General features: G+C 44.8%; 5 protein-coding genes and 1 pseudogene across 5 annotated transcripts in view; 2 read left to right on the top strand and 4 right to left on the bottom strand.

The window, feature by feature from the left end:
* The first annotated feature begins 7,203 nt into the window (after positions 1-7,203).
* Positions 7,204-7,309, top strand: LOC137836263 (small nucleolar RNA R71; annotated as a pseudogene).
* Positions 7,310-12,785: 5,476 nt separating this feature from the next.
* On the bottom strand, positions 12,786-17,381 carry LOC137835357 (organic cation/carnitine transporter 4-like). Its single transcript, XM_068643832.1, has 2 exons — positions 16,754-17,381; positions 12,786-14,129 (listed from the first exon to the last, which is right to left on the bottom strand). The coding sequence occupies exons 1-2, from the start codon at positions 17,163-17,165 to the stop codon at positions 12,943-12,945; spliced, it is 1,599 nt and encodes a 532-aa protein (XP_068499933.1). The 5' UTR covers positions 17,166-17,381; the 3' UTR covers positions 12,786-12,942.
* Positions 17,382-21,595: 4,214 nt separating this feature from the next.
* On the top strand, positions 21,596-22,900 carry LOC137834231 (uncharacterized). The gene has a single exon (XM_068642293.1). The coding sequence runs from the start codon at positions 21,596-21,598 to the stop codon at positions 22,898-22,900; it is 1,305 nt and encodes a 434-aa protein (XP_068498394.1).
* A 6,394-nt stretch (positions 22,901-29,294) lies between these two features.
* Positions 29,295-30,891, bottom strand: LOC137834230 (uncharacterized). The gene is made up of 2 exons (XM_068642292.1): positions 29,416-30,891; positions 29,295-29,330 (listed from the first exon to the last, which is right to left on the bottom strand). The coding sequence occupies exons 1-2, from the start codon at positions 30,889-30,891 to the stop codon at positions 29,295-29,297; spliced, it is 1,512 nt and encodes a 503-aa protein (XP_068498393.1).
* Positions 30,892-31,887: 996 nt separating this feature from the next.
* On the bottom strand, positions 31,888-32,643 carry LOC137834229 (nucleoporin NUP100/NSP100-like). The gene has a single exon (XM_068642291.1). The coding sequence runs from the start codon at positions 32,641-32,643 to the stop codon at positions 31,888-31,890; it is 756 nt and encodes a 251-aa protein (XP_068498392.1).
* A 36,741-nt stretch (positions 32,644-69,384) lies between these two features.
* Positions 69,385-71,067, bottom strand: part of LOC137834228 (uncharacterized) — a 4,050-nt gene continuing 2,367 nt past the window's right edge. Inside the window, exons 3-5 of the mRNA XM_068642290.1 lie at positions 71,018-71,067; positions 70,551-70,946; positions 69,385-70,479 (exon numbers count right to left, since the gene is read on the bottom strand). The exon at positions 71,018-71,067 is cut by the window's right edge and continues 346 nt beyond it. Of these exons, the coding sequence (XP_068498391.1) occupies positions 69,385-70,479; positions 70,551-70,946; positions 71,018-71,067 (1,541 nt within the window). The remainder of the gene's footprint in view (positions 70,480-70,550; positions 70,947-71,017) is intronic.

Raw genomic sequence — 71,067 nt, 5'->3', positions numbered from 1 at the left:
TGCATCTTAATCTGATTATACCCCGAGAAGGCATCCAAGAAGCTCAACAGCTTACACCCTGCAGCACTATCCACCAGGGCGTCTATGCTTGGTAAAGGATACGAATCCTTTGGGCAAGCCTTGTTCAGGTCAGTGAAATTGACGCACATGCGCCATTTCCCGTTACTCTTCTTCACCAGCACGACATTTGCCAACCATTCAGGATACTGAACTTCCCTGATGTGGCCTGCAGCGAGGAGTTTCTGTGTTTCATCCCTGATCGCCTGCCTCCTCTCTTCGTTGAACTTTCTTCTTCTTTGCCGCACCGGTCTTACCAAGTTGTCCATCGCCAGATGATGGCACAGGAAGTCGGGATCGATCCCGGGCATGTCCGAAGCGGACCATGCAAACGCGTCCAGATGCCGCTCAATCACCTGGGCGATCTGGTCCTGGAGCTCAACCTCCAGGGATCTTCCTAGCTTGAAGATCTTTCCCCCGATTTCTCTCTCGAGCCACTGCTCGACGGGTTTTGGTCTGGTTTCTCTGGCGATCACCGCCCTGGCGATTCCCAGTTCTCTCGCTTCCTCAGGGCGATTCCTTGGCTCTTCCTCCTCCAGACCAGCATTCCCTTCCCCCAGCTCTGCGTCCACCATCTCCACGTCCCCCCCGGCGACCTCTTCTGTTACCGTCGGTCTGGGCTTCACGCCGGGAGGCGGGGTGGTTGTTACGTAACTCACCGATCTCTTGTTTTTCAGGCTATTCTCATAGCGCTTCTTTGCTTCCTTCTGATCGGATTTGATGGTGATGACCACCCCCTCCATGGACGGCAACTTCACCTTCATGTGTCGGGTTGATGGTATGGCACCTATCCTGTTAAGCGTGGGTCTCCCCAACAGGATGTTGTACGCTGAAGGAGCGTTTACAACCAGATACTTGATTTTTTCCGTTCTTGAACCCGCCACGTCTGTAAACGTTGTCCTTAACTCTATGTACCCCCTGACCTCCACCTGGTCACCAGCGAACCCATACAAACACCCTCCATAGGGCCTTAGCTGGTCAAGGGGCAGCTCCAACTGTGTGAAAGTCGGTCAGAACATCACATCTGCCGAGCTTCCTTGGTCCACCAGCACCCTGTGGACCTTTCTTCCTGCTGTTATCAACGAAATTACTATGGGATCGTTGTCATGAGGCACAACATCCCGGAGATCTTGCTTGGTGAACGTAATATCCACTTCTGGCGAGTGGTCTTCAAACATATCCACCGTCATCACAGACCTTGCGTACTTCTTCCTCTGTGATGCGGTGCATCCACCTCCTAAGAAACCCCCTGCGATGGTGTGGATTTCTCCGTGCGTAGGCATCTCGTGCTGCTGAGCCTCAGCACCTGCTGGTTGGGAGCTCGACGCGCCCCCCGTCCTCCTATCCAACAGATAGTCGTTTAGGAACCCGCTCTTTACCAGATCGTCGAGCTGGTATCCTAATGCTAAACATGAGTCCACTGTATGGCCAAAGCCTTGGTGAAACTCGCACCAGGCGTCTGGCTTTGGTCCCAGCACCTTGTCGCCCACCTTTTCTGGCGCCTTCAACCTAGCGGATATGTTGGGAATGGCGATCAGATCCGCCAATCCCATGACAAACTTGTGCTTAGGCGGGCGATTGTATTCCCGGCGTGCTGGTTGCTAGCGTCCTTGGCCCCTACCCTTGTTCTTCCTTGGATCATAAGGATGCGAGTCCTCTGATCCCTCCTGGCCAGCGCTGTCTCCAGCACCCTCTGTGGCTGGATCCTGGTCTGGGCGCGTGGCCTAGCGGGAGCCACGCTTCCTCTCTTCTCGGCGACTTCGCTCTCGTCGGCGATGTGGGCCACCGCAAGTCGCCTAACCTCAGCAAACGTGGCGGGGTGCGCCCTGATCAACACCTCGCAGAATGGTCCCGGCAACACGCCCTTCTTGAATGCATAGACCAGCATTTCTTCATCTTTGGCCGGCGATCTGACCATCTGCGCCCCAAAGCGATTCAGGTAGTCTCTGAGGGACTCTCCCTGATACTGCCTTATATCAAACAAATCATAAGACACCCTGGGCGGTGCCTTATTCACAATGTACTGCTCGACAAAAATCTTCGAGAACTGTTGGAAGCTGGTTATGTGACCATTAGGCAGGCTCACAAACCATTCCAGCGCCGTTCCCTGGAGCGTGCTTACGAACATCTTGCAATACACGGCGTCTGATCCCCCTGACAGCATCATCTGCGTATGGAACGTGGTGAGATGAGCCTTAGGATCCTCCACGCCGGTGAAAACAGCCTTAACGGGAACCACGCTTGTAGGAATAGGCGTGTCAGTAATCGCCTGAACAAAAGGCATAGGAAAAACACGAGGTGGCGACGACGGCGCAACCTCTTCAGCAGTAGAACGCCCTTGCTGCTCCTGAAGAGCTTGGCGCAGCTCCTCAGTCACCTTGCTAAGCTCCTCATTCCTGGCGCGAGAGGCGACCAGGTCCTCATGCATTCTCGCATGTTCTATGCGCGAGGCTTCCACAGTTGCTTGCAACGAACGCATCATCTCTGCCATCTGCGCCATGGTCATGGCGGCGGCGCCTTCAGCAGCGACGGGCGCAACCGGACTTGAACGATTGCTTCTCATTTTTCTCATGAAACTCAGCGAATCACAGAATGCAGCGAACAACACCTACTTCAGCTACGATCGATTCGGCGATCAATCGGGAAAACTGCGCGTAACTCCGCAAAACTCAAGAACACCGCGAACCTTCAACGAAACCTACAACTGCACCAGAAACTGCCGCTTCTCCCACAGATAACCAAACGAGCGAGGGAATTCAACTTCCACCGAACAGATCGCACGTAAACAGCAGAAAGCTTCACTTCACCGAACAAAAACCCAAACGAACGGTGGAAAATGCGAAAACACCGAACAAATCTCAAGCGAACAGCAAACTACGGTTGCACCAGCACACAACCACACAGAAAATCACGAAAACCTCCAAGAACTCACACTGTGGATGGGAACAGGTTTTACACGGCCCCACGGTGGGCGCCTGATGATCCTGCCTGTTGACCAGAACGTTGGAACCTGCCTCGTCAAAGGATCGACGTGTGCACCGCTTCAAACCTCCGTCCTTCTCCAAGATCCACCTCAAGAACCTGCAAAAAGAACAGAGCGGCGCCGCTGCGGCCGATCGCACTCCAACGCCCAAGTCAGTGACGGAACCACCAAATACTAAGAGCAAGAACACTCAAGAAATCTCAAGGAACCGTGCAATGTTCTCTCTCACAGTAAGCTCTAGAACTCGCAAGCGTAAAGAGTGTAATCTGAACGTGCGTACCTCAGAAAGTTCGTTGAGAACTCTTATATACCTGGTTACTTTCTCTCTCCTGGCAGTTACAGATTTGGACACGTGGCTCGCATCCAGTCGTACACGTGCCTTCATCTGGAGCCTCCTTGACTTGGGCGCTGCTTCTGACTTTCTTTTTGGCTATGTTATTTATGCATGGTACTGCCCAGTGCATAGCTAACTTGGGAGTGCGATCTCTACTGGAACTGGCGAGTTAGGGTGCCTTCGTACACCTTCCCTGTGGTCTCGCCGGCCGCCTTCATAATCTGCTTCACCTTCATCTCCGGCGATGTGCTTGCTCTGGCGATCTCCAATCGCTTGGTCGCCTGAGTTCACATCTGGCGACTTCACTTTCTACTGGGCGATCGCCTGGTATGCTAAAGATCGGAGCACGCCATCTTAACAACTGGCGACTTCACGAGCCCCCGACTTCCTCCCCTTCTGACAACCTGGCGCCTTGACAACACGCCTACACTGTAGCTTGGTGCCACGTCATCACTTCCGACTACCAAGGCGGTACAAAGCCTATTATTTGAGAGTTTGTAGACTTCTTTATCTTTAGGCTTGATCTTCTCTTTGACTTCTTTTAATTTGTGAGAAGACTAGAAGGAAGAACTTCAAATGTTTAGGTGAAAATCCTCTTCCTTCATTAATAAAATCCTCTCCTAGTGGATATCCATCACTAAGGTTGAGCCTCTAGCCCTCTATTTATCCTAGTTTTCTAGGGTTAGGTTGTTTATTGTGTCGCCCTAATGGGCTATATGATAAAACATAAAAAAGGCTCAATCTTTCTTTGCATTTTTTTCCATTCTGGGACCTTCTATCTTTATCTTTTTAGCTCAAATCATTCATCTTTAATCCAAATCTCCAATCTTCCTTAGAAATCTTCAATTAACACCAAATTTGGGAATAAAATACTCTTATTCAAATAAAGATCATAAAAGATGTAAGAAGGTATAAATTCATAAATTAGGGATTATTTTATATGTAAATTAGCAATAAATCCTCGTAAGTGCCTATATTTTAATATGAAATATTACTGAAATTAGACACTTATCACTCTCCCCAACTTAGAATCTTGCTTGTCCTCAAGCAAAGTAAATGAATATATTTGAATTTAAATATCAAACAGCTTAATTCACTAAACAACAGTTCAAATTACAAACTTATGATGCTTCCAAATTCAAATATAGAAAATTATAGACACAATCAATTTCCAGGATCAAATCAAAACAAATAAATGACAATTCATCAAGGAATATCTTCTGATATGCTCACGGTTAAGTGTTTCTCTCTATTTTCACTGAATCATAACAAATCACAGTTGCTTTTCATTTCATCTTCAAATCACAAACATATTAGAAACATGAATCTTGAGGTCTTTTACAGGGTTGTAATGAGGCCGGGCTTCCAAAAAATATTGGTTTTTCTTAGATAACAAAATGCACATCTTAAAGAAGAAGAACATACCTACAATTCAATTATAGAGAACATATATGTTATATAATTATCACTTTCTTTCGATGTCACCTTTTTCCTCAGTTTCTTTCTTTTCATGATTTTCATGAAATTTTTTTCTATCTTTCTTTTTTTTATTTCTTTTTCTTCTTCTGTTTCTCTTTTTTTTTCAATAATAGGAAAAGATTCTTCCTATTTTCAACTTTTTGAACTTTCAAAATCAGAACCAACCATTCCCTTTTCTATATGTATTGCATCTATGTTCTCCTTCCTTAGACATGCTAAAGGGTAGAAAATTATATCAATAAAGGTTAAGGTGCAATATTAACAAAAAATTTCTTGGCCCAAAGGGGATATAAAAAAAATGGAATTCTAATATAAAGGTTGGCTTTTTGGCCCTGGCTCCTAATTAACACAAACAAATGCCTCAATCATCTTCATGCTCTTTTATGATGCAACAAAAATAAAAATTAAGCAACCACAACTGTCAATTCATCAGTAAAACTCTCAAAATTGTTTAAGGTTCACACAATCACTTGGTTTAAATGGTCTCATTCCTTTTTGTCTTGTCATTATCTGTCCTAATCAACCATCCTGTTAAATTTTCATGTATCATAATTTTAACTACATTTGAATAGGGATTCAATCATATTTTCTTTTCTAACCTGTGTCTAATTCATCTCACTATTTAATATTTAAACACAAATTCTTTTTTCCACAATTCAAAATTAATATTCTAGTTCTTTTTTATTTGAAAAAAAATAAACTAGAAAACAAACAAATTAAAACTGAAATTTAGTCAAGAAAGATAATTCAAGACTTAAAATTACCAAACTAATAAAACAGGAAATTTATTCAAAATAAGCAATAAAAACAAACCAAACAAATAAGCAAATAAACAAAAAACAAAATAACCAAAAAATAAAATAAATAAAATAAGAAAAAATTCAAATAACTGAAAAGAAAAGAGAATTAGAGAGATAAAACCATATTTTTGTTCAATCCTCTCTTCTTAAGAAGTCATCCAGCATTTTGTTAAAATTTTTATCTACAGTCTTGCTTCATTTGTTGGATCTGCCCCCTGAATAATAAAACCTGTCCCCAGGTCAAAAATACATAACCTGCAAAACGATTAGGAGGCATATAGGATTTTTTATTATTATTATTATTATTATTTACTTTTTTTTTATTTTTTATTTTAAATAAAATCAGCAAAGGTAATAAAACAACATAAAACTAAAATGTGGACTGGGTTGCCTCCCAGTAAACGCTCGTTTAACGTCATCTAGCTTGACGCCTGTTTATTTCAAGATGAACAACTCTCTTTGTTGCATCATGTTGTATGCATTCTTCCTCGTTACAAGAACATCTTCAACCACACCATAAGGATCTTTGATGGATCTTTTTGCCAACTGCATCTTGGTGGGTTGAACCTCTAAGTCGCCTAAATACAGTGCAACCTTGTCCACAGATAAAGCACCTATAGACACGGGAAGATTAAAACCTCCTAAGTTCTTAGAATTTTGAAGCAAGTCCCTTTGAGTCATGACACTGCATCTAGCCTCCAACTCTCTATTTCTCTCTTCAGTATAGCTCCTATTCTTCATAAATCTCTCAAATGTTGAATCTTGCTTCAGATTTCCTGCAAAATAATTCATAGGGAGCAATTTGTCAAAGAATTTTTTGTCCTTCTCTGTTTTTGAAGAAGGATGAGGATATGATAAAACTTTTTCAAGAACATTTCTCTCCTTATTTTTAATTTTTTTCTTCCTCACTTCTTTTCATTTCTCTCTCTAACTCCTCAGTCTTATCTTCTTTTTCAGCTATTACCTTATTGCAATGCTCTTTTGGATTGGTTTGGTTGTCAACTGAAAACTGACCACTTTGTATTTCTTCAAATTGTTTAGCCACTTTTCCCATTTGGATCTCTATATTCCTGATCGTTGTCATGTTATTTTCTTCCATTATCACAAGCTTTGTTAGGGCTTCTTCAACTTTACTCATTCTTTCAAGCATGGATGAATCCTCAACTTCAGATGAATTGTTCAGATAAGAACATTGACCATTAAGATGATCACCTCCACACAAATCACACATGATTGATTGACTCTGGCTTTGAGATGAATGCACAACATATAACTGTTAGGGCAATTTAGCCATTTGTGCGGTTAGTTGCCCAATCTGCTGTGCCAGAATTTTATTTTGAGCCAAGAGTGCATCTTCTAACGACCCTTCCTTCTGAGTATTTTGTCTATCATGTTGGGCTTGATAATCAGTTGACACCAATGCAACAATAATCCTTGTCGCTTGTTCTACATCAAGAGCCATCATTGTGTCGCCAGCTGCAACATCTAGGAGCATCTTTGTGTTAGATCTGAGACCGGTGAAAAATATGCTCAGCTGAGCAATATCTTCAAACCCATGATTTGGGCATTTTCTAAGTAACATTTTAAATCTTTCCCATGTCTCACAGAATGATTCATCTACTCCTTGTCTAAACACAGAAATTTCAGACTTTGCTTTGATGTAGCGAGAAATTGGAAAAAATCTTTTCAGAAATTTTTCCTCTACCTCCTTCCAACTAGTGAGACTCTGATTTGGAAGTGATCTGAGCCAATCCTTAGCCTTTCCTGCCAATGACAAAGAAAACAAACGCATATAAGCATTTTCAAGATCACTTGATTGAAAGCCCATTGTTCCCACCAATTCATAAAATGTAGACAAATGTGAACATGGATCCTCATGATCCATTGCTTTGAATTGATGAGTAATGATGAGAGTGAGAAAATTAGGATTTATTTTCAAGGCCTTAGTGGTAGCAGGTATTGCGATACTAGAATAATGCCTTGGTCCTTGGTACATGACATAATCTCCAAGTGTCCTCTTAGGAGGTGGTGCTTGTTCTTCTGCCATGTTGCTTTCTTCCTAAAATATATTAGTGAAAAAAAACAGAGTATTTTTTTTCTTTAAAAAAAGTAAAATAAAAGAAAAACAAATCTGCAAAATAAAATACAAAATAAAACAAAAACAAAAATAAAACAATAAAATGACGTTAAGAGAAAAATAAAAAAATATTAAAAAAAATATACAGATAAAACCAAAACTAAAAACAGAATAAAAGAAAACACTTAAAAACAAGAAATCACGTACATAAAAATTAAAAATAAATACTAAGAATAAAATAAAAATAAAATAAAATAAAGCTAAACAAGAATAAAATTGAAAAGTATAATTGTAAACAACTAACAAAATTTGTAACTAACTTACGTAAAAATAATTAATTAAAACAAATAAATAATAACTACATAAACCTAAATAAAACTACCTACAAATAAACTACGTAAACTAAACCTAAAAGTAAAAAAAAAAAACGAAATAAAATTTAAGAAAACAAAACAAAATTAAAATCAAAATAAAATAAAATAAAAATAAAAACCAACTAACATAAATAACGTAAAGAAAGAAATAAAAATATAAAAAATAAAAACAATTTTTTTTTAAAACAGAAAATCTATAAATTAAAATAAAATAAAATCTATAATGAAATAAAATAAACAAAATAAAAAAAAATCAAAACAATTAAAATATTTACAATATTTAGGAAATTATACTCAACAAATTAAACTTGTTCCCGGCAACGGCGCCAAAAACTTGATGACTTTTTACGGCAAGTGCACCGCGTTTGTCAAAAGTAATAATTGTCCCTAAGGACGGATATCGATCCCACAAGGAACAGTGAATTATCGAGTACAATAATCGCTAAATATAAAAACAGAACAACAATTAATTGTGGTGACACTGATCAATAAGAAAACAGACAAAGAATTAGTTGTTTCAATTGGAAAAATAAGGATTAGTTTCATCTCTCTCACTCTCAAGTATTTTGATTAACATGTCAATATTAAGTTCTTTGATTGAAATTGATGCCCGTATAAAAATCATTTATATCGATTCCTCGCATATAAAATCCTTAAGAATGTCCCCTAACTATCGATCCCTCGCATAATTATAAGAACAACTCAGAATGAAGCTCAGACGTTTAATATCAATTAACATTTCAAGTCTATTCCTAGCACTCAAATATGTTAAGTATTGTTGTTTAGGTCTGAACCCTAAAAATACCTCCCGATCAGATTTAAGATTCTCAATTTGTCACAGAAAGTTAAAAGTAAAACAACAATATCAATAATCAACCAAGAACTGAATATTAATATATAAGATATCACCTCAATACATAAGAGTTTGAGCAGATTACTCCCAACCACAAAGGGTAGAATTAGCCACGCATACTTCTAGCACCTTCCATTCTCCCAATTGGGTCACAATTCACTCTATGGTGTTTTCCTCTCAATCTGGCACCCTAAGGTTGAGCCTCTAGCCCTCTATTTATCCTAGTTTTCTAGGGTTAGGTTGTTTATTGTGTCGCGCTAATGGGGTAAATGATAAAACATAAAAAAGGCTCAATCTTTCTTTGCATCTTTTTCCATTATGGGACCTTCTATCTTTATCTTTTTAGCTAAAATCATTCATCTTTAATCCAAATCTCCAATCTTCCTTGGAAATCTGCAATTAACACCAAATTTGGGAATAAAATACTCTTATTCAAATAAAGATCATAAAAAATGTAAGAAGGTATAAATTTATAAATTAGGGATTATTTTATATGTAAATTAGCAATAAATCCTCATAAGTGCCTATATTTTAATATGAAATATTACTAAAATTAGACACTTATCAATCGGTTGACAGTTGCAGCTTATTGAAAGTCGACTAGAACATCGCGTCTGCCGAGCTCCCATGATCGACGAGGACTTGATGTACCTTCCTTCCTGTCGTCACCACTGAGATTATCATTGGGTCGTTGTCATGTGGAACCATGTCCTGTAGATCGGCCTTCGTGAAGAAGAGGTCGGGTTCCGGGAACTGGTCGGGCTCTCCTGCTTCTACTGCCATCACTTCTCTAGCATACTTCTTTCGCTGGGAGGCGGTACATCCTCCTTCAGAGAATCCTCCAGAAATGGTGTTGATCTCTCTATGAACAGGTATTTCATGTCCCTGATCTCCTGCGGGGATCGCTGACGTCGGGGCCCTTTGGTTCTCTTATAGGTACTCCTTCAGGAAACCATTCTTACCAGTTTGTCTAACTGGTATCCCAACGCCAGGCAGTTGTGCAGGTTGTGACCAAAGGCTTGGTGGAATTCGCACCAAGTGTCTTTGTTGGGCCCAAGTCTCCTGTCAGTCTTCGGAGGTGACTTCAATCTGTCTGCCACATTGGGGATAACAATTAGCTCTTTAAGGTCCATTCGAAAGTTGTGTCTGGTAGGAGCGCCTTCTTTCGTCCGTTCCTTGGTCAGGGGCTTCCTTGTCTCATACGGCGACTGCTTTCTCGGGGCTTTCTTCTCTGTCGTAGCCTCGTGCACCCTCATGGGCTGAGGATGACTAGTTCCCCGAGGTCTGGCAGGGCCAATACTTCCACGCTTTTCTGTTACCTCTTCCTCTGCGCCGATGTGGGTTACGACTCGGCGACGAATCTCATTGAGCGTCTTTGGGCGACACCTTATCAGAGAATAACTAAAGGGTCCTGGCAGCACTCCTCGCCTGAAGGTGTGTACCATCATGTCTTCATCCTTGGTGTGCATCTTCACCACCAGTGCCCCGAACCTGTTTAAGAAATCTTTCAAAGGCTATCCCTAATATTGCTTAAGGTCGAAGAGATCGAAAGAGTCAGGAGTGGGAGCCTGGTTGACGATGAACTGCTCTTTGAACAGTGTTGAGAACTGATCAAACGAGGTAATGTGTCCATCGGGAAGACTGATGAACCAGTCCAACGTTGTGCCTGAGAATGTTCCCATAAATAGCTTATGGTGCATGGCGTCGGTGCCTCCTGATATCATCATCTGGGTATGTGATGGATTTGTGTCTTCCTATTTTCGGTTTTGTTGATGAATTGCGGAAGCTACACGGATTGGAGATGGAACAAGGTCCTCCTAAGAGTGGTGGTGACCTTGAAGGTGCATGATAGGTAGGATTTGAGAGTGGTGAGGCCAACTCTACTTGGAAAGGGCGAATTTGTGAAGATTAAAAGACTAACCTAGGAGGTTTTGGGCAAAGAGTGATATTGGCACAATTTTGGCAGCAATTCACTCATGTATTAATCTTGAATTTACATGACCCAAGCTCCTCTATATATAGCAAGAGTGGGCTGAATATGAAAAGAGATTTGGAGGGAATTTCAAATGAAAAGAACTTTGAAAGTGGCGCCCATTTTTAGACTTAGCACATGGAGCACATGTAGCATATTTAACATGTGATGGAAAACATTTAGCACATGTTAAATATGAAATATGTGGAAAATGTGCCTTGGTTAAACATAACCGGCCTTGGTTAAAATTAGGTGTTTTAGAAATCCTAATTTAACCAAAGTTGGTTTTTAGGTGCCAAATTTCATCTAAGGAAAAATTACAAATAAAATTCCTAATCTAATTTTGACAAGAAATTAAAATCTAATCTACACTAGAGTTTATGACATGTAGAATGCGTCCTCTTGACCTCTCTTTGACCATAACTCTAGTGGTTGCCTCAATTTGACATTTTGGTGGCCTTTCAATGGATTGGTGTTGGGGCCTTTCAATGGATTGGTGTTGGGGCCTCTTCCATCAGTATGGAAGGTCGTGATTTGGGCCTTCGGGTCTTCTACACCTGTGAAGGTGATTTTTGGACCCATAAAGTTGGTTGGTATCACTGTGTCCATGATTGCATGGGAAAAGGGCATGGGGCGAGCCCTAACTAGGATGGGCGGAGTTCGCTCATCACTCGTACGCTCCCCCATGCGTTTGTAAATCTCTACGAAGTTCTTTATTGGCCCTGCGCAGTTCTTCATTGTTTGCTCGCGACGCAGCTAAATCATCTTGGAATCAGTTCTGGTTGGCTGCTTGTTCGGCTTGAACCTCAGGTAGAATCCTGTCCTGGTCAGCTTTAGATGCCGCCACTGCTTACTGGAGGGCGTGAATGGTCTCCATGAGTTGTTGCATGGAGACGTTGTCTCCTCCTTCTAGTGCAGATGCACCTTGTCTCGTATTCCTCATGTTGCTAGATGGCTCTCAACACCATTGTAAGTGAGATCTAGTTTTATCGGGCCTCACGATGGGCACCAAATGTTCTCGTCGGTTGACCTAGCCGTCGTTGACTTCAAAGGTGGATGGTGGCTCCTCCTACTTCTGGTGGTTTCCACACTCTCCTTTGGGTGGCAGAGAGTGGCTCTGTTGATATAGAGGGGACCCTACCTGTTAATTGCACTCCGATGGTCAAGTCAGTGCTGGACTAAGAAACAATAAGTATGTAAAATAGTTTTAGTCTTAGAAACAGCATACCTTTTCTAGGGTTCTTACCACCTTTTCTATAGGTTGTATCTAGGTTAACTTCCCTGTCCCACGAGGACCTTTCCTTAAGTGGAATTAGGGTTATTAGCGAGGCATCCTGTTGCGTGGCGCACAATCTTAGCATAGCTGTCGCACAGGAATTTTCTCTTCTGGAGTGTAAAATCTTAATAGTATGGCCACTAGGGTACCAACTCATGCACCAGGGTTGCGGGGCCATATGTTCTATAGGCGCCCTAATTATTCACGTGTCATGCATGCAACATTCCTTGGAAACCCTAATGCTCATGGACCTTGGTGCCTCCAGGGTACACTTACTTGTGCTAGACCTGAACGTGCTATACACACCATATGCATGAACCCTCCCGTGATTTAGGTCTTTCTGACATCTAGGTTTCAACATATTTCAACATATACTATTTTTGGGCCTCGCTTACGTGGCTCATTATCGCAACTAGACCACCGATGTCCGATGTCGATATCTGATGCCGATCTCTGATACCCATGTCTGAGGTATGTCCGGTAGAAGTGTTAAACTTCATTTTAATAAGTTCCATCTAGTTTTTTTAGTTTTGCACGAAAAAAGAGAAAGAAAAGTATATGGGTTTGTTTGTGGACATGGTTGGTGTTCTTTAATCCTCAAATCCATAGAAATGTGTTACTTTTGCACTCTACAAAATTTAACAAAAAGAAAATAGAAATTACAGTAAAGGTTCCATGCAGCAAGATAGACCAAATGATAAGACCTAATTAAACATGTATAATGAGATCAGCTACCATCAAGCAAGTCCTGCTTCCATTCCATTGAATGTATCGTACAGAGGTTGATTCATCGTCTCTGGAAGATAAAACGCAAACATTCCTCCCACTATTCCACATGCTGCAAACGCCGCAAACGGCAGCCACCCACCCAAAACCACCACAAACGGCGCCAATATTGCTCCCATTTGCGCAGCTTGCGTGGTGCATCCAAGCGCTGCGTTCCTCACCACTGTTGGAAACAGCTCCGCCGTATAAATAAACAACAAATTATAAGTCCCCGCCATCCCAAATATCCCCAAAACACCACACACCATTCTCACCACCTTCCACACCCCAATGTTGCCAGTCAAACTCCCCATCAAACAAAACAACCCGCTAAACCACATTGTCGCCACCGTTAATGGCTTCCGTCCAAACCTGTCCAAAAACACCGCCGTTATTGTAAACGCCGGCATCTCCGCCACGGAGTTCAATATCACATTCAGGTAAAGGTTGGTTTCGAGATTCATGACGTTTAAACTAAGCCCGTAGTACACAACAGAGCCTAAGAAGTTAAGAGCCACCGCTAAGAACAACCTTACACGGGTGATGGGAGAACGAATGACGTCTACGATGGATCCCACCAGCGCGTCTTTGTTTTCCATGCTTTCGTTTTTGTATGTCATCAGTGTTATGTCATGACCTGAACCTTGGATTTTTGTTGACGATGCTTCATCGTCGAGAGCGAGGAAAACACCATCGGGAAGGTGCTTCCCGTTGGAAGAAGCAATGGTGGACATGAGCTTCGTGGCTTCGGATACTTTCCCGCGAACAAGGAACCATCTTGGGGATTCGGAGATAAAGGGTAGGACAAGGATGATGTAGAGGAAGGAGGGGATGGAGGAAGCTATGTAGAGATAGCGCCATGATTGAAAGATGTAAGCGATGCCAGAGAGAACTGCAATGCCGCCAGAGAAGAAGTAGAAGGTGGACATGCCCGCCGTGCCGCGCTTCGTCGGGCCAATCGGTTCGGTGGCGAGGACGAAGGCAGTGAGGCCAACGCCGCCGCTGCTGAAGCCGGTGAGGAGGCGGAGGAGGGCGTAGATCCAGTAGTTAGGGGACAGTGCTGTTAAGCAGCCAAAGAGAGTGTTAAGGGCGCAAACCACTGTGAGAGAGCCTTTTCTTCCTAGAGAGGAGTCTGAGAGGTGGCCAAAAATTCCAGCACCTGAAAATTCACTGTCAATATCTTTTTCTTTTCCGCCATTAATGAACAAGGTGAAATAAGAAATGGGCGATGATGGTTTCACACAATCATTTTCTTCTTCCATCAAAAATTATAATATTAACACCCTTTTAAAAAAAATCATTTAGTAGTTTCATTTTAATAATATAATAATATAATAATATAAAAATATTTTAAATAAAAATGAAAAATATTTAAAATATTAATATAATTAATTATCAAGTGTCAAATATAATGTCTAATGTCTAGATTTGTTTGGTAAATGAAAGTTATGAAATCCATAACGAAGAAAAGAGAATGAATTTGAGAACCTTTTTCATATATGCAACCAAATGATAATTTTTTTTTCTAATAATATAATAATAGTATCATTTAAATTAACTAATAATATTTTGATAAATAATTAACTAAGTAGTTATCAAATAGTTATATAAATAATATTGATTGTGAATATATCACTAATAATTATGTGTGTATATCAAAGAAAACAAATTTGATACCTTTATTTTGGATACAATTATTTAATAATATTATAAAATAACATTTAAAAGTAAGTTTGTTAATTCAAATATTCATATTATCAAATTATTTTAAAAAGCAAAAAAAGTAGTTATATCCAAAATAAAAGATACTTCAAAATGTAAAAACTCTTAAAGAATCTAAAAAAGACAGAAACATTTTAATTTGAAAAAAATATATTTTTTAAAAAACCAACTACTTCACTGTCATTCTATTAATAATAAGTTTTGTTAAGGGACCCTCTTTTAAAAGGGAGTTACTCTTTTATTTGATACCTTAAATTTAATTTGGGTTCAATAAGTTGTGCCTGAGTGATATTAATAATAACTGTTTTTATTTTACTTTATAACACTTATCAACTCAAACTCTCCTGGTGGGACTATTTATTTCACTACCAACTAATGTTGAAGATTCCACTAATAGCTTACATTGAAGTTTCATTTCTTATAATACACTAAAACAATTGAATTGAATGAACAAACTGTTTATGTGAGTTTTATCTCAAATAATGACACACTGATTACAGAAATAATGTAGCTAGGAAGACGCATATTTTTGTTGGCATATTCATGGCATAACCGTTGTTAATAAAACCAAATCCCTGACATTGTTCAGGTTTTACTATGTTCATGTCATCTTCAAAACTGGTCATATGTACGTTTCTAGTCTATACACTTTTAATATGAGCTATATTATCATTTTAATATTTTTTAAGTCTCTTTACATACTATTTTTAATTTCTTTTAGTATCTAATATAACTACAAAATATGAAAAACTAATTTCCAGCCTAGCCCTACAACTACATTATCTTTAACTTTTATTGAACAACTTTTCTTTTGGAATAATACTAGTAGACGTTTATGGACACACAATACAATGGAGCCTACTCTTCTACTTATAACATGGCCTAACAATAGCTTTATTGAATTTTTATTACGTGTAAAGAAATGTGTACATTAAAAAATGACTTTTGCAAACAATACAAGATATAAAAAAAAACGAAAGTGACATGTGAAGAAGAAACAAAAGAACGAAAACAAAAGGAAGATGTATAAAATAATTAGTTTTGGCAACGAAATAGCTTAAAAGTTGTCATCCACTTGTCCTTTGAAATGAGGTTTATATTAAAAAAAACACGAGTTATCTACCAAAATCCATAAATTAGAAAAATAATATAAAAGTGCATGCAATGCATCTAAGTGGGTAAAGGACAAAGAAGAAAGGTGTCCCAGTCCGTTTCTCATTCACACTTTTTTTATTCCTTCATCTCAATCTCAACTCAATTTCTCTGCTTAAGTCATTCCTAACTGACTTTTAAATATTTTCCAAATATTCATCTTCTTCAACTCCATCTTGTTTTCGTTTTATTCTTTACGTAACTGTTATCTTATTCTAACAAATGCCCCTTCCAAACCCAAACAATAATAACCACAAGTCCCAAAAACAACCAAATCAACTATGCCATTCTCAAACTTAGTCAACCATTCACACCTTATTCTAAACTCTTATTAAAAAAGTTCAAAAGCTCGTCCACGACAAAAGCTACAAGTTGCAAGGGATTACTGACAAAACGTCACAGCACGAGCGCTGTCTAAAAATTTATACATTTTTCAGTAAATTAACAAAACAAAACAAAACACCATACACAATTTTCCTTATCCACATCCTCCAACGTTGCCTAAACTGTGATGTTTTTTTATTTCATTGGCTATTTTCTGTGTAGTTTTCAAAAGGATAAAGCATATTCTTAGATACTCCCCAATATATTTTGAAATGTTAATTTTGATTCTTGAAACAGATTTAATATACTTTATTGTTACATTTATATAAGCCACGTGTTATTTTCAAATCTAAAATTAACATTTTGAAATATTTTAAAAATTCAACAGATATTTCATCTTCATAAAAATTGCCTCTAAAATGCCCGCCTCTAGAAATAAGCCATTTTTGTACTTGAATTTGGTTACTATTGCATTAATTTTGCCATCAATATTTTTTAAATGGATCACCTAACCTTTCAAGATCACGCAGATCACAAGAATTATAACGCCCAAATGAAGAATCTAGAAGGAGAAAGATAACTAACCAATCATGCATCCAGCGAAGAACACGGCCTGAACCAACCCAACCTTGAACTTATCACCACAAATCAGATTCCATTCCGATACGGTGGAGCCGTGGCGGCCGCCGGCCCACTCCCACGCCTCCGGCGAAAGACCGCAGACGCCGCCATCCCCTCCGCTGTTACAGTCGGCGCCGGGGACGCACCTCCAGTCTGGTTCGCGGTCGGCGAAGATCATGACCATGGTGTGGAAGGCCTCGAGCGCCCAGGCGAGGCTGGTGAGGATGAAGTGTTTGAGCTGCCACCGCCCGAACTCACCGCAGTACTTCTGCAGCATGTCGTCGATGCAGAGCTTCTCCGCCGCTGGTTTCTTGGCCGCCGCCAGCAGCATCGGCGAGCGGAGGTCGTCGAAGTTGGAGGGCAGAGTGGTGGCCATTACAAAATCAACACTTTTTTTGCCTTCCTTATGTTTGTTGAATGGTCTTCCCGTCTCTCTGCAGACGCTAATGATAATATAAGTTGAGAGGAATCACGTGGTCACTGCATTTACACTTTTTACCATTTGATGTAGAGTAGATAATAATAATAATAAAAAAACAATAATAGTAGTAATATTAACAACCTTAGCAAAGACATATCAAACATATCCTACTTTAATAGTATGCTTAGATTAATTTAAATCTTCCTTGGTTTAAATTGAGGTTGGTCTTTCAGTTCTACATAACATCTATTTAATTCAAAGCTGAAGTATACTGTTTTTATTTATTTATTTATTAATAATTTTAAATATGATTTTTAAATTTATTAAAAAATATATGTTTTATTGAGTATATGTAATTAATTAATAGTATATTTTTAATATTTTATTTTCTTAATCATTAATATTACAATAGTTGTTTACTATAGATTAGTTTTACAAATTAATTTACTTTGTAAATGAATTTTAATTTAAAACATATTTCATTTTCTTGCTTTTTTTTCTTCTTTTAATATTATAAGATTTATAGTCAAATATGCCGGTATATTAATAAAACCTATGACATAATGATTTCAAAGTGTTGCTTACTTTTATTTGCTTTATCATTTTTTTTAATAAAGGTAGTTGTTTAAATAAAAACATTATTATCGAATTTATTTATTTTGTTATATGGTAAAGTGGATAACAGGTTTGTTATATTTAAAATCTTATTATGTACAGGAATAATTATGTACAAGAGAATTAATATAAAAATCTGAGTTATTTAAAAGATACAGTGTAACAACGAGTTCATTATTTTAGTTTTTTTTTTTTTTTTACATTTGAGTTCCAAAAAGTATAAAAATCAGAAGATCTACATATCTGAAAATTTATCAAAATAACTAAATTTAGTATCTATCTTGACCTTTAAATAGTGGGAATACTATTTTAAAGTCACAATTTTCTTATATTTCAATGGACAGATATGAATTTATTTAAAAATTAGTGTGATATCAAATGTCAATTTTTTTATATTTTTTAAAATATTTAACAATGATGATAAAATTTGAGATTAAAATTGTACACAATCTTATTTTTTAATAAATTGCATCCCTTATTTTTTAGTAAAGTAATATTAACCTCCTTTATTTTGTTTTAAAAAGATATTTACTAAAATTAAATAAAAAAAATCAAAATTAAAAGGTAAACAATTTTTTTATAAAGGAAATTTAATAGTTTAATTATTATATATCTAATATATCATAAAAATTATACTGATACTAAATTTTAATTTATCTTATAAAATCATAAAAAATTATATTTTTGAAAATAACATTATTTTAAATATGAAACAAATAGATAATTACAAAATATATAACTTATTATTTTCTTCTTTTTAATATAAGTATAAATACAAATAAATATAATAATTATTTTTAAATTAAAAAAATATAAGAAATCATTAAGCTAAAGGTAATTATAACTTTAATGTACTTATAAATAAATAAATAAAAAAGAAGTGCAAAGCAGTTTTAGGTCATGAAAGACTATAATGGGTTGGTCAGATTACTGTCACATCACAGTGGGACAGTTCGACACTAACAAGTCATAACACGTGGAACACAAGTCTGCACATTGTCTCCTACACATTTTTTTCCACCAAGAATATTAAAAATAACAGAAAAAATGTCCTTTTTAAGTACCTTTTAAGTTTTATTTAAAAAAAACTAAAAGTTATAATAAAAATTTTAGTTTAGTAAAATATTATATTTCATTTAATTTTAATTTTACACTACAAAATATATATATATATATATATATATATATATATAAATGAACTAATTAAAGATGAAGTAAAAAGTAAGAATATATAACAAAAGAGTAATTATTATTATTATTATTTTACATTATCATCTCAATGTTTCTTTCAATTTTTATCTTCTTTCCCAATGGGCACTCAACAAAATTGGGAGATTCTATTTGTATCGCTGTTTTATTTATTTTTTATCTGATTTCATTTTTTCTAATTTATTATTTACTATTTCTTGTGATTCTCTCTATAATTGATTAGAAATGAGAGTTTAAAAAATTATCTTTTAAAAAGATTTAAATTAAGTATTAATTATCTTTATTAGAAATAATTGTCTTTTACTTTAATGCTAAATCTTATAAAATGCAATATTGTATGTAAGATTCCAGATCAGATTAATGACATAAGGAACAGGTTATAACTTTGTTGTGATTATTTTGGGGACAAAGTATCTATGTAAGGATGAAAACAAAGTATTGTCATTTATATGACATGATTTGGTTAGTTAGAAGAGTTGATATGACGTGTATCGGTGTAAACGTGATAAGATAAAGAAATAATCAACTAAAGTTTAAGGTATGATAATTTATTGTTCTTGAAAAAGAAATCTACAACTTAATAAATATATTCTATCTCATATTAAAATAAATTAAGTTACTCTCACAATGTCCTATTTAAATAATCCATATATAAATTTATTTCATATTTAACTTAAATTTTCATATTTTCATTTAAATTTTTTGCTTTAAATTAAAATATTATGTTTTATAAAAATAATAAAATATTGTTATAGAAGATACTAAACTTATTTTTACGCCATGAAGAGTTGTTCCTATAAAAAAAATTAAGATATATAATTAAAAGCGCTCTTACTACTTTTCATGTTTGTTAAATTTTGAAATACAATACATTAAAGATATTAATGTATTCTTACTACTTTTAATATATTAATTACAACATTTGTAGAATTTAATTAATGTATCTATAATATAAAACCTTTTGTATTATTACTAAATTTTAAATTATTGGTATTATAGTAAATATTTAAATGTAGAGAGTTGTCGACAATTCCATGCTTATCTTGCTGCTGACCTAGTCTCTTATAATACAAAGTTGTCATGCATGTGAATCTGGGTTGCTTGCTCTGTTACCTTCTTATAATGCTTTGTACATTGATTTTTATTCTTTTAATACAAAATTTTATTATAGAAAGTGGACACTGTTACCTTGTTACCTAGTGAAAATTATATATTTTTATTTGTACATGAACGTAAACTATGAGTATTTATAAGAGTTGGTGAAAAGTGGTTGTGGAGGGAAGAAGTCATTCTAGTATTAGTTCTATCAAAAAAGTTAATTTTGTCAAGTTACTAATGGCTGAGTTACCAAATTAAAAGAATATTTGAGTTATTTATAAGTGGTGAATTAAATTAAAAATAAAATAAAATTATAAGTGATTTAATTAATATAATAATATAATTTTTTTGTATATTAATATATTTTTAATTTATAAAATAAAATAAAATTTTAAACATTTTGATGTAATAACACTAATGGAACCATCAGGATTATTGCCACCAATAACCCTGATGGTACCATCAGGATTATATCCACCAATAACACTGATGGTACCATCAGGATTATTGCCACCAATAACACTGATGGTACAACTTTCAGGATTTGGAGAACCATCGAGGTGACCCCCATTTATACAACTTCAATGCCTTATGCCGCACCCACGATGCCCACATTTCCGTCCGCCCCGGCAGGCCAGGGGAACCTGTTTGTGTGGATGACAGACCCAGGGGTGGGGCCCCCTTTTAATTCATGTATCAAACTGTATTCAAACGCGTTGGTGTACGCCTTCCATTCACACCCTTCGAGAGGGAACTCCTCACGGAGATTAACACGGCCCCTGCCCAGCTACATCCCAATAGTTGGGCCTTTGTTCGGGCCTTTCAAATTCTTTGTGGATATCTAGGCGTTCTCCCTTCTGTGGACATCTTTCTACATTTCTTCGAGGTGAAGAAGCAAGGGAAAAGCCTCTAGGTGAGCTTTTCCGGGATCGCTGGCAGGATCCTCCTTTCCCTATTCCAGAACTCGTATAAAGGCTAGAAAGGAAAATTCTTCAGGGTGTGCTGCGCCAAACAGGACCCCACAGCCTTGGATGGCTTCCCACTATATTGGACAACGCATCCCAAGCTGCTCAAGCCTAAGGCCCTGGATGAGCTGTCCTCTGCTCATAGGGGGGTATGCAAGGCCTTGGCTGCCCTGGGGATCGTTTTCGACACGCTGAAGCTCATAGCGTGCGAATACAACGCACACACCCTGTCCACCTATTTTGGTAGGGAGGCTCGTTTCTTGTTGCCCTTTCTTATCTGTGTTTTAATGCATCAGGCTTGTTCTGTTGGCCTCCTCCAGCTGTTTCCCTCATTGCTAAGTGTCTTTATGTTTTATTTATCTGCGTGCTTTATGGATTTATATAACTGCATTGGCGGTGGGATTGGCATTCTGTGATCTGTGTGTAACCGACGCCTTGTGTTTGGTCTGGTGCGGCCTTAACTTCTGTTCTTTGGTTTGTTTGAATGTAGGGTCGGTGATGGATTCTTCTAAGAGGATGGTCTTGGTGAAAGCACTGAAGGCTGCTCGTGCCACCAAGGCTGGCGCCTCCTCCGCCCCCGCTGCTGATCCAAGCCTCCCACTATCCTCACCCTCACCAACACCAACCACCACCGAAACTCCACTAGGCCCATCTTCACCACCCCCATGTAGCCCCCAAACACTTCAAACACCCAGCTCACCTCCACCCATCGCCGCAGTCCCACTGGCTGTGGCCTCATCACCTGCTCCAGCCCCCCGGGACAAAGGGAAGAGGGTGTTGGAGATTCTCTCCGATGATGAGGACTCTGATGGTGGGGTATCCTTCAAGAGGAGAAAGGCTGCGAGGGTTCCTACCCTACCAGCAGCATCACCCCAGGGAGGGGATTCCTTCAGGGACAACCCCCCTAGTGCTACCTCTCCCCCTCCCACAATAGTCCAAGAGGAAAAAGGTGAAGGGGCCGAGTCTGCTCCGCCTCCACCACCAGCAGAGGTCTCCGCTGATCCTGCCTCCATTTCTGCCGCCCCCGATCTTATTGCCATTCCTCCTCCCATCATGCATCTGATGAGAGGCTTCAACGGGAGATTAATGCCAGAAGGCTCCGACAGGAAAGAAGGAATGCCCTTCTACTTGGGAGCCATCTTGGCCGTGGCCCTTGATTGGCGCGCCCAAGCTAGAAACATAACTTTAAACGCACAAGCCCTCCAGACCCTGGAAGCAAGAGTGGCCGCTCTGGAGGAGGAGAAGAAAGCTCTGGGACGCCAAAATGAGGCCTACCAAGCCTCTCTGAAGTTGGCACAAGAGGCCAAAGAGGAGGCTGAAAGGCAGCTGGGTGAGGCGATGGAGTTTCAGGTTGACTTCTACGTTCGAGAAATCTCTCTCCAGGTTCAAATAACGGACCTCCAGGACATGGCCGAAGCCTCCAAAGAGCTTCAGAAGGACTTGGAGGATCAATGCTATGGGCAGGCTGAAAAACTGGAGTGGATGGAGGAGGAGATGGCTACCCAGGCCAAGACATTGAACCTTCTCCAGGTTAACCATGACAAACTGCAGATCGAGGTCAGCTGGCTCCGAGTGGAGAAGGAGGCTCTGGAGAAGCAGGTGGCTTCCGGGGACTCTACCATCGAGGAGTTGGAGAAGGCCAAGAAGGCACTCATCGATGACATGGCCGGCACCTTCGAGGAGGGATTCAAGGAGGCTTTGGCCCAGGCCGCCTGCGAGAACCCGGGGATCAACGTTTCTAATTGCGATTCCACCCACCATGTCGTTGACGGACGTGTCGTGCCCCTCGAGTTGGATGACTGAATCGCCAACTTTCAGCCGCCACCTTTACCTTTTTGCGCTTTATATTCGCTCTTGCCATCCGATGATAAACTTGTAAATCTTTGAACTATTTGCACCTTTGTTGGGGTAATGGGTTTTGTATAACAATCTCATATTCGTTCTTCATTTTTGTATGCTTCAATTGCTTTGCCTGTATTTTTATCCGTCTCTTTCGCTGTGTTGGGCAATCCTGTGCACCCGGTGCCTCACTTCTAACGTGTACCTCAAACCTGCTCAGCCTTCGTATCTATGAGGCCTCTGCCTTGTGAAGGCGCTGGCCGCTCCACCATCGCTGCAAACGCAAAGGTCGAGACCTGCTCTGTGTCTCAAACACTTGGGACAAGGTCGCGCTTCAATGCCCACGCCCATGGAGAGGCCTGTCTAATCAGCGCCATATCGTCCATGGAGTGTCTTAAGCATCAAGGCGATCTGTCCCTTAATTCTTGGTGCTTGGCGCCCACGCCTGAGGAGAGGTCTGCTACAGCAGCACCGTATCGCCCTCAGGGTGTCTAGAAACGCCAAGCACAGGGAAGGCTCGAAGCCCCCCATGGGGTCGTTCCCTCCATGGTCTTTCCTTCCCATGGGTATCGGGGAGCGACCCTGCCGGCGGTTCACTCGGCCTCTGGCGATTTCCTCTCCCTCCACAGTCTTTCCTACCTATGGGTATCGGGGAGGCGACGCCTCTGGAGACTAGTTTTGACTTCTTCGATCTCGTCTCCCTCCACAGTCTTTCCTACCTGTGGGTATCGGGGAGGCGACGCCGCTGATAACTTACACTGGCGACGCCCTCGGCGTCTCATGCTGGCGACGCCTTCGGCGTCTTCTACTGGCGGCGCCTTCAACGTCTTAGCGATGCCTGGTGCGATCAACCTGTTGACTTTGACCTTGGCGTCGACTTTGACTTCGACTCTGGTCAACGCCTGGGGGTAGCGGAGAGCTCAAGGTCTCGCCCGCGCCATCCACGTGGCATTTCCCGTATGGCTGATGGGACGTTCCCTCACCTGACTTGATCCTGACATTTTCTGAGCTTTTGACAAGATGCTCCCATTCTCGGCGGCGCATCGTACCCTTGGGCATTCTGTCGACGCGACGTTTTCTGAATGTTAACCAGTGACTCCAGGATCATCCTCCCATCCTCTGACACGTGGCTCGATCGCACGGTGCCCCCATTTGCGTCACTTGGCGCTCCAACTGTAATTGTTCCTCGAAATCATGTACATGCGTCCATCATCTCTGTGTTTTCGCACCCTCCTTGCACCGCTACACAAAGAGTTCCTTCTGCATTCTTTCTAGTTGGTGATTTTCCTCCCGCACTCCTAGCGCGTTATTCTCCTTCGATCTCCCAGCTCCTTTGCTGATACTTTGCGCCAACATGTCTTCTCATGCTCCTCCCCCTAAGGTTAACCCCAAGGACCTTTATGCATGGGCCTCGCGCGAGCTCCTCGACGAATGCTCCAGCTTACTCTCCCCCAGGGTCGTAAGGGAACACAAGGGGGATCCATGCTCTTACGATCATCGTGCCTTCGCGAAGAGGCATGATGATGATATCACCGTGCTCCCTTGCACCTTAGGGGAGCTGGTGTGCGGAGACGAACGGGCCAACGACGGGGTCCCCTTCTTCTACTTCTATCAGGTGGTCTTCAAAAGCATCGGCGTGCGCCTGCCCTTCTCCAGGTTTGAGAGGGAACTACTGACTGAGATGAACGCTGCGCCAGCCCAGTTGTACCCTAATAGCTGGGCTTTCGTCAAAGCCTTTGACATACTCTTTGGCTTTCTGGGGTGCGCTCCCTCGGTTGACATCTTTCTTCACTTCTTCGAGGTGAAGAGGCAAAGGAACAACCTCTGGGTGACCCTCAGCAACGTTCCCGGCCGGGTTCTCCTAACTCCCTTCCAAAACTCCTTCACAGGGTGGAAGGGTAGATTTTTCAAAGTCTGCTGTTCCGATCTCGTGCCTTCCGCCCTGGATGGTTTTCCACTGTACTGGGTAAGGGAGACGAGAGCCTTGAAGTCCAAACCTTTCAAGAGGCTACCCTTGAACGACCAGGTGGCATGCCGGATCTTGGCTGAGGCGGGAGGCTTCGACGCTGCCGCTTTGATTAGCTTGGAGTACAACGCCGAAGCCTTGGAGAAGTATATATGTGTGAGAGATTACCTTAGAACCTCCCGCTCTTCATCTTCACTAGATCTTTGCATGTCCTGTCTTGTGGTGTCTTTACCATGTTTGTTTTCTTTGGTGCAAGTTCGAAGATAAACTGGCAACAGAGGTTGCAGCTTACCCAGGCGCTGAGGGATGAGAACGGAGCTTCGTCCTCCTCCCATCCAGACTCCGGAGGCCACTGAAAAGTGGTCTGTTTGCACTTTTCGTATGAGCATAGGGAATGTATATGTTTGTCTCATTCACCTTTATCTCGAACTCTATTTGTAACCTTAACTCTCTGGTGCCATGTTTTGATTTCTGTAACGCCGCTTCATTTTTGCACACCTTCGTCTACATTCGCTTCTTTTTAACATACTGTGTACGTTTCCTCCGTTATGTTTCTTGGCGACGCCTGCGTCTGGTGACGCCCCTTTCCTGGCGACGTGTATGTTTGGCGACGCCTGTCGCCACTTCGAGTCTTTGCCTTTTATCTCTTTACCCCTTGGTCTTGTACTTTAAGTGGGAAGAAGATAAAAAACTGAGGCAAGGTTTTTCTTGAACTTCTTTTTCTTTTTATTTGGGTGACCTCGTTAAAAAACCCCCGAGAGGGAAAAAGAGTGTCCCCTATAATAAGGTTGTTACATGGCTGCTCACTTACATAATTCAACTAAAATAAAACTTCAAATTGGCCGCATTCCAGCTGCGCGGAATGGGACCCCCTTCCAAAGTCTCTAAGTTGTACGAACCGTTCCCCTTAGCTTCGGTGATTCTAAAGCGTCCGGTCCACTTGAGAGACAATTTATTTTCTAGGTCATATGGGTGAGCCTTCCACATAACTAAGTCGCCAACCTGAAACTGTCGTGGCTTCACCTTTGAGCTATATTGTCGCTCTACTCTTCTCTTTACTGCTTTGGCCTTTATTCTTGCTTCCTCCCTGGCTTCGTCCAGTAGGTCCAGATTCACCCACCTTTCTTCGTTGGATTCTTCAGCCACGAAATTTTGGAAACGTGGCGAGCTTTCGTGAATCTCAACCGGGATCATCGCATCCGACCCATATACTAAGCTGAAAGGCGTCTCCATGGTGGAAGATTGGGGCGTGGTGTGGTATGCCCATACAATCCTTGGCACTTCCTCCGCCCACGCTCCTTTAGCTTTTTCTAGCCTTCTCTTTAGTCCCCTCAGCAAAACTCTATTTGTTGACTCTACCTGCCCGTTAGTCTGGGGTGTTCGACTGATTCGAACACTTGCTTGATGCCTACCTCTGCGCACAGGTTTCTCAACTGTTGACTGGCGAACTGGGTTCCATTGTCGGATACTAGCCGCTTAGGCACGCCAAAGCGACACACAATGTTCTTTCAAACAAAGTGCTGCACCTTGTGCGCAGTAATCTGGGCCACGGGCTCCGCCTCTATCGACTTGGTGAAGTATTCAATGGCAACAATCAAATACTTCATCTGCCTTATCGCCAATGGGAATGGACCTAGGATGTCGATCCCCCACGTATGGAAAGGCCACGGGCTGTATATGGATCGCAGCTCTTCTGGCGGCGCCTTGTTCCAGTCAGCGTGTTTTTGACATTGCTTGCAACGCTGGGCGTGCCGCACGCAATCCTCTTATACTGTTGGCCGGTAGAAACCTGCGCGTACCACCTTAGAGGCTAAGGACCTTCCCCCTACGTGACTCCCACAAATGCCTTCGTGGAGCTCCGCCATTATTCTGGTGCACTTGTCGCCGCTTACGCATGTTAGGATAGGGTGGGTGAACCCGTGCCTGAACAATACTCCATCCACCAGGGTGTATCTTGCGGCATTCCTCTTAACCTTCTTGCCCTCTTCAGGTTCCGCTGGGAGAACCCCATCTGCCAAATACCGTCTGTATGGCGTCATCCAGGTATATCCTTCGGCTAAAGAACATATCTGCGCGTGCCTTCCTCGTTCGGGCGTGTCCGCGTATGTGCTAATATGGGGCGTCTTCACCGTATCTTGAGTCAAAGAACGATGACTCCTTGGCCTCCCTCTCGCTGTACTAACATGGAGGACATTCACCCTGTTGTCCTCCACGAATTTCCTCGGGGCTTTGAGCGTCTCTTGGATTACTGTCCTCTGCCTGCCCCCCTTGCCTGAGTTGGCCAGCTTGGCCAGCAGGTCAACTCTGGCATTTTGTTCTCGTGGGACATGTATTAGCTCAAGAGCGCTAAACGCTCCCTTCAGCAATTGGACGTATTTCAAATACGCCGCCATCTGTGGGTCTTTTGCTTGGAACTCGCCCGATACTTGTCCCATAATCAGCTGGGAATCGCTTTTCACCAAGAGGTTCTGCGCGCCCATCTCCTTAGCCAGGAGCATCCTTGCAATCAGAGCTTTGTACTCAGCCTGATTATTACTTGCCCTAAAGCCGAAGCGCAGAGCTTGCTCAATCAGCACACCATTGGGTCCCTCCAAGACTATCCCCGCACCACTTCCTTGCTGGTTGGAAGAGCCGTCGACCGAGAGCAACCACTGCGAGGCCGCCTCCACCTCTTGTTCGCCCCCGAGCGAGAGTTCTGCCACAAAATCTGCATATACCTGCCCTTTGATGGATCCTCTAGGCTCATACTGGATATCAAACTCTGACAACTCCACCGCCCAGCGCACCATCCTTCCCGCTACGTCAGGTTTCTGCAATACCTTTTGTATAGGGAGGTTCGTCATCACCACCACTGTAAAGTTGTGGAAGTAATGGCGGAGCCTCCTGGCCGAAAATACCACAGCCAACGTTGCCTTCTCCAGCGCCTGGTATCTAGTCTCCGGGCCTTGTAAATCCTTGCTGACGAAATATATGGGCTTTTGAACTTGGTCCTGTTCCTGGACCAGCACAAAACTAATTGCTCGCTCTGTTATCGCGAAGTATAGCCGGAGGGGCACGCCCGTTACTGGTTTGCAAAGGATCGGTGGCGTCGCCAAATACTCTTTCAACTTGATGAAAGCCGCTTCGCATTCGTTAGTCCATGCAAAGCGACTATTTCTTTTAAGGCACTGGAAATACGGGTGCCCCTTCTCTCCTCCGGCAGAAACAAACCTTGATAGTGCCGCCATTCGCCCCGTCAGCTGCTGCACTTCCTTTACTGATGTCGGACTTCGCATGGCGATGATTGCTGCGCATTTATCGGGGTTCGCCTCTATTCCCCTCTCCGTGAGCATGAAACTTAGGAACTTACCGGCCTCCACCCCGAAGACACACTTCTCGGGGTTCAGCTTGAGGCGGTACTTGGATATGGTGACAAACAACTCCTCTAGGTCCGCCACGTGCCGTATCCTATCCTTCGACGCCACTACCATATCATCCACGTAGGCGTACACATTCCTCCCTAACATGGGCGCTAGGACCTTGTCCATCAGCATTTGGTAGGTGGCGCCTGCGTTTTTTAGCCCAAAAGGCATCACCTTGTAACAGTAACTGCTAGTCTCTGTCATGAACGCAGTTTTACTCTCGTCTCTCGGGTGCATTTTGATCTGGTTGTATCCCGAGAATGCATCCAAAAAGCTAAGTATCTTGCAACCGGAGGCACTGTCCACAAGCGCGTCGATGCTGGGTAGTGGGTACGAGTCCTTCGGGCACGCTTTATTCAAGTCGGTGAAGTCCACGCACATCCTCCACTTCCCATTCGCCTTCTTCACCAGGATGACGTTGGCCAGCCACTCAGGGTATTGAATCTCCCTGATGTGACCAGCACTCAGCAGCTTCTGCGTCTCTTCTCTTATCACGAGTCGCCTCTCTTCATTAAACTTTCTCCTTCTTTGTCGCACGGGGCAGACCGTGGCGTCCATGCTAAGGTGATGGCATAGAAAGTCAGGGTCGATGCCCGACATATCTGAGGCGGACCATGCGAAAGCGTCTAAATGGCGCGCAATGACCTCTGCCACCTCATCCTGCTCTTCTTGGATCAACAAACGCCCCAGCTTGAATGTTTTGCCGCCAATCTGCCTCTCCACCACGTTAGCTCGAACACTATAAACACGCCTCTCTTCGTTTTCAGGCTATTCTCATAACATTTCCGTGCTTCCTCCTGATCCGATTTAATGACAATCACCTTGCCGCTGAGATCCGACAGCTTCATCTTCATATGGCACGTGGAGGCTACTACGTTCAGCCTATTCAACGCCGGTCTGCCCAACAAGATGTTGTAGGCGGAATTGGCGTTTACGACCAAGTACCGGATGCTTTCGGTACGCGAGGCCTCTCCATCTATGACCGTTGTCCTCAACTCCAAGTAGCCTCGGACTTCCACCTGGTTATCTGTAAACCCATATAAGCACCCTGTGTAGGGTCTCAAAAGGTCGGGAGACAACCGCAACTTGTTGAATGTCGACCAGAACATGACATCTGCAGAGCTTCCTTGGTCGACAAGAACCCTGTGCACCTTTCTGCCCGCCGTGACGACTGAAATGACCACGGGGTCGTTGTCGTGCGGCACAACATCTTGCAGATCTGCCCTCGTGCACACGAGGTCCGACTCCCACGGATCACCTGAGATTCTTTCTTCAATTGAGTTGACCCCCCTCGCGTACTTCTTTCGCTGGGAGGCGGTGGGTCCTCCACCGGAAAAGCCACCAGCAATGGTATGGACTTCGCCAAGGACAGGCATCTCGTGCGCTTGCTCCGTCGCTGGCGCTGGCAGGGTCGCGGTCGTGGCGGGCTCTGCGACATAATCCTTCAGAAACCCGCTTCTCACCAACGCATCTAGCTGGTAACCCAGCGACAGGAAGTTATCGATGTGATGACCGAAAGCTTCGTGGAACTCGCACCAAGAGTCCTTTCGAGGCCCTAACACCTTGTCAGTCTTCGCCGGTCGCCTCAAGCTTTTAGCTATATTGGGCACGGCAATCAGGTCCTTCAACTCCACCACAAAGTTGTACCTCGCCGGCCTTGCCCTTTCTCCGGCCGGGCGATCCCCTCCTGCTGGACCCCGGGGCGGGGGTTTTCTGGTCTCATAGGGGCGTCTCCCCTCTGGCTTCTTTCTCCCCGTCGTGGTCTCGTTGACCCTAACGGGTTGAGCCCGCGTCTGCGTTCTCGGGCGTGAGGGTACGACGCTGGTGCGCTTCTCACACACCTCTCCTTCAGAGGCGATATGTTCCACCGCCCGACGCCGTATTTCAGCGAAGGTCCTAGGGAGATTGCAAATAATGGATTCGCAAAAAGGGCCGAGGCATACGCCTTTTCTGAATGCGTACACGATCATGGGCTCCTCTGAAGTACCAACCTTTACTACTTGGGCCCCGAAACGGTTGATGTATTCCTTTAAGGTCTCCCCTTGATACTGTTTTACATCAAACAGGTCGTAGGAAACTGGCGGTGGAGCCTTGTTCGCCAAGTATTGCTCCCTAAACAGCTGCGACAACTGCCAAAAGGAGGTGATATGACCGTTTGGAAGGCTGATGAACCAATCCATTGCCATCCCCATCAACGTGCTCATAAAGAGCTTGCATCTCGCGGCATCGGAGCCGCCTACCAACACCATCTGCGTGTGGAATGCAGTGAGATGCGCCTCGGGGTCCTCCATCCCGGTGAAAATCACCTTGGGTCCTGCGAACGTGTTGGGGATTACCGCATCCAGGATCTCCTGCGAGAAGGGTGTGGAAAACTTCCTTGGTGGGGTGAGACGCTCGGTCTCATCTTGTTCACGTTGCCCTTGGTTATTGTTCAAACCCCGGCGCAACTCTTCATTCACACGATGGAGCTCTTCGTTTCTCGCGCGCGAGTCTGCGAGGTCCGCCTGTATGCGCTTTTGTTCCATCCTCGACTCCGCCATCTCATCTTGCAGCCCCTGCATCATTTCCATGACCTGCTGCATGGACATTTCCTCACTCGCCACGCGTGCGGTACCTTGTCTAGTGGTGGCCCTCATTCTTCACTGTTTCCTCCAACTTCTGCCAACGTTATGGTGGCTCTGATAAATCTTCGTTGCTTGTGATGGGACTGATGTTTTAAATCGGCCCCACGGTGGGCGCCAAATGTTCCGGCCGATTGACCTGGGACGTCTTTGTGCGCAACCTCACCCGTCAGCTAGGGACTCCTTCCCACTGGTTACCTGTTGATTCCTGCAAAGAAGGACAAAAGGGCGCCCTAGCGGCCGTTTGCACTCCGACGCTCAAGTCAGCTAGCAAGAAACACCAAAACTTTACACCTCCGTATCGAAGCACCGTGGATAACACTCTGAAGGTGGTCAAAAGAAACTGTGTCTAGTGTCTATTTTCTCCTCTGGCAAACAACCTCTCTCCCTAGTCCCTTGTGCGTAGCCTCAAGACTCGAGCAAGCAACTAGAGTGTGTTCTGGGAAAGTCTGCCAAAAGTTCCAACTTCGTTTCCAACATTCAAGGCGCTATTTAAACTACTCTAGCATTTAAAGCGTCTTAAAGCGCATTTAATTATAAAACGTTCAGCGCCTTTAAGACGTTTAAACCGCTTGGAGCATTTATAGTACCTTAAACGCTCGAAACGTAAACTTTATTAGATAGCTTTAATTACCTTGTACCTGACAAATTGACGTTTCTATTCTGACTTGGCTGCTATTGCACATGGAGGGCCTCACAGCACCGTGACCCCACTTGGGGGTATTTCCTCATGTGAGTCCTCCTACCTGGGAGTGCATCTGCGCAAGGGGTGACTTTTTGGGCGTCAACTCATGCCCCCAAACCTCTAGTCACTCACTTTGAGAGCGTATCTACCTTCCTCTCGTACCCTGCACCTGGCTGCCCCTGGGCGTGACCCTTCTCATGAGTCGTAACTATCCCAAGGGCGTCTTTGGGGCGGCATGGGCACTTCACGAGTCAGATTGCTCTCCACTGGCGTTATTACTATGGCCTTGAGGCCACCTTTCTCTTCTCTTTATTCCCAACAATAACTCTAATGGTACCATCAGTATTATTGGCATTAATAACGCTGGTGGTACCATCAGCATTATTGCCACCAATAACACTTGATGTACCATCAGGATTATTGTCACCAATAACACTGATGGTACCATCAATATTATTCCCACCAATATCACTGATGGTACCATCAGGATTATTGCCACCAATAACTCTTATGGTACCATCAGGATTATTCCCGCCAATAACACTTATGGGACAATCAATATTAATCCCACCAATAACACTGATGATATCATCAGTATTATTCCCTCCAATAATACTGATGGTACCATCAGTATTATTCCCACCAATAATACTGATGGTACCATATGTATTATTCCCACAAAAAACATTGATGGTATCATCAATATTATTCCCTCCAATAACACTGATGGTACCATCAGTATTATTCCCACCAATAACAGTGATGGTACCATCAGTATTATTGCCGCAAATAACAGTGATGGTACCATCAGTATTATTGCCACCAATAAAATTGATGGTACCGTCAGTATTATTGCCACAAATAACACTGATGGTACAATCAGTATTTTTCCCACCAATAAAACTGATGGTACCATCAATATTATTCCCACCAATAACACTGATGGTACCCTCAGGATTATTCCAACCAATAAAACTGATGGTACTATTAGGATTGCTGGAAGATGGAGAGGATGGACCTCCCAGCAACCCCATTGAGGCTGACCCATAGGCGATCACCTGGGTTCTTGGCCTCGAACATGTAAAGGAAAACATCCACCGAAGTCGGATGCCCCAAGTGCACACAAATGATTTGGTACGCCTTGACGAACGCCCAACTGTTGGGATGAAGCTGGGCGGGGGCTATGTCAAGCTCCGTCAGAAGCTCCCTCTCAAAGCGAGTGAAGGGGAAGCGAAGCTTGACCTTTTTGTACATTGTGGCGTAGACAAAGCAAAAGGGTTCGTCGTCGCTTCCCTGGTTGTCAGTGCAAATGGGTTCTCTGGGAGGGCAAGGGCGAACGGACACCTTGTCGTCGTGTTCTTTGCTGAAAGAAAGGTGAGTTGCATCACCTCTCTTGAGGCGGAGGACATCGACGCCAGTATTGATGGATGAGGTCTCACCCAGCAAAACTGAAGAGGCCCAAGGGTACAGTTGCTTATAGTTTGGGAGGGCGCTCACAACCGTGCTGGTGTGAGGTGGGTTTGGATGCAGTTGGCTGGGTCGAGAAGACGCAGGCCTAACGACGTGGCTCGAAGGGACACTAGGATCCCTTGGTGGGTCGCGGGAGGAGGAAGGGTTGGCCCTACGAGTTTTCGTCGTAGGGTTTCAAGGAGATGGAGAAGGGTTTGGTGTAACTTTGGAGCGAGCCATCAGAAGAGCTGAAAAGAAAATGAAAAGGGAAGATATGAGAGTTTGAAAGCAGAGGGACCCAACAGAAAAGAAGAAGACAGAGAGGACAAGGGGGGCTCGCAGAGAAAGGGCTAGAAACCCTAAGCGCACAAAAAATCGAAGCACAGAAAAACATCCCACAACGTATGCTCCAGACAGTTAATGAATGATGCAAACCGATTAAAATGCACCAAATATCAATGGGAGTGGGACAAAGGTTACCTTTGGATGATCAAAAGAGCGTTTAGTAAAGGATGTTTGAAGGAGTCGAAGCGTTCGCTGAAGCGTTTCGAGAGCTTGGAGTGAGGAAGAAGATAATGAAACAGTGAAGTGACGCGAAGTGTTTAAGAGTTTCGAACGTTGCGAGAAGCGCAAACGGCAACAAATTTTGAGTCCACATGTCGAATGATCGAAGGGGTTGGTGAAATGTCAAATCAGTGAACAGTTTGACTGCCAACGCGCACTCCGAAAATTCAACCTTTTAGTCTTTTCGCTGAACAAGTCGCAGCTCAAGACTGGGGGGCTTGTGTACCGACCAGGTCATCGGGTGTGATGACGTGTCTAGCACGTGACTATGTGGGGCGTGCTCAGCAGAACACGTGGACAAGAGGAAGATGAATAGTTCAGTAGTGAGCATAGTCACCGATTCGTGGAACTGGCGTTCTATAGTAAACACGGTCGGATGTCGCCGGGGTTGTGTGTCATCGACGTAGTAGATAATGGAAGATCAGGTGGTCTGACATCGCCACAAGGAGCACATCGCCGAATTTCCAATAAGCTTAGTTAAAGCTGCTGGAGGCTCAGAAGAGTAAGTTCAAGCGTATGAGTTCACTAAGATGATTGTTGCACTGGCATGGGGCGTGAAGGTCGTGTGGGTTGAAGGGAACAACTTGCCCATCAGCGACAGGATTCCCAGAGTGGACATTCGTTGGTGGCAAGGTTTCCTTAGCTAGAACATGCATGGCGTAGCAATAAGGAGGGTGCCACTTGCGACAAGCGATGTCAGAGAGATGGTGCACTTTGTTGCATCCGATACTCGCCTAGTCAGGTGGTGTTCCAGAGTGTATTACGTGCTAGATTACTCCTTGAATAGGAGACTTAGCCGCGCGACTGGTTACTACACAGAAATAACGCTCAAGTTACCCCAGCTCAGATGACGACACGTGTAGGGTTGGATGCTACCTGTTACCCCAACCCAGATGATGACACGTGTAAGGTTGGATGTAATATAGAAATGACGCTCGAGTTACCCTAGCTCAGAGATGACACGTGTAGGGTTGGGTACTACCTGCTACCCCAGCCCAGATGGTGACACGTGCAGGGTTGGATGCGAGCCACGCGTCCAAAGCATAACTGCCTGGAGAGAGAAAAAACCTAGCTATAAAGGTAAACTTAACAGAATTTGCAGAGGTACGTTTTTCATTACGGCTCATTGTTTTGGGTTGAGTGCACTTTAGTACGGTTCTACAGAGCATAGTTTTCTCTCAGTTTTTGGGTGTTCTTGTCACTGACTTGAGCGTCGGAGCGCCCTACCGGCCGCAGAGGCGCCACCTTGTGTTTTTCAGGTTCTCAGAGAGGCTATATGTGGTGTGGACTTGAGGGGCACGTGGTGTCAAGCTGGTGAGGAAGATCGTGACGAGGCAACACTCTTGCGTTAGGTCAACCGGCAGGATCATCTGGCGCCCACCGTAGGGCCGTATAAAGGGTGATTCCCAACCACAGTTCGAGTTTGTTGAAGTTTTGGTGTTTTCTGTTCGACTGCTTGCTGTCGTGGTCGGTTTTTGAAGTTTTCACCGTTCATTTTGAGTTTCTTTGAGTTGCTGAGTTTGCTGAGAAAGGATGAGGACAACGCGGTCCAGTTTAGTCGCGCCATCAACCGAGGAGGACGCTGTGTCCATGACGCAGGTGATGGAGATGATGAGGATGTTGCAGGAGAATGTAGCTGCATCGCGTTCTGAACAAGAAAGAATGCACGAGGCGCTGGTGGCCTCACAAGCTAGGAATGAAGAGCTCAACAGGATCAACGAAGAGCTGCGTAAAGCTCTTTAGGGACGGGAGGAGCGCGCGATTGGGGACAGATCTGCACCCCCATCCCCACCGCGTAGCTTTCCCATGCCATTTTCTCAAGAGATCATGGACACGGTGGTCCCTACAAATACAGTAGCGGTGAAACCGTCTTTCACCGGGGTGGAGGACCCTGAGGCTCACCTGACGGCGTTTCACACTCAGATGATGCTTTAGGGGTCAGACGCGGTCTACTGCAAGGTGTTCATGAGCACTCTCAGTTGAACAGCGCTAGACTGGTTCGTCAGTTTACCTACTAGCCACATTACCACGTTTCAGCAGCTTTCCAAGATGTTTGTTGAGCAATATATAGTGAACAAGGCACCGCCGTTGGTGTCTTACGATCTGTTCGACGTGAGGCAGTACCAAGGGGAGTCCGTGAAGGATTTCTTGAACAGATTCGGAGGTCAGATAGTCCGCTTGCCAGGCAAAGATGAAGAAATGTTTGTACATGCCTTCAAAAAGGGCGTGTTGCCTGGGCCTTTTAGTGAGTCGCTTATCAGGAGTCACCCCGCCACGTTTGCTGAAATTCGGCGACGTGTCATGGCTCACATCGACGCTGAGAGCGAAGTCTCCGAGAAAAGGGGAAATGTGGCCCCAGCTAAGCCACACGCTCAAACAAGGATCCAGCCGCAGAGGGTGATGGAGGCTGCGGTGGGGAAGAGGGATCAAAGGATGTGTCATCCTTATGACCCAAAGAAGAGTAAGGGGAAGGGGCCGGGGCGGCCCAGGGAGGCTAATCGCCCGCCAAGGTATGAGTTCGTGATGGGGTTGGCTGATCTGATCGCCATCCCAAACATTGTTGCCAGGCTCAAAGTGCCTGAGAAGACGACGAAAAAGGTGTTAGGACCAAAACCAGACGCGTGGTGTGAGTTCCATAAGAGGTTTGGCCACTCTATCAATTCGTGTTTGGCTTTGGGATACCAACTCGCCGAGTTGGTCAAATGTGGGTTCTTGAAGGATTACTTGCTGGAGAAGCAAGCGGGCCAATCATCAGGTTCCCAACCAGCGGGCAATGAGGGACAGCAGCACGAGGAACTCATTCACTGCGAGATCCACACCATAGCTGGTGGATTCTCGGGTGGAGGGTGTACTGCATCGCAGCGCAAGAAGTACGCAAGGTCTGTGATGTCAGTGGAAGTTTTTGAGGATCACTCACCCGACGTGGACATCACATTCACCAAAGGAGACCTTAGGGATGTTGTGCCTCACGACAATGACCCTATTGTGATCTCGCTTGTAACGGCGGGAAGAATTGTCCATCGGGTGCTGGTCGATCAAGGAAGCTCGGCAGATGTGATGTTTTGGCCGACTTTTGAAAAGTTACAATTATCCCCTGACCAGCTGAGGCCATATGGGGGCTGCTTGTATGGTTTTGTTGGTGATCAAGTGGAGTTCAGGGGATATATTGAGTTAAAGACGACGTTCACAGATGGCTTGGCCTCACGCACAGAGAAGATCGGGTATCTTGTCGTGAACGCTCCGTCAGCATACAACATCCTGTTGGGAAGGCCAACACTCAACAGGAGAGGAGCTGTGCCTTCAACAAGGCACATGAAGGTCAAGCTGCCATCTATGGAAGGTCTGATCATCACCATCTGTTCTGACCAAAAGGAGGCGAAGAAGTGCTATGAAAACAGCCTCAAGAACAAGAGATCTGTATGCCATGTAACCACAACGCCACCCCCTGGTGTGGAGCCCGAGCAGGAAAACCGGCGAGTTGTGGATACGGCGTTGGAGGTGGCCGTCGAGGGCTATGTGCCAATGGAGGATATCGAGGCGAGGTCCGAGAGCGCCGCTCGGGTGCAGGAAGAGAGAAACTGCCCAGAGACCGCTAGGGAGTCAGGTATCGCGAGGGCGCTGATCGCCAGCGAGAAGAAGCCTCAGCCGGTGGAGGAGTGGCTTGAGAAGAAGATCAACGACAAGACGTTTAAACTGGGAAAAACCTTAGATAGCGAGACACAAGACCAAATCACCAAGGTGATAAGTAGACACCTGGATGCATTTGCATGGTCTGCTTCAGACATGCCGGGGATTGACCCCGATTTCTTGTGCCATCGTTTAGCAATGGATCCCCAGGTCAGGCCAATCCGCCAGAGAAGGAGAAAGTTCAACGAGGAAAAGAAACAGGCGATTAAGGACGAAACGCAGAAACTCCTTGCAGCAGGCCATATCAGGGAGATCCAATATCCAAAATGGCTCGCCAACGTCGTCCTGGTCAAGAAGAGCAGTGGGAAATGACGGATGTGTGTTGACTTCACAGATCTGAATAAGGCTTGTCCAAAGGATTCTTATCCTTTGCCAAGTATAGACGCCCTGGTAGACAGTGCATCAGGGTGCAAGTTGCTCAGTTTTTTGGATGCCTTCTCAGGATACAACCAAATTAAAATGCACCCCATGGATGAGGAAAAGACTGCTTTCATGATGGAAAGGTCATGCTATTGCTACAAGGTGATGCCTTTCGGGCTGAAGAATGCGGGGGCCACGTACCAGAGGCTAATGGACAAGGTGCTTGCCCCTATGCTCGGGAGGAATGTGTAGGCATATATTGACGACATGGTCGTAACATCCCTGGAAAAGAGCAGACACGTCGCTGATGTGGAGGAGTTGTTCGTTACGATAGCCAGGTACAAGCTGAAACTGAATCCTAAGAAGTGTATTTTCGGGGTGGAGGCAGGGAAATTTCTGGGATTCCTTTTGTCAGAGAGGGGAATTGAGGCAAATCCCGACAAATGTGCCGCCATTCTGGCGATGAGAAGTCCTGCCACTGTGAAGGAGGTGCAGCAGCTCACGGGACGGATGGCCGCTCTGTCCCGATTCGTGTCCGCCAGTGGAGAGAAAGGCCACCCATACTTCCAATGCTTGAAGAGGAATAACAGGTTTGTCTGGACGAAGGAGTGTGAATAAGCTTTTGTGAAGCTCAAAGAATACTTGGCGAGCCCGCCGGTTCTGTGCAAACCTCAAGCGGCAACGCCCCTCAGGTTATATTTTGCCATAACTGAGAGGGCGATAAGTGCGGTGCTCGTCCAGGATCAAGATCAGGTCTAGAAACCCATCTATTTTGTTAGCAAGGTGTTGCAGGGCCCAGAGGTGAGGTATCAAGCCTTAGAGAAGGCGGCGTTGGCGGTTGTATTTTCGGCGAGGAGGCTGCGCCATTTCTTCCAGAGCTTTACAGTTTTGGTAATGACTGACTTACCCATCCAGAAGGTTTTGAAGAAACCGGATGTAGCCGGGAGGATGGTGAAATGGGTGGTGGAGTTGTCGGAATTCGACATCAAGTATGAGCTCCGGGGACCGATTAAGGGGCAAATCTTCGCTGACTTTGTGGTCGAGCTATCTTCCAAAACAATGCAGAACCCCGGGGATGATTTTCGTTGGGTACTCTCGGTGGATGGGTCGTCTAACCAGCTGGGTAGCGGAGCTGGAGTTCTTTTGGAGGGACCCAACGGTGTGTTGATAGAGCAATCTCTGAGGTTCGCCTTTAAAGCAAGCAACAATCAAGCGGAGTATGAGGCTTTGATCGCCGGTATTCTGTTGGCAAAGGAGATGGGAGCAAAAGTGCTAATGGCCAAGAGTGATTCGTTGTTGGTCACTGGGCAGGTAACCAGCGAGTTTCAGGCCAACGATCCGCAGATGGCAGCTTACCTAGAGTACGTGCAAGAGTTAAGGAGGTCCTTTGTTTTGTTTGAAGTGGTGCACGTGCCAAGAGAGCAGAATGCCCGATCTGACTTGCTAGCCAAGCTCGCCAGTTCGGGCAAGGGGGGCAGACAGAGGACCGTTATTCAAGAAACTTTGAAGACACCTCGAGCATTCGTGGCAGATCACCAGGTTCTTCATGTGTGCAAGTCAATGGAGGGAATGGCGAGGAGTCATAGATCCTTGACTCAGTAGACTCTGAGGACGCCGAGAGTTAGGGCACATCCAGCGGGAGCGACGAAGATGACTCAAGTTTGCGCTATCCATGAGCCAGATACATGGATAACGCCCTACCAGCGCTATATGGCGGATGGCGTGCTCCCAATGGACTCGACAGAGGCCAGAAAGATAAAGAAGAACTCCAGCAAGTTCACCCTCATCGACGGCGAGTTGTACAGGTTTGGTTTTACGCACCCTCTTCTAGTATGTGTACACGGGGAGAAGTGCGTGAGAATCATGGCTGAGCTTCACGAGGGGATCTGCGGGAGTCACATCGGGGGTCGAGCATTGGCAACAAGAACCCTCCGTGCAGGTTATTACTGGCCCACGATGAGGGAGGATTGCAAGAGATATGCCCAGCGTTGTAAGCAATGCCAGCAGCAAGTCGATTGGCACAAGGCGCCCCTAGAGGAGCTAAATTCGATTTATAGCCCCTGGCCGTTCCATATGTGGGGAATCGATATTCTGGGACCTTTCCCTTTGGCAATCAGGCAGATGAAGTATTTGGTTGTGGCAATCGAGTACTTCACGAAGTGGATTGAAGCGGAACCAGTAGCCCAGATCACCGCACACAAGATTCAGAGTTTTGTGTGGAAGAATATTGTATGCCGATTTGGCGTGCCCAAGCGTCTGGTATCAGATAATGGGACTCAGTTTACAAGCCATCTGTTGAAGAAGCTGTGTGGGGATGTTGGGATTCAGCAGGTGTTTGCTTTTGTGGAGCACCCACAAACGAACGGGCAAGTGGAGTCAGCCAACCGGGTCTTGTTGAGAGTGTTGAAGAGGAGGTTGGAGAAGGCCAAAGGGTCTCGGGCTGAAGAGGTCCCCCGTATAGTATGGGCGTACCATACCACCGAGAAATCGGGAACCCACGAAACCCCGTTTAGTTTGGTGTATGGGTGTGATGCGATGATTCCAGTTGAAACCCAGGAAAGCTCGCCGAGATTCCAAAACTTCGTGGCGGAAGACTCGAATGAAGAAAGGAGAATGAACTTGGATTTGCTGGATGAGGTCAGGGAGGAAGCACGGGTGAAGGCCGAGGCAGTAAAGAGAAGAGTTGAGCGTAAGTACAACTCCAAAATAAGGCCGAGGCATTTCAGAGATGGTGACCTGGTAATGAGGAAGGCCCACCAGTACGAGATGGAGAACAAATTGTCACCCAAGTGGACATGACCGTTTAGAATAACTGAAGCACTCGGGAACGGCGCCTACCGCTTGGAGACGCTGGAAGGAGGGGCGATTCCTCGCACTTGGAACGCCACCCATCTCAAGTTTTACTACAGTTAAGGCATTGTAAGTAGCGATTAACTCGAACAGTTTAAGATGTATCAGTTTAAACAATTTTTCAAGGGGGCACTCTTTTTTCCCCAAGGAGGGTTTTTAACGAGGCCACCCAATAAAGAAGGTTTTGAAGTTTATTGAAATTTCCCAGTTTATCGAAGAGACTTTACCGCCCTTGTGTAGTTTTAAACAATGGTGAATCCAAATCGCATGCATCCAGTACAAAGTTTTCAAAGTATGAAGTTTTAAACCCTCATCGCTACCTGGTGATCGGTGGTGCAAGTTAAAGTTTTAAGTCCTCATCGCCACATGGCGATTGGAGGCATAGGAATAAAGTTTTTTAAGTCCTCATCGCCACCCGGCGATCGGAGGCACAAGTATAAAACTTTCTGACTGCCATCTGGCGAGAAAGAGATTGAAAAGACCTCCTCGCCTCGAGCGGGTGTAGGCGAGAAAGAGATTGGAAAGATCTCCTCGCCTCGAGCGGGTGTAGGCGAGAAAGAGATTGAAAAGACCTCCTCGCCTCGAGTGGGTGTAGGCGAGAAAGAGATTGAAAAGACCTCATCGCCTCAAGCGAGCGTAGGCGAGAAAGAGATTGAAAAGACCTCCTCGCCTCGAGCAGGTGTAGGCGAGAAAGAGATTGAAAAGACCTCCTCGCCTTGAGCGAGCGCAGGCAAGAAAGAGATAAAAAAGACCTCCTCGCCTCGAGCGAGTGTAGGCGAGAAAAGATTAAAGTCCTCCTCGCCCTGAGCGAGTACAGGCAAGAGCAGATCATAAGACCTCTTTGCGTAAGCAAATGGAGGCAAGTTGAAAGTCCTCAGTGCATCCAGGGGAGGAGGAGATGTAACCCCTGGGCAAGTTGAGGCATCAGGAAAAGTCCTTCTCACCCTCGAGTGAGTTCAGGCAAGATGAAGCTGAAAAGTCAGGGGTGTTAATGATCTTAAGTATGGAAAAGGAGGGTCGGTGAAAACGCCTTTCCCCTTGAGTGAAACATCAATATTGGCCTAGTAAGACCAATTAAAAAAGAGGTTAAAGGGTGGTTGGGGGAGGTTCACGGAGGACACCTCACCACCTAAATCATTGTTCTAAAACTCAGGGAGGTAGAGGAGGATCCGAAAGGTGGCTCTACCCCCAGATGAGGGGACAATGATTTAAGCTATCTCAAGTTAAAGACACGGGGAAGGTAGAGGGAGATCCGAAAGGCAACTCTCATTCCAGATGAGCAAAGATGAAGTCATGAGGTGGCCCCGCAGGGGACGTTTTCAGTTAAAGGAAAATGGCGTCGCAAAAGCCCATGGCTTTGAGATCGAAGTAGAAAGAGGATCACACGGCGAGAGCCAGATGAGCGAAGTTTTGGGCGATAACGTAAAAATACGCTTGTCCTTTGGCAGGTCGGGCGATCGAGATTTCAGATACTAAGATCGACCTACGCCCTTACTGCCAAGTAAGTGATTTCGCGTTAAACGTTATTGCTACAGACTAACCGTTTGTTTAAGTTAAGGTGATTTTCAGAGAATTAAGTACCAATTTGTGCGAAGGGCATTGGGTTGAGTAAAAACCAGCCAGTCATACCAGGTGATCGCACAGCAGATGTACCGACCAGGTCATTAGGCGTGATGACGTGTCTTGCACGTGCTCGAGTGGGGCGTGCTCAATGGAACGCATAGGCTAGAAAAGATGAATGGCTCGGAAGTGGGCATAGTCGCCGATCGGTGGATTGGAGCACGTCGCCTCGGAAGTAGGCATAGTCGCCGATCGGTGGGTTGGCGTTCTCCGATCTCTAGTGTGCGTAAACGACGGTCACCAGAGTTGCGTCGCAGTCGCCGTATGAGAATGCTAGGAGATCGGGTGGTTTACACACCGCCACAAGGAGCATGTCGCCGGGTCTCCCAGCGAACTTAGTTAAGGCTGTCGAAGGCTCAGAAGGGTAATAACAAGCGTGTAAGTTCAGTAAGACGATGGTGGCACCAGCTTGGGGCATGAAAGTCGAGTGGGTTGGGGGAAACACCTTGCTCATCAGCAACAGGATTCCCAGAGTGGACATTTGTTGGTGGCAAGGTTTCCCCAGCTAGAACATGCATGGTGTAGCAGTAAGGAGGGTGCCATTCGCGATGAGCGATATCACAGAGATGATGCACTTTGTTGCATCTGATACTCGCCTTGACGGGTGGTGTTTCACAGCGCATTACGTGCTGGGTTGCTCCTTGAGTTGAGGACTTAGCTGTGCGGCTAGTTACTACACAAAGAATGACGTTTGAGTTGCCCCAGTCCAGATGATGACACGTGTAGGGCTGGGCGCTACCTGCTGTCCCAGCCCAGATGGCGACACGTGCAGGGCTGGACGCGAGCCACGCGTCCAAAAGCATAACGGCCTGGAGAGAGAAGAAACCCAGCTATAAAGGTAACCTTAACAGAATCTGCAGAGGTACGTTTTTCGTTACGGCTGATACTGTGATGAGAATCAAATAAAGGAGGTTTTTATTAATGGAGGAAGAGGACATCCACCCTCACATTTGAAGTTCTTCCTTCTAGTCTTCTCAAAATTAAAAGAAGACATAAAATAAAGATGAGGCCCAAGCCCAAAGCCCAAGCCCAAGCCCAAGAAGGCCAAAGCCCAAGAAGCCCAAGTCCAAACCATGAGGGTCAAGGCCAAGCATTAAATAAAAGAGCATCATTTGAATGACTCTTGTAGGAGGTGTGGATATTAAATAAATAGGTGTGAATGTATTAAAGAGAGTCACTTTGTCCATGTGACTTAGTAATCAAATAAAGGAGGTTTTTATTAATGGAGGAAGAGGACATCCACCCTCACATTTGAAGTTCTTCCTTCTAGTCTTCTCAAAATTAAAAGAAGACATAAAATAAAGATGAGGCCCAAGCCCAAAGCCCAAGCCCAAGCCCAAGAAGGCCAAAGCCCAAAGAGCCCAAGTCCATCCCATGAGGGGCAAGGCCAAGCTTTGAAATACTCTTGTATAGTTTTAGGAGGTTTGGTTATTAAATAAAGGTGTGTGAAAATGTAAAATAAAGTCACATTGTCCATGTGACTTAGGAGAGTGGTGTAGGTGTAGTTTTTGGGAGGTGTCATAGTAGAAAAAGGTCACACCTCCCATGTGACTTGTTTTTGGTGGGAATTTCAAATGAGTTTATTTGAAATTTCCCACCTATTTTTCAGCACCTTAGGCTATAAATAGAGGTGCTTCCTTTGTAAAATTCAGATTGGAATTAATCTAAGAAAACTCTACTCAAATTTTGAGTGACCTTTGGAGAGCTTTTGGAGCCTTCTTCTCTAGTCTTATCTTGATGGATCAATGGAGTCCTCAAGTGGCGACATCACTCTTATCTAGGAGCATTCCACACTTCTAGTGGCGAGATCATCCAACATCCTTCCATCTTCATGAGCACTCTCTTCTCCTTCCTTTCTTCTCTTTCAATTGTTCATGTTGTCTTGTGTTCTTGAGTTTTTTTGGTTCGGTTTTTCTGTTTTTCCAGCACCTATGTTCTGTTCTTGCCTTTTAATTTCAATTCTGTTTGGTTCCTTTTAGTTTCTCTTCTTTTTTGGTTCAATTTGACTAAAATTGGTTCATCCAAATGAGTTTGGGATTTGGTACTAGTTTTTGGTGAGTTCTTGTCTTAGAACAAATGATCCAACTCTAAGAAAAGTGCCTCTATAATGTCCAACTCAAGGTGATTCCTAAGAAGGTCAAGAACCTTTCTCTATGTGGCTAGTGGAATCACATCATGTGGTATCATGAGTCTTAGGTTCTTCTTGTTTAATTGTTGAGTTGTGTGCACTTTATTTTCAAGAGCTCTTTTAATTTTCTTGCAATTTAAGTTTCTGTTTTAGGAATTATTTGAGTTTTCTTGCTGTTTTTCTTTTGTTACACCAAGTGCTTGTGAAAAGGTTTATGGCACTCATAATTCTTATGAGTATGGTTGCTCTTTTGGAATGGCATTATCCTTCCTAGAGTTTACCTTAAGCTTCCTTTCACTTGTTGTTAAAATTTGTGATGTGTCTTTTAATTTTGTAATCATGTCAAGTTTTGTCTTAGTCATGTTATTCCATATTTGTCATTACTTCTAGTAGTACTTTTATTGTTTTGATTGTTTCTTGCTTTGGTGTCATATAATTTTCTGAATTGATATTGATCCTTTGTGCATTTTTCCTTTTAGAATTGAGTTCATACTTGTATTCTAGACCTATACAAGTTCCAATACATCATTTTCCATTATGTCTTTGCTAGTTCATCATTCTGTTTTTTATTCCTATTAGGATTCCTCTGTTTCTGAAAAAAGTGCTTACTGTTTTTCCTTATTGCAATTGATTTACTTACTGGAAAATTCTGAAATTCTGGATTTGAGATATTCAAAGTGTTAGAAAAGAATAGAAAAAAGAATCATTCAAAAATACGAAGTACACAAAAAATGATAAATAAAATAAAAAAAGTGTACAATTCTGCCGAAAAAAATACGGTAATCTGGCAGCGATTTTGAAAAATTTATTTCTCTCAATTGGCTTACTGTTTTTAATTGATTCCAGTGCCATTATTGAGTTAACATCTTGAAGTTTCTGTGGTTTAAATTTCATAATCCAGTTCGCTCTACATCATTCCAGTTAAATCCGTGAATATCAAGCACAGTTTGCCTTTTAAAATTTTTTTTTTCCAGTAGCTAATTTTTGTTTTCTTCATCTACTCTAGAACTTTTCCTTAAGTATTCTTTTGTGTGCCTACTTTTCTCATTGAGTTCTTTATTTTCTTGATTGTCTTTCATTCTTACTCTTTGAGTTTGTCTCACATATAGTTTTCCTTTTGCAATTACCTTTCTTTGCTTATACCTTTTCTTGTTTGTCTTTATTGTTTCTTTGGTTTTGTGGTGGTTTGCTCTTAAGATTGGTGTGCTTGCTTTGACATATTTCATTTGAGGATTCCAAGGCCTCAAGATCAGATTGGTGCAAGAACATTATTTCTTTGAGAGTGATCTCTTTTTTCAGCCTCATTTCACTTCGGCAGTTTCATTGCCAAGCTCACTGTTTTTGCTAATTTTGTTTCTTAACTTGTTTGCTGTTTTTGTGTGTTTGCTGTTTTTTATTTGCAAAATGGCTGGCTATTCAAGTGGTGCATCTTACAAACAGCATTCTCCTTCCAAAGCTTCAGTCCTTGGTGAAGAAGAACATAGAAGAAGGAGGCATCACCATCATTCTCATGAAGAGAGCTATAACCGTGACCAAAGATATCACCAAGTGTTCAACATTGCTTGTAAAAAAGTCCCTAGTTTTAATGGTGATAGTGATCCTAATGTGTATTTAGATTGGGAGACTAAGGTTGACCATTATTTTCATGTGTATAGGGTCCAAGATGACGATAAACTTAGGATAGTTTCTTCATCCTTAGTGGGCTATGCCAAAGAATGGTGGCATAAAATTGTAATGGACATTATATATCGCAAGAAACCTCCCGTGGTTTCTTGGAATGCTTTGAAAGAGTGTATGCGCGCGAGGTTTGTTCCTCCTTCTAGGAAGGAACACTTGTTGAAGTTCCAAAGGCTTCCTCAAGGACATAGGATGATAGAAGACTACTTTCAAGATTTTGAAACAACTTTGACTAAAATGAATATGCATGCTAATGAAGAGTCAAAGATAAAATGGTTTGTACGTGGTTTGAGAAGAGATATTAGAGAACTTATAGAATTAAATGAGTACTCTTCTTTAAAGAAAGTGTTTCGCCAAGCCATCAAGGTGGAATCCTATCTTTTGAAATCAACTTTCAAAAATACTCATGATGATGATTTCTACAACTCTTCTAGGAAGGATGCCCACAAATTTTTACTCAAAATTCTCCTTCCAATTTTTCCAAACAAACCATGTTTCCAAACAAAGTTTCTACTACAAATCTTTCTACTCCTAAGTCACCTACCAAAACTTCAAATATCAAATGTTTTAAATGTTTAGGTTTTGGGCACATAGCTCTTCATTGTCCACAAAAGCAAATCTTAAAGATCAACAAGGTAAAACAAGACCTAACTCACCCACCTACCACAAGTAAACAAGAAAAAGACAAAGAAGGCCAAGTTGACATGGGTCTTATCCTTTCACCTCCAAGGTGTTTTCCTTCCTTATCTTTTTCATTACCCAAGGTTCCTATTTCACCACCATCTTGGTTAAAAAATGTTAGGGATGATTTGTTCATACCTCCTAATGGTTGTCACCATTTAAGAGGTCTTTTTCCAAAACATCACATCATTCCCAAACAAATTTTTCCAACTTGGTCGATTTATAGAACCTCCTTTTCTGAAATCCCATTATTTACAAATGCTAAGTCATGTTTACATTTTTCTTCCACTTTTAATTGTAAAACTAAACTGACTTTGTTATATGCAGGGATTCAGAATTCGTGGACGAATTCTCTCCAACTCGAGGAGTATGATGAGAATCAAATAAAGGAGGTTTTTATTAATGGAGGAAGAGGACATCCACCCTCACATTTGAAGTTCTTCCTTCTAGTCTTCTCAAAATTAAAAGAAGACATAAAATAAAGATGAGGCCCAAGCCCAAAGCCCAAGCCCAAGCCCAAGAAGGCCAAAGCCCAAAGAGCCCAAGTCCATCCCATGAGGGGCAAGGCCAAGCTTTGAAATACTCTTGTATAGTTTTAGGAGGTTTGGTTATTAAATAAAGGTGTGTGAAAATGTAAAATAAAGTCACATTGTCCATGTGACTTAGGAGAGTGGTGTAGGTGTAGTTTTTGGGAGGTGTCATAGTAGAAAAAGGTCACACCTCCCATGTGACTTGTTTTTGGTGGGAATTTCAAATGAGTTTATTTGAAATTTCCCACCTATTTTTCAGCACCTTAGGCTATAAATAGAGGTGCTTCCTTTGTAAAATTCAGATTGGAATTAATCTAAGAAAACTCTACTCAAATTTTGAGTGACCTTTGGAGAGCTTTTGGAGCCTTCTTCTCTAGTCTTATCTTGATGGATCAATGGAGTCCTCAAGTGGCGACATCACTCTTATCTAGGAGCATTCCACACTTCTAGTGGCGAGATCATCCAACATCCTTCCATCTTCATGAGCACTCTCTTCTCCTTCCTTTCTTCTCTTTCAATTGTTCATGTTGTCTTGTGTTCTTGAGTTTTTTTGGTTCGGTTTTTCTGTTTTTCCAGCACCTATGTTCTGTTCTTGCCTTTTAATTTCAATTCTGTTTGGTTCCTTTTAGTTTCTCTTCTTTTTTGGTTCAATTTGACTAAAATTGGTTCATCCAAATGAGTTTGGGATTTGGTACTAGTTTTTGGTGAGTTCTTGTCTTAGAACAAATGATCCAACTCTAAGAAAAGTGCCTCTATAATGTCCAACTCAAGGTGATTCCTAAGAAGGTCAAGAACCTTTCTCTATGTGGCTAGTGGAATCACATCATACTGCTAGGGGTGTGTGCCTACAGTACGGTCCTACAGAGCATATTCTCTCTTAGTTTTTGGGTGTTCTTGTCACTGACTTGAGCGTCGGAGCGCCACCGGCCGCAGAGGCGCCACTGTGTGTTTTTCAGGTTCTCAGAGAGGCTATCTGTGGAGTGGACTTGGAGGGTACGTGGTGTCAAGCTGGTGAGGAAGATCGTGACGAGGCAACGCTCTTGCGCTAAGTCAACCGGCAGGATCATCTGGCGCCCACCGTGGGGCCGTATAAAAGGTGATTCCCAACCATAGTTTGTGTTTGTGGTGCTTCGAGTGTTTTCTGTTCGACTGCTCGCTATCGCAGTCGACTCCTGGAGTTTTCACCGTTTTTTTGGAGTTCTTTGAGCTGCTGAGTTTGCTGAGGAAGGATGAGGACAACGCGCTCCAGTTCAGTCGCGCCATCAACAGACGAAGATGCTGTGTCCATGACACAAGTGATGGACATGATGAGGACGCTGCAGGAGAACGTGGCTGCATCGCGTTCTGAGCAGAAAGGATGCACGAGGTGCTGGTGGCCTCGCAAGCAAGGAACGAAGAGCTTAACAGGATCAACGAAGAGCTCCGCAAAGCCCTTCAGGAGCGGGAAGAGCGTGCGGCAGGGGACAAATCTGCACCCCCATCCCCACCACGCAGCTTTCCTATGCCATTTTCCTAAGAGATCATGGATTCGGTAGTCCCGGCTAACACTGTGGCAGTGAAAGCGTCTTTCACTGGGGTGGAGGACCCTGAAGCCCATCTCACGGCGTTTCATACTCAGATGATGCTCTCAGGGGGCTCAGACGCGGTGTATTGTAAGGTGTTCATGAGCACTTTGAGCGGAACGGCGTTGGACTGGTTCGTCAGTTTACCCACTGGCCACATTACCACGTTCCAACAGTTTTCCAAGATGTTTGTTGAGCAGTACATAGTGAACAAGGCACCACCTTTGGTGTCTTACGACTTGTTTGATATAAGGCAGTGTACCAAGGGGAGTCCTTGAAGGATTTCCTGAACAGATTCGGAGCTCGGATAGTCCGTTTGCCAGGAAAGGACGAAGAGATGTTCGTGCACGCCTTCAAAAAGGGCGTGTTGCCCGGGCCTTTTAGTGAGTCGCTCATCAGGAGCCACCCCACCACGTTCGCCGAAATTCGACGACGTGCTGTGGCTCACATCGCAGCCGAGAGTGAGGTCACCGAGAAGAGAGGAAATGTGGTCCCAACTAAACCGCGCACCCAAGCAAGGGTACGACCTCAGAGGGTAATGGAGGCGGCGACGGGAAAGAGGGATCAAAGGACGCGTCATCCTTACGACCCTAAGAAAAATAAGAGCAAGGGACCAGGGCGCCCCAAGGAGAGTAATCGCCCCCCGAGGTATGAGTTTGTGATGGGTTTGGATGATTTGATCGCCATCCCAAACATAGCTGCCAGGCTCAAAGTGCCTGAGAAAACGGCGGAGAAGATTTTGGGGCCAAAGCAAGACGCATGGTGCGAGTTCCACAAGAGTTTTGGCCACTCTATCAACTCGTGTTTGGCTCTGGGACACCAGCTCGCCGAGCTGGTCAAATGTGGTTTCCTGAAGGATTACTTGCTTGAGAAGCAAGCGGACCAAGCATCAGGGTCTCAACCGGCGAGCAGCGGAGGGCAACAGCACGAGGTGCCTATTCACGACGAGATCCACAGCATAGCTGGCGGATTCTCCGGCGGGGGGTGCACAGCGTCGCAACGAAAGAGGTACGCGAGGTCGATAATGTCAGTGGAAGTCTTTAAGGATCACTCGCCCGACGTGGACATCACGTTCACCAAGGGGGACCTCAGGGACGTGGTGCCTCACGACAACGACCCTATTGTGATCTCGCTTGTCACGGCGGGAAGGACCGTCCACCGGGTGCTGGTCGACCAAGGAAGCTCAGCAGATGTGATGTTTTGGCCAACCTTTGAGAAGTTACAACTGTCCCCTGATCAGCTAAGACCATATGGGGGCTGCTTGTACGGTTTTGCTGGCGACCAAGTGGAGGTGAGGGGGTATATCGAGCTGAGGACGACCTTCACTGACGGCTTGGCCTCACGAACGGAGAAGATCAGGTATCTTGTTGTAAACGCCCCGTCAGCGTACAACATACAGCTGGGGAGGCCAACGCTCAACAGAACAGGAGCTGTGCCTTCGACAAGGAACATGAAGGTCAAGCTGCCGTCTATGGAGGGTATGATCATCACCATTTGCTCTGACTAGAAGGAGGCGAAGAAGTGTTACGAAAATAGCCTCAAGAACAAGAGGTCTGTGTGCCACGTAACCACAACGCCTCCCCCTGGCGTGGAGCCGGAGCGCGAACCCCGGCGAGTTTCGGATGCGGCGTTAGAGGTGGTCGCCGAGGGCGATGTGCCGATGGGGAATGTAGAGGCGAGGTCGGAGAGAAACTGATCGGAGACCGCCAGAGAAACTGGTATCGCGAGGGCGCTGATCGCCAGCGAGAGGAAACCTCAGCCAGTAGAGGAATGGCTCGAGAAGGAGATCAGCGGTAAGGTGTTTAAGTTGGGAAGAACCTTGGATAGCAAGATGCAAGACCAGATCGCCAAGGTAATAAGTAGACACTTGGATGCGTTTGCGTGGGCTGCTTCAGATATGCCGGGGATCGACCCCGATTTCTTGTGCCATCGTTTGGCAATGGACCCCAAGTCAGGCCCATCCGCCAAAGAAGAAGAAAATTCAATGAGGAGAAGAGACAGGCGATCAAAGAAGAGATGCAGAAACCACTTGCAGCGGGCCACATCAGGGAAATCCAATATCCAGAATGGCTCGCTAACGTTGTCCTGGTCAAGAAGAGCAGCGGAAAATGGCGGATGTGCATTGACTTTACAGACCTGAACAAGGCCTGCCCGAAGGACTCTTACCCTTTCCCAAGCATAGACGCCCTAGTAGACAGTGCATTAGGGTGCAAGCTGCTCAGTTTTCTGAATGCCTTCTCGGGGTACAACCAAATCAAAATGCACCCCAAGGACGAAGAGAAGACCGCCTTCATGACGGAAAGGTCATGTTATTGCTACAAGGTAATGCCCTTCGGGTTGAAGAATGCAGGGGCCACATACTAAAGGCTGATGGACAAGGTGCTCGCGCCCATGCTCGGAAGGAATGTGCAGGCATACGTCGACGACATGGTCGTGACGTCCCTGGAGAAAGACAAGCACATCACAGACTTGGAAGAGTTGTTCATCACAATAGCCAGGTACAAGCTAAAGCTGAATCCTGAAAGTGCGTTTTTGGTGTAGAAGCAGGGAAATTTCTGGGGTTTCTTCTGTCAGAGAGGGGAATTGAGGCTAACCCCGAGAAGTGCGCCACCATTTTGGCAATGAGGAGCCCCGCTAATGTGAAGGAGGTGCAGCAACTCACGGGGCGGATGGTCGCCCTGTCTCGGTTCGTATCGGCAAGCGGAGAGAAGGGCCACCCATACTTCGAATGTTTGAAGAGGAACAACAGATTTGTTTGGACAAAGGAGTGTGAGGAGGCCTTCGTAAAGCTCAAGGAATATTTGGCGAGCCCTCCAGTTCTGTGCAAGCCCCAAGACATAACACCCCTCAGGCTGTACTTTGCCATAACTGAGAGGGCGATCAGCCCAGTGCTAGTGCAGGATCAGGACCAGATCCAAAGGCCTATATATTTCGTTAGCAAAGTGCTGCAAGGCCCGGAGGTAAGGTACCAGGCCCTAGAAAAGGCATCATTGGCGGTTGTATTCTCGACGAGGATATTGCGCCATTACTTCCAGAGCTTCACGGTACTGGTGATGACTGATCTGCCAATCCAGAAGGTTTTGAAGAAGCCTGATGTGGCTGGAAGGATGGTGAAGTGGACGGTCGAGCTTTCGGAGTTCGAAATCAAGTATGAACCCCAGGGATCGATCAAAGGGCAAGTCTTCGTTGATTTCGTGGTCGAGTTGTCCTCCGAGGTGGCATAGAACGTCGATGGTGACTTTCGCTGGGTACTCTCTGTTGATGGGTCGTCCAACCAGCTGGGCAGCGGGGCTGGGGTCATTTTGGAAGGGCCCAACGGAGTGTTGATAGAGCAGTCATTGAGGTTCGCTTTCAAAGCAAGCAACAACCAAGCAGAGTATGAGGCTTTGATCGCTGGAATCCTGTTGGCTAAGGAAATGGGGGCGAGAGTGCTGATGGCCAAGAGCGACTCGCTGTTGGTCACAGGACAAGTAACTGGCGAGTTCCAAGCCAAGGACCCGCAGATGGCAGCCTACTTGGAGTACGTGCAAGAGCTAACAAGATCTTTCGCTTCATTTGAAGTGGTGCACGTGCCAAGAGAACAGAATGCCCGAGCTGACTTGCTAGCCAAGCTCGCCAGTTCGGGCAAGGGGGGCAGGCAGAGGACTGTCATTCAAGAAACTTTGAAAGCACCTCGAGCATTCGTGGCAGACCACCAAGTTTTCCACGCTTGTAGATCAATGGGAAGACCGGCGAGAAGTCATAGATCCCTAACGCAGGAAACTCTGAGGGCGCAGAGGGTCAGAGCGCGCCCAGCGGAAGGGGCAAGGTCGATGCAGGTTTGCGTTGTCCACGAGCCAGACACGTGGATAACGCCTTACCAACATTATTTAGCGGATGGTGTGCTTCCAGTTGACTCAACTGAGGCCAGAAAAATAAAGAAGAGCTCCACCAAGTTTACCCTTATTGACGGCGAGCTGTACATGTTTGGATTCACACACCCTCTTCTTGTATGTATACACGGAGAGAAGTGCACGAGGATTATGGCTGAGCTCCATGAGGGAATGTGCGGGAGCCACATTAGAGGTCGATCGCTGGCAACAAGGACTATCTGTGCAGGCTATTACTGGCCCACGATGAGAGAAGATTGCAAGAGATACGCCCAGCGTTGCAAGCAATGCCAGCAGCACGCCGATTGGCACAAGGCACCCCCAGAAGAGCTGAAGTCGATTTACAGCCCCTGGCCGTTTCATACTTGGGGAATTGACATTCTGGGACCCTTCCCATTGGCGATCAGGCAGATGAAGTACTTGGTAGTGGCGATTGAATACTTCACCAAGTGGATCGAAGCGGAGCCAGTGGCCCAGATCACCGCACACAAGATCGAGAGCTTTGTATGGAAGAACATAGTGTGCCGATTTGGTGTGCCTAAACGCCTGGTGTCAGACAATGGGACTCAGTTTGCAAGTCACCTCTTGAAAAAGCTGTGCGAAGAGGTGGGGATACAACAGGTGTTTGCATCCGTCGAGCACCCACAGACGAATGGCCAAGTGGAGTTTGCCAATCGGGTGTTGCTGAGAGGTTTAAAGAGAAGATTAGAGAAAGTTAAGGGATCGTGGGTTGAAGAGGTACCCCGCATAGTTTGGGCATACCATACCACTGAGCAGTCAGGAACCCACGAGACCCCCTTTAGTTTGGTTTATGGATGTGATGTGATGATTCCAGTCGAAATCCAGGAAAGCTCGCCGAGATTCTAGAACTTTGTGGCGGAAGACTTGAACGAAGAAAGAAGAATGAATCTGGATTTGCAGGATGAGGTCAGGGAGGAGGCGAGAGTGAAGGCCGAAGCAGTAAAGAGAAGAGTTGAGCGAAGGTACAACTCTAAGGTAATGTCAAGGAAGTTTAGAAGTGGCGATCTGGTGATGAGGAAGGCCCACCAGTATGAGATGCATAACAAGTTATCGCCTAAGTGGACGGGACCGTTCAGAATAACCGAGGTGCTCGGGAATGGCGCCTACCGCTTGGAGACGTTAGAAGGAGGGGCGATTCCTCGCACTTGGAACGCCACACATCTCAAGCTGTATTACAGTTAAAGCCTTGTAAGTAAAGACGAATGTGAAGAGATTTGAATAGTCTCTGTTAAAACAATTACAGTTACTATCATTTCAATTTTGAAAAATACAAGGGTTGCACCTTAATTTATAGCCTAAGGAGCTGAAATGTAAGCTACACAAATTCAAAAAACTCCCTCCTAAAAGCTTCTAGAATTGGCGCCTAAAACAATGCATGAGGAAGGTGTGATCCCTTCTCTCACTTTGGCACCTCCTTATTTACTCCTACACCTATCTACTAACACACCCCCCCTAAAACTCCTAACTAAAGACTAAAAGATGCTTTAACAATAGAGGTTTCTAATGTTTCCCTCTAAGCACCTTCAACAATATTCTTTATTATTTAATACTTGGCCTTGCCCTTCATGAGATGAACTTGGGCTTTTTGGGCTTTGGCCTTCTTGGGCTTGGGCTTGGGCTTTGGGCCTCATCTTTTGCAAAGAATAATAAGAAGAACTTTAAAAGTGAGGGCGAATGATCTTGTCCTTCATTATTAAAAGCCTTCTTTATTTGATTCGCATCACAACGCCTAGTCAGGCCACACTCGTTGCGGCGACGCTCGAGGCAGATACGCACATGGAGGAGGAGCCCGACGACACATCGCCCGTAGAAGAGGCGACGCCCAGTAAGGTTAATAGCAAGGATCAGCAGGCGAATAACGTGATGGAGAGGGAAATTGGCGGCAAAACATTTAAGTTGGGGCATTTGCTGAGCCAAGAAGAGCAAGATGAGGTGGCGGGGGTGATTTCACGCCATCTATATGCTTTCGCATGGTCTGCCTCGAATATGCCCGACATCGACCTTGATTTCCTATGCCATCACCTTGGCATGGACGCCACGGTCCGCCCCGTGCGTCAAAAAAGGAGAAAGTTTAATGAAGAGAGGCAGCTTGTGGTAAGGGAAGAGACGCAGAAGCTGCTGAGTGCTGGTCACATCAGGGAGATTCAATACCCTGAATGGCTGGCCAACGTCGTCCTGGTGAAGAAGGCGAATGGGAAGTGGAGGATGTGCGTGGACTTCACCGACTTGAATAAAGCGTGCCCGAAGGACTCGTACCCACTATCCAGCATCGACGCGCTTGTGGACAGTGCCTCCGGTTGCAAGGTACTTAGCTTTTTGGATGCATTCTCGGGATACAACTAGATCAAAATGCACCCGAGAGATGAGAGTAAAACTGCGTTCATGACGGAGACTAGCAGTTACTGTTACAAGGTCCTAGCGCCCATGTTCGGGAGGAATGTATACGCCTACGTGGATGATATGGTAGTGGCGTCGAAGGATAGGATGCAGCACCTAAGGGACCTAGAGGAATTGTTTGTCACCATATCCAAGTACCGCCTCAAGCTAAACCCCGAGAAGTGTGTCTTCGGGGTGGAGGCCGGACAGTTCCTAGGCTTCATGCTCACAGAGAGGGGAATAGAGGCGAACCCCGATAAATGCGCAGCAATCATCGCCATGCGAAGCCCGACATCAGTGAAGGAAGTGCAGCAGCTGACGGGGCGAATGGCGGCACTATCAAGGTTTGTCTCTGCTGGAGGAAAGAAGGGGCACCCGTATTTCCAGTGCCTTAAAAGAAATAGTCGCTTTGCATGGACTGACGAATGCGAAGTGGCTTTCATCAAGTTGAAAGAATATTTGGCAACGCCACCGGTCCTTTGCAAACCAGTAGCGGGCGTGCCCCTCCGGCTATACTTCGCTGTAACAGAACGAGCAATCAATTCTGTGTTGGTCCAGGAACAGGACCAAGTTCAAAAGCCCATATATTTCGTCAGCAAGGCTTTACAAGGCCCGGAGACAAGATACCAGGCGCTAGAGAAGGCAGCGTTGGTTGTGGTATTTTCGGCCAGAAGGCTCCGCCATTACTTCCACAGCTTTACAGTGGTGGTGATGACGAACCTCCCTATACAAAAGGTGTTGCAGAAACCTGACGTAGCGGGAAGGATGGTGCGCTGCGCGGTGGAGTTGTCAGAGTTTGATATCCAGTATGAGCCCAGAGGATCCATCAAAGGGCAGGTATATGCAGATTTTGTGGCAGAACTCTCGCCCGGGGGCGAACAAGAGGTGGAGGCGGGCTCGCAGTGGGTGCTCTCGGTCGACGGCTCTTCCAACCAGCAAGGAAGTGGTGCGGGGATAGTCTTGGAGGGACCCAATGGCGTACTGATTGAGCAAGCTCTGCGCTTCGCCTTTAAGGCAAGTAATAATCAGGCTGAGTACGAAGCTCTGATTGCAGGGATGCTCCTGGCTAAGGAGATGGGCGCGCAAAACCTCTTGGTGAAAAGCGATTCCCAGCTGATTACGGGACAAGTATCGGGTGAGTTCCAAGCAAAAGACCCACAGATGGCGGCGTATTTGAAATACGTCCAATTGCTGAAGGGAGCGTTTAGCGCTCTTGAGCTAATACATGTCCCACGAGAACAAAATGCCAGAGCTGACCTGCTGGCCAAGCTGGCCAGCTCAGGCAAGGGGAGTAGGCAGAGGACAGTAATCCAAGAGACGCTCAAAGCCCCGAGGAAATTCGTGGAGGATAACAGGGTGAATGTCCTCCATGTTAGCACAACGAGAGGGAGGCCAAGGAGTCATCGTTCTTTGACTCAAGATACGGTGAAGACGCCCCATATTAGCACATACGCGGACACGCCCGAACGAGGAAGGCACGCGCAGATATGTGCTTTAGCCGAAGGAGATACCTGGATGACGCCATACAGGCGGTATTTGGCGGATGGGGTTCTCCCAGCGGAACCTGAAGAGGGCAAGAAGGTTAAGAGGAATGCCGCAAGATACACCCTGGTGGATGTAGTATTGTTCAGGCACGGGTTCACCCACCCTACCAGAATAATGGCGGAGCTCCACGAAGGCATTTGTGGGAGTCACGTAGGGGGAAGGTCCTTAGCCTCTAAGGTGGTACGCGCAGGTTTCTACTGGCCAACAGTAAAAGAGGATTGCGTACGACACTCCCAGCGTTGCAAGCAATGTAAAAAACACGCTGACTGGCACAAGGCGCCGCCAGAAGAGTTGCGATCCATATACAGCCCGTGGCCTTTCCATATGTGGGGGATCGACATCCTAGGTCCATTCCCATTGGCGATAAGGCAGATGAAGTATTTGATTGTTGCCATTGAATACTTCACCAAGTGGATAGAGGCGGAGCCCGTGGCCCAGATTACTGCGCACAAGGTGCAACACTTTGTTTGGAAGAACATTGTGTGTCACTTTGGCGTACCTAGGTGGCTAGTATCCGACAACGGAACCCAATTCGCCAGCCAGCAGTTGAGAAACTTGTGCGCAGAGGTGGGCATCAAGCAAGTGTTCGCATCAGTTGAACACCCCCAGACTAACGGGCAGGTAGAGTCAGCGAATAGAGTTTTGCTGAGAGGGCTAAAGAGAAGGCTAGAAAAGGCTAAAGGAGCGTGGGCGGAGGAAGTGCCAAGGATCGTATGGGCATACCACACCACGCCCAAATCATCCACCATGGAGACGCCTTTCAGCTTAGTATATGGGTCGGATGCGATGATCCCAGTTGAGATTCACGAAAGCTCGCCACGCTTCCAAAATTTCGTGGCTGAGGAATCCAACGAAGAAAGGCGGGTGAATCTGGACCTACTGGACGAGGCCAGGGAGGAAGCAAGAATAAAGGTCGAAGCAGTAAAGAGAAGAGTAGAGCGACAATATAGCTTTAAGGTGAAGCCACGGCAGTTTCAGATTGGCGACTTAGTTATGAGGAAGGCTCACCCATATGAGCTGGAAAATAAATTGTCTCCCAAGTGGACCGGACCCTTCAGAATCACCGAAGCTAAGGGGAACGGTTCATACAACTTAGAGACTCTGGAGGGGGGTCCCATTCCGTGCAGCTGGAATGTGGCCAATTTGAAGTTTGATTTTAGTTGAATTATGTAAGTAAACAGCCATGTAACAATTTTATTGTAGGGGACACTCTTTCTCCCTCTCAGGGTTTTTTTAACGAGGTCACCCAAATAAAAAGAAAGAGAAGTTCAAGAAAAGCTTTGCCTCAGTTTTTATCTTCTTTCCACTCGAAGCGCAAGGCCAAGGGGTAAAAAGATAAAAGACAAAGATTCGAAATAGGCGACAGGCGTCGCCAAGCATACACGTCGCCAAGAGCAGGCGTCGCCAGGAAAGGGTCGTCGCCAGATGCAGGCGTCGCCGAGAAACATAACGATGGAAATGTGCACAGTATGTTAAAAGAAGTGAATATAGGCGAAGGTGTGCAAAAATGAGGCGGTGTTACAGAAAGCAAAAACATGACACCAGAGTTAATATTACAAATAGAGTTCGAGATAAAGGTCAATAAGACAAATGAGGCGAACAGGTACATGCCCTATGCTCAAACAAAAAGGACAAACAGACCACTTTTCAGTGGCCTCCGGAGTCGGGATGGGAGGAGGACGAAGCTCTGCTCTCAGCCCTTAGTGCCCGGGTAAGCTGTGACCTCCGTTGCTGGTTTATCTTTGAACATGCACCAAGGGAAACAGACATGGTAAAGACACTGCAAGACAGAACATGCAAAGATTTAGAAAGTATCAAGAACGGAAGTTTCTAAGGCAGTCACTCGTACATATATACTTCTCCAAGGTTTCGGTGTTGAACTCCAAACTAATCAGAGTGGCGGAGTCAAAACCCCCTACCTCAGCCAAGATCCGGCAAACCACCTGGTTGTTCGGGGTTAGTTTCTTGAAGGGTTTGGACTTCAGGGCTCTCGTCTCCCTCACCCAGTACAGTGGCAAACCATCTAAGGCGGAAGGCACGAGATCGAAGTTTTGGAAAGGAGTCAGGAGAACCCTACCGGGAACGTTACTGAAGGTCACCCAGAGGTTGTTCCTTTGCCTCTTCACCTCAAAGAAGTGAAGAAAGATATCAACCGAGGGCGCACACCCCAGAAATTCAAAGAGTATGTCAAAGGCCTTGACGAAACCCCAGCTATTAGGATACAACTGGGCCGGTGCAGCGTTAATTTCCGTCAGTAGTTCCCTCTCAAACCTGGAGAAGGGCAGGCGCACGCCGATGCTCTTAAATACCACCTGGTAGAAGTAGAAGAATGGGACCCCGTCGTTGGCCCGTTCGTCCCCGCACACCGGCTCCCCCAAGGTGCAAGGGAGTACGGCAATGTCGTCATCATGCCTCCTAGAGAGGGCACGATGATCATAGGAACACGAATCCCCTTTGTGTTCCCTTATGGCCCTGGTAGAAAGCAAGCATGAACACTCGTCAAGGAGCTCGTGCGAGGCCCATGCATACAGGTCCTTGGGGCTAACCCTAGGGGGTGGAACATGGGAAGACATGTCGCTACAAGAGGTGAACAAAGAGCTGGGGAGTTCAAAGGAGAATGGCGCGTTAGGTATACGGGAGGTAAAGCGCCAACTAGGAGGAATGCAGAAGGAACTCTTTGTGTAACGGTGCAAAGAGTGTGCGAAATACAGGGATGATAAATGCAGGTACAAGATTCTGAAGATCGAAATATTGCAGTTAGAGCGCCAAGCAACGCAAATGGGAGCACCGTGTGATCGAGCCACGTGTCAAACGATGGGAGGATGATCCTGGCGCCACTAGTTAACATTCAGAAAACGTCGCGTCGACAGAATGCCCAAGGGTACGATGCGCCGCCGAGAATGGGAGCATCTTGTCAGAAGCTCAGAAAATGTCAAGATCAAGTCAAGTGAGGGAACGTCCCATCAGCCATGCGGGAAATGCCACGTGGATGGCGCGGGCGAGACCCTGAGCTCTCTGCTACCCCCAGGTGTTGACCAAAATCGAAGTCAAAGTTGACGCCAAGGTCAAAGTCAACAGGTTGATCGCACCAGGCATCGCTAAGAAACTGAAGGTGTCGCCAGTATAAGACGCTGAAGGCGTCGCCAGTAGAAGACGCCGAGGGCGTCGCCGGTAGGAGACGCCGAGAGCGTCGCCCGTATAAGTTATTAGCGGCGTCGCCTCCTCGATACCCACTGGTAGGAAAGACTGTGGAGGGAGACGAAATCGAAGAAGTCAAAACCAGTCGCCAACAGCGTCGCCTCCCTGATACCCACAGGTAGGAAAGACTGTGGAGGGAGACGAGATCGCCAGAGGCCGAGTGAACCACCGGCAGGGTTGCTCCCTGATACCCATGGGAAGAAAAGACCATGGAGGGAACGACCCCAAGGGGGGCTTCGAGCCTTCCCTGTGCTTAGCAATTCTAGACACCCTGTAGCAGTCCTCTCCTCCGGCGTGGGCGCCAAGCACCAAGAATTAAGGGACAAATCGCCTTGATGCTTAAGACACTCCTTGGACGATACGGCGCTGATTAGACAGGCCTCTCCATGGGCGTGGGCATTGAAGCGCGACCTTGTCCCAAGTGTTTAGAACACAGAGCAGGTCTCAACCTTTGCGTTCGCAGCAATGGCGGAGCGGCCAGCGCCTTCACGAGGCAGAGGTCTCATAGATACGAAGGCTGAGCAGGTTTGAGGTGCACGTTAGAAGTGAGGTACCGGGTGCACAGGACCGCCCAACACATCGAAAGAAACGGGTAAAAATACAAGCAAAGCAGTTGAAGTACACAAAAATGAAGAACGAAGGTAAGAATATCATGCAAACGGAACTCGATACCTCAAAAGTATAAAATTGTCATCAAAACCCATGGCTCTGACAAAGGTGCAAATAGTTCAAAGGGTTTACAAATTTATCGGAGATTGGCAAGAACAAACATAAAGCGCAAAAAGTAAAGGTGGCAGTTGAGAGTCAGCGTTTCAATCATCCAACTCAAGGGGCACGACGCGCCCATCAACGACATGGTGGGTGGAATCGTAGTTAGAAACGTTGATCCCCGGATTCTCGCAGACGGCCTGGGCCAGAGCCTCCTTGAATCCCTCCTCGAAGGTGCCGGCCATGTCATCGATGAGCGCCTTCTTGGCCTTCTCCAACTCCTCGATGGTAGAGTCACCGGAAGCCACCTGTTTCTCCAGAGCCTCCTTCTCCACTCGGAGCCGACTGACCTCGATCTGCAGTTTGTCATGGTCAACCTGGAGAAGGTCCAATGTCTTGGCCTGGGTAGCCATCTCCTCCTCCATCCACTCTAGTTTTTCAGCCTGCCCATAGCATTGATTCTCCAAGTCTTTTTGAAGCTCTTCGGAGGCTTCGGCCATGTCCTGGAGGTCCGTTATTTGAACCTGGAGAGAGCCTTCCCGAACGTAGATGTCAGCCTGAAACTCCATTGCCTCACCCAGCTGCTTTTCAGCCTCCTCTTTGGCCTCTTGCGCCAACTTCAGAGAGGCTTGGTAGGCCTCATTTTGGCGTCCCAGAGCTTTCTTCTCCTCCAGGGCCTGGAGGGCTTGTGTGTTTAAGTTTGCGTTTCTAGCTTGGGAGCGCCAATCAAGGGCCACGGCTAAGAATGCTCCCAAATAGAAGGGCATTCCTTCTTTCCTGTCGGAGCCTTCTGGCATTAATCCCCCGTTGCAGCCTCTCATCAAATGCATGATTGGAGGAGGAATAGCAATAAGATCGGGGGCGGCAGAAATAGAGGCAGGATCAGCGGGAACCTCTGCTGGTGGGGGAGGCGGAGCAGACTCGGCCCCTTCACCTTTCTCCTCTTGGACTATTGTGGGAGGGGGAGAGGTAGCACTATGGGGGTTGTCCCTGAAGGAATCCCCTCCCTGGGGTGATGCTGCTGGTAGGATGGGAACCCTCGCAGCCTTGCTCCTCTTGAAGGATACTACGCCATTAGAGTCCTCGTCATGAGAAGGGTCACGCCCGGGGGTAGCCAGGTGCAGGGTACGAGAGGAAGGTAGATACGCTCTCAAAGTGAGTGACTAGAGGTTTGGGGGCATGAGTTGGCATCCAAAAAGTCACCCCTTGCGCAGATGCACTCCCAGATATGAGGACTCACATGAGGAAATACCCCCAAGTGGGGTCACGGTGCTGTGAGGCCCTCCACGTGTAATAGCAGCCAAGTCAGAATAGAAACGTCAATTTGTCGGGTACAAGGTAATTAAAGCTATTTAATAAAGTTTACATTTCTAGCGTTTAAGGTACTATAAATGTTCCAAGCGGTTTAAACGCCTTAAAGGTGCTTAACGTTTTATAATTAAATGCGCTTTAAGACACTTTAAATGCTAGAGTAGTTTAAATAGCGCCTTGAATGTTGGAAAGGGGGTTCGAACTTTTGGCAGATTTTCCCAGAATACACTCTAGTTGTTTGCTCGAGCCCACAAGCTACGCACAAGGGACTAGAGACGGATTGTTTGCCGGAATGAGAAAACATACACTATACACAGTTTCTTTTAACCACCTTCAGAGTGCCAGCCATGGTACTCCGATACGGAGGTGTAGAGTTTTGGTGTTTCTTGCTAGCTGACTTGAGCGTCGGAGTGCAAACGGCCGCTAGGGCGCCCTTTTGTCCTTCTTTGCAGAAATCCACAGGTAACTAGTGGGAAGGAGTCCCTAGCTGACGTGTTAGGTTGCGCACGAAGACGTCCCAGGTCAACCGGCCGGAACAATTTGGTATGCCCTGACGAACGCCCAGCTGTTGGGATGAAGCTGGGCGGGGGCTATGTCAAGCTCCGTCAGAAGCTCCCTCTCAAAGCGAGTGAAGGGGAAGCGGAGCTTGACCTTTTTGAATATTGTGGCGTAGACAAAGCAAAAGGGTTCGTCGTCAATTCCCTGGTTGTCAGTGCAAATGGGTTCTCCGGGAGGGCAAGGGCGAACGGACACCTTGTCGTCGTGTTCTTTGCTGAAAGAAAGGTGAGCTGCATCACCTCTCTTGAGGCGGAGGACATCGATGTCAGTATTGATGGATGAGGTCTCACCTAGCAAAGCTGAAGAGGCCCAAGGGTACAGTTGCTTATAGTTTGGGAGGGGCCTCACAACCGTGCTGGTGTGAGGTGGGTTTGGATGCGGTTGGTTGGGTTGAGAAGACGCAGGCCGCACGACCTGGCTCGAAGGGACATTAGGATCCCTTGGTGGGTCGCAGGAGGAGGAAGGGTTGGCCCTACGAGTTTTCGTCGGAGGGTTTCGAGGAGATGGAGGAGGGTTTGGTGTAACTTTGGAGCGAGCCATCAGAAGAGCTGCAAAGAAAATGAAAAGGGAAGAGATGAGAGTTTGAAAATGCAGAGGGACCCAACAGAAAAGAAGAAGACAGAGAGGACAAGGGGGGCTCGCAGAGAAAGGGCTAGAAACCCTAAGCGCAGAAAAAAGCGAAGCAAAGAAAAACATCCCACAACGTATGCTCCAGACAGTTAATGGATGATGCAAGCCGATTAAAATGCAGCAAATATCAGTGGGAGTGGGAAAAAGGTTACCTTTTGATGATCAAAAGAGCGTTCAGTAAAGGATGTTTGAAGGAGTCGAAACGTTCGCTGAAGCGTTTCGAGAGCTTGGAGTGAGGAAGAAGATAATGAAACAATGAAGTGGCGCGAAGTGTTTAAAAGTTTCGAAGAGTTTTGAACGTTGCGAGAAGCGCAAACGGCAACGAATAATGGTCGTTGATGAGTCCACGTGTCGAATGATCGAAGGGGTTGGTGAAATGTCAAATCAGTGAACAGTATGAGCGCCAACGCGCATAGCCACGTAGGTCGCCGAAAATTTAACCTTTTAGTCTTTTCGCTGAACAAGTCGCAGCTCAAGACTGGGGGGCTTGTGTACCGACCAAGTCATCGGGTGTGATGACGTGTCTAGCACGTGACTATGTGGGGCGTGCTCAGCAGAACACGTGGACAAGAGGAAGATGAATAGTTCAGTAGTGAGCATAGTCGCCGAAATGTGGAACTGGCGTTCTATAGTAAACACGGTCGGATGTCGCTGGGGATGTGTGTCATCGATGTAGTAGATAATGGAAGATCAGGTGGTCTGACATCGCCACAAGGAGCACAACAATGAATTTCCAGTAAGCTTAGTTAAAGCTGCTGGAGGCTCAGAAGAGTAAGTTCAAGCGTATGAGTTCAGTAAGATGATTGTTGCGCCGACATAGGGCGTGAAGGTCGTGTGGGTTGAAGGGAATAACTTGCCCATCAGCGACAGGATTCCCAGAGTGGACATTCGTTGGTGGCAAGGTTTCCTCAACTAGAACATGCATGGCGTAGCAATAAGGAGGGTGCCACTTGCGACAAGCAATGTCACAAAGATGGTGCACTTTGTTGCATCCGATACTCGCCTAGTCAGGTGGTGTTCCAGAGTGTATTATGTGCTAGATTACTCCTTAAATAGGAGACTTAGCCGCACGAATGGTTACTACACAGAAATAACGCTTAAGTTACCCCAGCCCTGATGACGACACGTGTAGGGTTGGATGCTACCTGTTACCCCAACCCAGATGATGACACGTGTAGGGTTGGATGTAATATAGAAATGACGCTCGAGTTACCCTAGCTCAGATGATGACACGTGTAAGGCTGGGTACTACCTGCTACCCCAGCCCAGATGGTGACACGTGCAGGGTTGGATGCGAGCCACGCGTCCAAAGCGTAACTGCCTGGAGAGAGAAAAAACCTAGCTATAAAGGTAAACTTAACAGAATTTGCAGAGGCACGTTTTTCATTATGGCTCATTGTTTTGGGTTGAGTGCACTTTAGTACGGTTCTACAGAGCATAGTTTTCTCTCAGTTTTTGGGTGTTCTGGTCACTGACTTCAGCGTCGGAGTGCCCCACCGACCGCAGAGGTGCCACCTTGTGTTTTTCAGGTTCTCAGAGAGGCTATCTGTGGTATGGACTTGAGGGGCACGTGGTGTTAAGCTGGTGAGGAAGATCGTGACGAGGCAACGCTCTTGTGCTAGGTCAACCGGTAGGATCAAGTATTATTGCCACCAATAACACTGATGGTACCATCAGTATTATTCCCACCAATAACACTGATGGTGTTGAACCAAGTGGTGTTCAAGCTTTGAAGTATCCAAAACCTTTGAAGGATGTAGAAGCCTCTTTTGTGCTTGGTGTTGTTGTGCTGGTTTAGCTTAGTTCTGGGGTAGTTTATATGTTGTAATCCACCCTTTGATTAAATCTAAAGCATTAGCAATCTTAATCTTTGTGAAAGTAAAATGTTTTCAAACTAAGTTAAAACAACCGATTGTTTTGTCGAAATAATTGATTGTTTATACTTAGGTGTTTTGAGAAAAAGATTGAAAATTGTTTTTAAAATGGTTCAACTGTTAAGAACCAAAACAACCGATTGATTCGAGGAAACAACCGATTGTTTGTTTTGGGACCATAACAGAAAAATTGTTTTTATCTTTGACTGAGCTTTAAATGTTTTAATTGCTTACGCTTCAGTCATTAAATGTTTTGACCAATCTTTTAATGCAATTTAAGAGTTTGTTAAGATTTCATAACAAACTACATCTTTGAATAAATTCAGAAAAACAGATTTGACAATTAATCTTTGACAAGTTTTTGCTAAGAGTTTTTGAGTTTTTCAAAGAGCTGAGATTGTAAAGAGTGTGTGATTGATCAAAGTTGTGGAATAGGATTCTGCTTGTATTGATTTTAGATTATCTACGGTAACAAGTGTAATCCTTGTATTCTCTATGAAACAAGTTTCGTTTGTGTTTGCTAAGATTGGCTGTGTGTTCTTGAGGAGATCAAGATCAACAATCATGGTGTAGGTGTGTTGGCCAAGGAGAGTTTGTTTCTTGAGGTGTTCAAGGTCATTCTCTTGGTGGTTGTGTAAGTGATCAAGGTGTGGTTGCTTAGTGGATTTCCTCAGGGTTTCTGAGAAGACTGGATGTAGCTCTGGGTTTGGAATGAACCAGTATAAACAACTGTGTACAATCTCTCTATCTCTAAATCTTTAAATTCAGTTTTATTTGTTGTTTGCTGGTATAAACAACTGATTGTTTCTGTGAAACAACCGATTGTTTTTCTGGTACTGCACCTTTTGCTTGCTGTTTTGGCGAACTGAATTTCTGAATCAATTGTTTCCTAAGATAAATTCATTCTTGTTTTAAAAGTTTACGAAAATCCTATTTAAACAATTCACCCCCCCCCCTCTAGTTTAAAGCCATCTATTCTAACAATTGGCATCAAGAGCTTGGTTCTTGAAAGTTATTCAAGTTGATCCTAAAAATATTTTTTAATGGCTGATAGACTACCTTTTGGGGAAGGTGCTTCAATTAACAGACGACCTTTGTTTTGTGGTTTGAACTACCAATTTTGGAAAGTAAGAATGGAAATATTTATGGAATCTCTTGACAAAGGAATTTGGGATGCAATTGAAAATGGTCCTTTTGTCCCAAAGTTTGAAAAGGATGGATCTGTCATTGAGAAACCATGGTCTCAATGGACTGATGCAGAAAGCTAAAAGGCCAAATTCGATTGCATTGCGAAAAACATTATAACCTCTACTTTAAATTCTGATGAGTTTTTCAGGGTCTCGCAATGCAAATCATCAAAAGAAATGTGGGACACTTTGGAAGTCACTCATGAAGGAACAAATGAGGTGAAAAGAGCAAGAAAGAATGCTTTTATCCAAGAGTATGAGATGTTTATAATGCTTAAAGGAGAAACAATTTATGAGGTGCAGAAAAGATTCACGCACATCATCAATCACCTTATGAGCCTTGACAAGACCTTTGATAAAGAAGAGTTGAACATCAAGATCTTGAAATGCCTTAATAGAGCATGGCAACCAAAGGTAACTGCTATTTCCGAATCTAAAGATCTAACATCATTAAGTGTTGCTTATTTGTTTGGAAAGCTTAGGGAACATGAGCTAGAGATTAATAGACTCAATGTTCAAGAGAGTGAAGATAAGCACAGAAGGAGCATAGCCTTAAAAGCATCCAAGCACAAGGGAAAGCAAGATTCCAGTGATGATAGTGATGAGGAAAACCTTAGCTAGTCAAGAAAGTTCAGCAAATTCCTAAAGAGAAACCGCAACAAAGACAACAACAAAGATAGGTATGGAAACAAGAAATCCAATGATTTTAATTCAAATAACTATACTTGTTTTGGTTGTGGTGAGCAAAGTCATATAAAGGTAGATTGTCCAAACAAGAGCGAAGAGAAAAAGTCTAGCTACAAGGAGAAGAAAGGCAAGACAAAAAGAGCCTACATAGCTTGGGATGAAAATGAGGTGTCATCATCAAGTTCTTCATGAAGTGAAGATGAGAAAGCAAACATATGCTTGGTAGCGGAAAATGATGATGAATCTTGCAGCTCAAGTGAGGTAAGTTCATGTGCTTCCTTAAATGAACAAAATTACAGTGAATTACTTGAAGCTTTTCAAGAAACACATGATGAAGCTAATAGATTGGTTCTTTCAAACAACAGATTGAAAGATCTTAATAGTTGGCTTGAAAAGAGAGTTAAATCACTTGAAGAAGATCTGGAAAAAGCCAAAAGTGATTTTAAAAAATTAGAAAACCATTTCAAAAATGCTTCTTGCAAGTGTGATACTCCCATTTGCAAAAATTGTGAAAATCTTGAGAAAAAGGTTCACTATCTTGTTGAAACTGTGGACAAGATTTCAAAGGGGAAATCTAACTTTGAGAATGTCTTGGCATCTCAAAGCTGTTGTACCGTCCCGTATCCGGGCGTTGACAAAGTCAAGGTCAAAGTCAACACCGGGGTCAAAGTCAACACAAGGCGTCGCCTAGGTGAGGCGACGCCAAGTGCAAGCATCGCCGAGAGGAAGCGTCGCCAAGATAAGGCGTCGCCTAGTAGGCGTCGCCAAGGTAGGGCGTTGTTAAGGTAAAATGTCATAAGAGCAAGGCAACCGCAGTGTTGCTCCCTGATACCCATGGGTAGGAAAGACCATGGAGGGGGTGACGCCGTGGGAAAGCCTCAAAGCCCCGACAACCAGGGGCAGCGTTAAAGAGAAGAGAAAGATGGCTTCAAGGCCATAGTAATAGCGCCAATAGAGAGCAATCTGACTCATGAAGTGCCCATGTCGCCCCAGAGAAGCCCTTGGGATAGTTACGACTGATGAGAAGGGTCACGCCCAGGGGTAGCCAGGTGCAGGGTGCGAAAGGAAGATAGATACGCTTTCAAAGTGAGTGACTAGAGGTTTGGGGGCATGAGTTGGCACCCAAAAAGTCACCCCTTGCGCAGATGCACTCCCAGGAAGGAGGACTCACGTGAGTAAATACCCCCGAGTGGGGTCACGGTGCGGTGAGGCCCTCCATGTGTAATAGCAGCCAAGTCAAAACAGAAACATCAATTTGCCAGGTACAAGGTAATTAAAGCTATTTAATAAAGTTTACGTTTCGAGCGTTTAAGGTACTTTAAAGACTCCAAGCGGTTTAAACGTCTTAAAGGCGCTGAACGTTTCATAATTAAATGCGCTTTAAGACACTTTAAATGCTAGAGCAGTTTAAATAGAACCTGGGATGTTGGAAACAGGGTTCGGACTTTTGGCATACTTTCCCAGAATACACTCTAGTTGCTTGCTCGAGTCTTGAGGCTACACACAAGGGACTAGAGAGAGGTTGTTTGCCAGAACGAGAAAATACACACTAGACACAGTTTCTTTTGACCACCTTCAGAGTGCCATTCACGGTGCTCCGATACGGAGGTGTAGAGTTTTGGTGTTTCTTGCTAGCTGACTTGAGCGTCGGAGTGCAAATGGCCGCTAGGGCGCCCCTTTTTGTCCTTCTTTGCAGGAATCCCCAGGTAACCAGTGGGAAGGTGTCTCTAGCTGACGGGTGAGGTTGCGCACAAAGACGTCCTAGGTCAATCGGCCGGAACAGCTGTGTTTTTGGAAAGCCTGGTTTAGGCTTTAATCCACAGAACAAGCAAGATAAGTTTTCAAAAAGTTTTTCAAGAAAAACAGAAAAACAACCGATTGTTAAGACGAAACAATCGGTTGTTACATGCTTTTACTGCATCAAGAAAGGCCACTCTCTTAGGTTTTGTAAAATAAGGAAATATTTTGTTCCAAGAGGTTTTATGAAATGGATTCCTAAGGGATGTGAAGTTTCTAACTGCAAAGAAAAGTCAAACGGACCCAAATTTCTAAGGGGACCAAATCTTGCTGCTTGAAATCTTTTATGCAGGAAAACTAAAGAAAAAGGAGTGACTGAGTCATGTGATCATGTTCTTGAAGAGAAAGACAGTCATTGAAGCTGAATCAATGATATGCAAAGGACCTCTACAGTGAAAAGAGGTTTCTTGATCATAAAGCACATGGCTCATTGAAGAATTAACATAAGGATAAGACTTTCCTTTATCTGTTCTTAATTTCAGTTTCAAAGTTCTTTCACATGGTTAAACAATCTTTTTATTATGCACAATATTATCTGTTTTGAAATCCTTCTGCTCATGGTTAAAATTCAAAAAAAGTTTTAACTGCTGCAGAAAAACAACCGATTGTTTTGGGTCTGACAGCACTATGAAGAAATTGTTTTAATTGCTAGTTTAAATTTCTATCCGTTGCAGATCAATTCAAAGAAAGAATCTTGGTCAGAGAGAAGTTACAACATTCATAAAGGAGAATATTAAAAAATCTTGGAAATTCAAGAGCCTTAATGACTAGTCAGAGATCACATGTGAAGACCATGTGATTCTCATATTTTTCTTACATTTTCTGTGCATAGCAGAGTCAAGTCCTCTCTCTCTGAAAATCAGGTACCCACTGAATAAAATTAAATGCTAATTGATTCATTTTCTGCTATAAAATCTGGTGCAGTTGATCTCTTCCACAAGAACGACCAATTGAAACATCTCTTGTAGAGTCAGTATTATTCGCACCAATAACATTGATGGTACAATCAATATTATTCCCTCCAACAACACTGATGTTACCATCAGTATTATTCCCACCAATAACACTATTGGTACCATCAGTATTATTCCCACAGATAACATTGATGGTTCCATCGGTATTATTCCCTCCAATAACACTGATGGTACCATCAGTTTCATTCCCACCAATAACACTAATGGTACCATCGGTGTTATTGGTGGCAATAATACTGATGGTACCATCATTGTTATTGGTAGGAATAATACTGATGGTGCCAACAATGTTACTGGTGGGAATAATCCTGATTGTACAATCGGTGTTTGTTGTGGGAATAATACTGATGGTACCATCAGTGTTATTGGTTGCAATAATAGTGATGGTACCATCGATGTTAGTTCTGGGAATAATCTTGATGGAACCATCAGTGTTATTCGTGGCAATAATATTGATGGTACCATCAGTGTTATTGGTGGGAATAATACTGATGGTAGCATCAGTGTTATTGGAGGGAATAATACTAATGGTACCATCAATGTTATTGCTAGGAACAATACTGATGGTACCATCAGTTTTATTGGTGGGAATAATAGTGATGGTACCATCAGTTTTATTGGTGGGAATAATAGTGATGGTACCATCAGTGTTATTCCCAACCATAACAATGATCGTACCATCAGTATTATTCCCACCAATAAAACTGATTGTACCATCAGTGTTATTCCTACCAATAACACTGATGGTAGCATTAGTATTGTAGCCACCAATAACAGTGATGGTACAATCAGGATTATTCCTACCAATAACACTCATGGTACCATCAGTATTATTCCCACCAATAACACTAATGGTACCGTCTCTATTATTCCCACAAATAACATTGATGGTACCATCACTATTATTCCCTCCAATAACACTGATCGTACCATCAGTATTATTGTCACCAATAAGACTGATGGTACCATCAGTATTATTCCCACCAATAACACTGATGGTACCATCAATATTTTTGCCACCAATAGACTGATGGTACCATCAGAATTATTCCAACCAATAAAACTGATGGTACCATTAGTATTATTCCCTCCAATAACAGTGATGGTACCATCAGTGTTATTCCCAACCATAACAATGATCGTACCATCAGTATTATTCCCACCAATAAAACTGATTGTACCACCAGTGTTATTCCTACCAATAACACTGATGGTAGCATTAGTATTGTAGCCACCAATAACAGTGATGGTACAATCAGGATTATTCCTACAAATAACACTCATGGTACCATCAGTATTATTCCCACCAATAACACTAATGGTACCGTCTGTATTATTCCCACAAATAACATTGATGGTACCATCACTATTATTCCCTCCAATAACACTGATCGTACCATCAGTATTATTGTCACCAATAAGACTGATGGTACCATCAGTATTATTCCCACCAATAACACTGATGGTACCATCAATATTTTTGCCACCAATAGACTGATGGTACCATCAGAATTATTCCAACCAATAAAACTGATGGTACCATTAGTATTATTCCCTCCAATAACAGTGATGGTACCATCAGTGTTATTCCCAACCATAACAATGATCGTACCAT

This window comes from Phaseolus vulgaris, chromosome 5 (genome assembly GCF_000499845.2).
Source record: "Phaseolus vulgaris cultivar G19833 chromosome 5, P. vulgaris v2.0, whole genome shotgun sequence".
NCBI lineage: Eukaryota > Viridiplantae > Streptophyta > Magnoliopsida > Fabales > Fabaceae > Phaseolus > Phaseolus vulgaris.
The sequence above is the reverse complement of the archived record's forward strand: the minus strand, read 5'-3'. Positions and strand labels throughout refer to the sequence as shown.

Bases quoted from the DNA above. Each gene is read 5' to 3' on its own strand.
- LOC137835357 (XM_068643832.1), bottom strand. From the start codon at position 17,165: ATGGCCACCACTCTGCCCTCCAACTTCGACGACCTCCGCTCGCCGATG. The intron at 14,130-16,753 runs GTTAGTTATCTT...GTGAATTTTCAG, and splicing joins CTTCGCTGGATGCATGATTG to GTGCTGGAATTTTTGGCCAC.
- LOC137834231 (XM_068642293.1), top strand. From the start codon at position 21,596: ATGGATTCTTCTAAGAGGATGGTCTTGGTGAAAGCACTGAAGGCTGCT.
- LOC137834229 (XM_068642291.1), bottom strand. From the start codon at position 32,643: ATGGGGTTGCTGGGAGGTCCATCCTCTCCATCTTCCAGCAATCCTAAT.
- LOC137834230 (XM_068642292.1), bottom strand. From the start codon at position 30,891: ATGTCCATGCAGCAGGTCATGGAAATGATGCAGGGGCTGCAAGATGAG. The intron at 29,331-29,415 runs GTCATGTTCTGG...ATGGGTTTACAG, and splicing joins ACCAAGGAAGCTCTGCAGAT to ATAACCAGGTGGAAGTCCGA.